At 38.8% G+C, this 72,089-nt stretch overlaps 2 protein-coding genes and 1 long non-coding RNA gene across 7 annotated transcripts in view; 1 reads left to right on the plus strand and 2 right to left on the minus strand.

Annotated features, from left to right (window-relative positions):
* Nucleotides 1-18,496: 18,496 nt before the first annotated feature.
* Nucleotides 18,497-44,895, plus strand: aldh18a1 (aldehyde dehydrogenase 18 family, member A1). Of its 5 annotated transcripts, none has more exons than XM_061966648.2 (18): nucleotides 18,497-18,737; nucleotides 18,848-18,966; nucleotides 21,929-22,080; nucleotides 25,628-25,777; nucleotides 25,850-25,957; nucleotides 29,578-29,736; nucleotides 32,669-32,759; nucleotides 33,089-33,213; nucleotides 34,179-34,323; nucleotides 34,401-34,474; nucleotides 34,607-34,706; nucleotides 34,794-35,014; nucleotides 37,553-37,690; nucleotides 37,841-38,036; nucleotides 38,108-38,229; nucleotides 41,889-42,075; nucleotides 44,326-44,421; nucleotides 44,542-44,895. In XM_061966648.2, the coding sequence occupies exons 2-18, from the start codon at nucleotides 18,885-18,887 to the stop codon at nucleotides 44,721-44,723; spliced, it is 2,328 nt and encodes a 775-aa protein (XP_061822632.2). In that variant the 5' UTR covers nucleotides 18,497-18,737; nucleotides 18,848-18,884; the 3' UTR covers nucleotides 44,724-44,895. The 5 variants fall into 5 exon arrangements, with proteins under 5 accessions (XP_061822632.2, XP_061822636.2, XP_061822635.2 ...); XM_061966652.2 differs by having other exon boundaries at nucleotides 29,578-29,730; XM_061966651.2 differs by having other exon boundaries at nucleotides 25,853-25,957.
* LOC133610412 (uncharacterized) lies at nucleotides 41,966-60,038 on the minus strand. Its single transcript, XR_009815874.2, has 4 exons — nucleotides 59,939-60,038; nucleotides 52,884-52,980; nucleotides 52,717-52,800; nucleotides 41,966-42,095 (listed from the first exon to the last, which is right to left on the minus strand). It is a non-coding gene; the product is annotated as an uncharacterized lncRNA (long non-coding RNA).
* An 8,678-nt stretch (nucleotides 60,039-68,716) lies between these two features.
* The window catches only part of LOC133610174 (uncharacterized), a 14,504-nt gene continuing 11,131 nt past the window's right edge, over nucleotides 68,717-72,089 (minus strand). Inside the window, exons 4-5 of the mRNA XM_061966258.2 lie at nucleotides 69,094-69,336; nucleotides 68,717-68,992 (exon numbers count right to left, since the gene is read on the minus strand). Coding sequence (XP_061822242.1) covers nucleotides 68,717-68,992; nucleotides 69,094-69,336 — 519 coding nt within the window. The remainder of the gene's footprint in view (nucleotides 68,993-69,093; nucleotides 69,337-72,089) is intronic.

Consider the following 72,089-nt stretch of genomic DNA (forward strand, 5'->3'; position numbering starts at 1 on the left):
GTGTGTATACGTGTAAATAAATGAACACTGAAATTCAAGTATTTATTTTATATATATATATATATATATATATATATATATATATATATATATATATATATATATATGAAATACTTCCATCCATCCATCCATTTTCTACCGCTTATTCCCTTTGGGGTCGCAGGGGGCGCTGGAGCCTATCTCAGCTACAATCGGGCGGAAGGCGGGGTACACCCTGGACAAGTCGCCACCTCATCGCAGGGCCAATATGAAATACTTGACTTGGTGAATTCTAGCTGTAAATATACTCCTCCCCTTTTAGCCACGCCCCCAACCACGCCCCCGTCCCACCCCGACCACGCCCATCCCCACCCCCTCCCGAAATCGGAGGTCTCAAGGTTGGCAAGTATGGTCACAATGTAGGGTACATGAGTGTTGTCGACACTGCAGAGCTGCGGTTCTTGAGGAGACACACTTGACCATTCTACTACCTTAACCCAGACCTGGGCAAAATAAGGGCCGGGCTGTTAAGCTTTTCAGTCTGACCCGCCTGCATTCCCAAATAATTATTTTAGATCTTTAAAGGGGAACATTATCACAATTTCAGAATGGTTAAAAACATTAAAAATCAGTTCCCAGTGGCTTATTATATTTTTCGAAGTTTTTTTCAAAATTTTACCCATCACGCAATATCCCTAAAAAAAGCTTCAAAGTGCCTGATTTTAACCATTGTTATATACACCCGTCCATTTTCCTGTGACGTCACATAGTGAAGCCAACACAAACAAACATGGCGGAAAGAACAGCAAGCTATAGCGACATTAGCTCGGATTCAGACTCGGATTTCAGCGGTTTAAGCGATTCAACAGATTACGAATGTATTGAAACGGATGGTTGTAGTGTGGAGGCAGGTAGCGAAAACAAAATTGAAGAAGAAACTGAAGCTATTGAGCCATATCGGTTTGAACCGTATGCAAGCGAAACCCACGAAAACGACACGACAGCCAGCGACACGGGAGAAAGCGAGGACGAATTCGGCGATCGCCTTCTAATTGGTATGTGTTTGTTTGGCATTAAAGGAAACTAACAACTATGAACTAGGTTTACAGCATATGAAATACATTTGGCAACAACATGCACTTTGAGAGTGCAGACAGCCCAATTTTCATCAATTAATATATTCTGTAGACATACCCTCATCCGCACTCTTTTCCTGAAAGCAGATCTGTCCAGTTTTGGAGTTGATGTCAGCAGGCCAGGGAAGCTAGGGTCGATATTCTTCTCTTGATCATCTTCGGTGGCATAAGGGATGGTGTGAGCCAAGACATCCAGGGGGTTTAGCTCGCTCGTCTGCGGGAACAAACTGCCGCCATTGCTTGCCGTGCTACCGAGGTCCTTTGTCCCTGAATTGCTCACACACTCCGGCAGATTCAATGGGGGTCTGGCGGCAGATTTCTTTGACTTTAACGTTGGAAATGCATCTGCTTTGAGTGTCGCAGGATATCCACACATTCTTGCCATCTCTGTCGTAGCATAGCTTTCGTCGGTAAAGTGTGCGGAACAAACGTCCAATTTCTTGCCACTTTCGCATCTTTGGGCCACTGGTGCAACTTGAATCCGTCCCTGTTCGTGTTGTTACACCCTCCGACAACACACCGACGAGGCATGATGTCTCCAAGGTACGGAAAACAGTCGAAAAAACGGAAAATAACAGCTGATTTGACTCGGTGTTTGAGAAAATGGCGGATTGCTTCCCGATGTGACGCCACGTTGTGACGTCATCGCTCCGAGAGCGAATAATAGAAAGGCGTTTAATTCGCCAAAATTCACCCATTTAGAGTTCGGAAATCGGTTAAAAAAATATATGGTCTTTTTTCTGCAACATCAAGGTATATATTGACGCTTACATAGGTCTGGTGATAATGTTCCCCTTTAAGCTTTTCAGTCTGACCCGCCTGCATTCCCAAATAATTATTTTTGATCTTTAAGATGGAAACTGTAGCTGCCATTATGATGTGCAGTGATGCTTTCAAATTGCCGTAAGTCTTGAACTATACAAAGTATTCTAATGGTTGGAGTCTGCGCTTTTGCATGATATACTCATCATCGGCGGTCACTCGACGAGAGTATGACGATCCTCCTGGTAGGGGGGTATCCCTTTATGGAGGATGCCTGTGCGTGACTTTGTTTAACGTGGGGAGACTGGTGCACAGACAGTCACAACACGATCCTTGACAGATCCGGGGTCAGGGCCCAGTGGCATGGAGTTCAAGACGACTGGGGACCCTTTTCTGCTGCAGCCTTCATCCGCCATCCCAGCCGTTGTGACGCTCCATAGGGTTAGTAATCATCCTCCGCCTGTTCCACCGTTGAGGTCTTGGGTTGTTATTTCCCCATAACTGGGCCCACATGGATGTGGGGGTGCCTTCTTCCGCCATCGCAGCCGTTGTGGTAGTTCTTACATCTATCGTCTTCCGCCTGCTCCGCCGTTGAGGTCTTCACCTTATCCCTGGCTAGGGGGCCTTTGCTGTATAAACAACTTTAACACTGTTAGAAATATACGCCACACTGTGAATCCACACCAAACAAGAATGACAAACACATTTTGGGAGAACATCCGCACCGTAACACAACATAAACACAATAGAACAAATACCCAGAACACCTTGCAGCCCTAACTCTTCTGGGCTGCAATATACACCCCCGCTACCACCAAACCCTGCACATTTTTAGGGGTCAACAGACCGGCACATTCACCCTAATGGCAAAGACTACTCCCTGGCTAAGGCAACACACCGTATCTTACACACTCCAGCCATCTAACGTCTTGAAATTGCAACAGCATGTAGAGTCTACTATATAATACAGTACAGCACTTCCAAATGAGACACAGAAGTACAACAAAACAAGATAACAACTTACACAAAAGTATTGAAAAATAGTATTGTTATGTACCTGTATCAATTCCCAGGTACCGGCAATTAGTGCCCTGCCCCAGTGTTGAGTCATTTTCAGTATATAGTGAATCTATACTGCAATATTACCTGTACACTGACTACTATAAAGTGTATGCAAGTTTACTTTGTATGATATCATCTCCTGTCTTAAAAATTCTTGCTCTACACGTCGGGAGGCGTCAAAAGCGTTAACATATGGCGCAGACAAGTGTGCCTTGCGTCTCATCATACCAGCAGCATGTAACCGAAATAACTGCAGACACACAACTATGTAAACACGGCCACTAATCCTCTTGTCCACCCTCGCTGGCCAATTCTCATACCGCCGCATACCGCCGAACCGGACCCACGGACACAGAAGACAAGTAAGTTGTTCTCGCTTGCATCTCACGCTAGTTTTAATCACTTTTTCCATTGCTTAGGAAGGCGCCAGATAATGGCATCAAAATAATGCACTTTATCAGGGGGGTCCACACCTTTTGAGTGGGGGGGCCGCTCTGGGCTTAAAAAATTTGGCCGGGGGCGCCAACTGCATGTAAAGTAACTAATATACAGTATATATATATATATAAATATATATATATATATTTTTTTTTTAGGTCGGGTACAAAACACGAAGAAACAAGTCTGTCTTGCAGGTTTCCCTGCCTTTCAGGGGATTTTATATATTTATATATTTTTTATAATTTATATTTATAAAATCCCCTGAAGAGCAGGGAAACTTGCGAAACAGGCTTGTAGGGATGAAATAGCCTCCGTGTTTTCCCCCGACCTAACAAATATTCTGCTCTACCCTGCACTTTCTAACAGATAAACCACAGTAACCTTGGCTATATATATAAATAAATAAAAAGATTAATATTTATTATAATTGGTTATCAACAGTATGTGTAAAATTCAACTTCTACCTTGTTTACTTCCGTGACAACCTCCTTAAAGTTGTTTAATCAATCAGAAATATCAAGCAGCTAAAATGCACCAAACATGGAGAAGCGTGGAGAGGGTGTTTTGCATTTTTCCCATCATCCCTTTTAATGGATTTATATGGGTGTAATTTAGATTTATTATTTTTTTATGTTAAATTGACGTTTTTTTTTATAATATCCAAAATTATAACGAAGTTCAATCAGCAGGTTGGTATATGTGTTGACTTTTTGTGCTGGTTGATTTTTTTGTTTGTTGCACCATGACTAGGGAAGGTTGTTCGGATTGGGTGTGCCACTAATCTAGCAAGAACAATTAGTGGTTGAAGTAATTTCGTTGTCCACTAGATAGCAAGAAAATGGTAGCTTTAGGAAAGGGGACCCAAACTGTGGCCAGCGTCCAAAATCCAGCCCGCAAGTTGTCCCGAGTAAAAAAAAAAATAAATAAAATAAATATATATATATATATATATTAAAAAAAAATTATTATTATTTTTTTTATCGGTTCTTTCTTGCCCATCCATCAATCCATTTTCTACCACTTGTTCCTGGGTCTCCTAACCGCTCAGGCAAATCATATTGTCGAAAAATGCATTTTTCCATCGATAACGTGACAATCATCACACTCGCGCTGCAAAGTCGGGCGAGAGCGCGGTAAGTGCGCGCTCTTTCAGTCAATTAATGTACGAGGGAAAAAAATGGCAAAATCGTTGGGGAAACGTAAATTAGACTCCGAATGTAGAGTTTTTAAACATCAGTGGACATATGACTTTTTTTTGATCAATGTAAGGAAAAGGCAGTTTGTCTAATCTGCAATGAGACATATACATATATATATATACCGTACATACATACATACATACATACATACATACATATATACATATATATATATACACACACACACACACACACACACACACACACACACACACACACACACACACACACACACACACACACGCGCACACACACACACACACACACACACACGTGGCCCGGTCCCTGGCCACATTTTTTTTAACCCAATGCGTCCCCCAGGTCAAAACGTTTTGGGACCCCTGCTTTAGGACCACTAGCTATTTGTATAAGATATGAATACTTCCCATCATTGTTTATTGAACTGCTGTCGTCTCACGGGCCGAATTAAAGATGCCGGCATACATACTCAATTTTAGATTTTTTTTTTTTTTAATACAGTCCTCTACAGTGTTTTTGGTGTATTTCTTTAGTCAGAGATTGAAAAAAATGCCCCATTTTCCATCCATCCACCCATCTTCTTCCGCTTATCCGAGGTCGGGTCGCGGGGGCAGCAGCCTAAGCAGGGAAGCCCAGACTTCCCTCTCCCCAGCCACTTCGTCCAGCTCTTCCCGGGGGATCCCGAGGCGTTCCGAGGCCAGACGGGAGACATAGTCTTCCAACGTGTCCTGGGTCTTCCCCGTGGCCTCCTACCGGTCGGATGTGCCCTAAACACCTCCCTAGGGAGGCGTTCGGGTGGCATCCTGACCAGATGCCCGAACCACCTCATCTGGCTCCTGTCAATGTGGAGGAGCAGCGGCTTTACTTTGAGTTCCTCCCGGATGACAGAGCTTCTCACCATAAGAGAGAGCCCCGCCACCCGGCGGAGGAAACTCATTTCGGCCGCTTGTACCCGTGATCCTGTCCTTTCGGTCATAACCCAAAGCTCATGACCATAGGTGAGGATGGGAACGTAGATCGACCGGTAAATTGAGAGCTTTGCCTTCCGGCTCAGCTCCTTCTTCACCACAACGGATCGATACTGCGTCCGCATTACTGAAGACGCCGCACCGATCTGCCTGTCGATCTCACGATCCACTCTTCCCTCACTCGTGAACAAGACTCCGAGGTACTTGAACTCCTCCACTTGGGGCAGGGTCTCCTCCGCAGCCCCATTTTACAAAAACCAAATGCCAACTGCAGAGGACGCTGGTTTTCAGGAGGATACAGAGATGCTTAAGGCAGAAAAACATGGTTCTTGACAGAGGCAGCAAGAATGAGCAGTTTTGGCAGTACAGCGCTGGACTGCAGCGTGACGGAGGAGGACTGGCAGAGTGGACAGAGCTACTCGGCTTATTGGCACAGCCTCGGTGTGTGTGCCCCGCAGAGGTCAGCGACCAGCTCCCGCTTTTAGGGTCAAGCGTTAAAAAGTAATCCCAACACCTGCCTTGTGTCGTCTTCCAGGCCCACACTCACCGAGGCGGAGCGCTCGGAGAAATATTCAGAAGCCAGACGCCTCCTCCGGCGCTTCCTCTCAGGGGCCATCGGTCAGAAGTTGCCAGAGCTCAGCAGGAAGGTCCATCAGAAGAACTCCAAAGCAGCCGACCACGTCCAGGAGGGAGTGTTCAGCGTCAACATGAGTCCAGTGTTGGAAACTAAGACCACCATGAAGATGTCGACGAGGTTCCTGGGTTGAAACGTTTGATTAGTGTTTGCTGATTTCATAGCATTATTCCTTCTATCAGTAACTACCAAGCTCTGTTTCTTCCTATTCCTTTTTATGATGAATTGAAGTGTAAACTTGTGGTGTACTTCAATGTAACCGTTAAATAAACTAATGTATGAATTCACGTTGGCCTTGTGATTGCAACATTCACTTCAAATTATCACGAGGTAATTCAAGAAAGCGGATTAGGTGAAATAAAGGCTGAGGTGAGGAAAATTCACGGCTTTCCTTTCCAAAAAAAGAGAGATAAGTCAAACTCAGAGTCAGTCACCAAGGTAATCTAACCTGCTCGCTGGCAAGTTTTCTTCAACAAACCAAGTTGCTTGGCAACCAGTAGATGCTAAAACAAAATTGAATCCTGAAGATTTATGTCGGTGGAGGATTTTAAGGTACAAACCCCATTTCCATATGAGTTGGGAAATTGTGTTAGATGTAAATACAAACGGAATACAATGACTTGCAAATCATTTTCAACCCATATTCAGTTGAATATGCTACAAAGACAACATAGTTGATGTTCAAACTGATAAAAAATGTTTTTTTTTGCAAATAATCATTAACTTTAGAATTTGATGCCAGCAACACGTGACAAAGACGTTGGGAAAGGTGGCAATAAATACTGATAAAGTTGAGGAATGCTCATCAAACACTTATTTGGAACATCCCACAGGTGTGCGGGCTAATTGGGAACAGGTGGGTGCCATGATTGGGTATAAAAACAGCTTCCCAAAAAAATGCTCAGTCTTTCACAAGAAAGGATTGGGCGAGGTACACCCCTTTGTCCACAACTGTGTGAGCAAATAGTCAAACAGTTTAAGAACAATGTTTCTCAACGTGCAATTGCAAGGAATTTAGGGATTTCAACATCTACGGTCCATAATATCATCAAAAGGTTCAGAGAATCTGGAGAAATCACTCCACGTAAGCGGCATGGCCGGAAACCAACATTGAATGACCGTGACCTTCGATCCGTCAGACATCAATCTCTAAAGGATATCACCACATGGGCTCAGGAAAACTTCAGAAAACCACAGTCACTAAATACAGTTCGTCGCTACATCTGAAAGTGCAAGTTAAAGCTCTACTATGCATTTATCAACAACATCCAGAAACGCCGCCGGCTTCTCTGGGCCCGAGATCATCTAAGATGGACTGATGCAAAGTGGAAAAGTGTTCTGTGGTCTGACGAGTCCACATTTCAAATTGTTTTTGGAAATATTCGACATCGTGTCATCCGGACCAAAGGGGAAGCGAACCATCCAGACTGTTATCGACGCAAAGTTGAAAAGCCAACATCTGTGATGGTATGGGGGTGCATTAGTGCCCAAGGCATGGGTAACTTACACATCTTTGAAGGCACCATTAATGCTGAAAGGTACATACAGGTTTTGGAACAACATATGCTGCCATCTAAGCGCCGTCTTTTTCATGGACGCCCCTGCTTATTTCAGCAAGACAATGCCAAGCCACATTCAGCACGTGTTACAACAGTGTGGCTTCGTAAAAAAAAGAGTGCGGGTACTTTCCTGGCCCGCCTGCAGTCCAGACCTGTCTCCCATCGAAAATGTGTGGTGCATTATGAAGCGTAAAATACGACAGCGGAGATCCCGGAACTGTTGAACGACTGAAGCTCTACATAAAACAATAATGGGAAAGAATTCCACTTTCAAAGCTTCAACAATTAGTTTCCTCGGTTCCCGATCGTTTGAGTGTTGTTAAAAAAAAAGGTGATGTAACACAGTGGTGAACATGCCCATTCCCAACTACTTTGGCACGTGTTGCAGCCATGAAATTCTAAGTTAATTATCATTTGCAAAAAAAAAATAAAGTTTATGAGTTTGAACATCAAATATCTTGTCTTTGTAGTGCATTCAATTGAATATGGGTTGAAAAGTATTTGCAAATCATTGTATTCCGTTTATATTTACATCTAACACAATTTCCCAACTCTTATGGAAACGGGGTTTGTACATGTTAAATATGACTTTTTTTAAATACAGTATATTTTTACAGCTGCCTTCATGTTTATTACTGGTGTGATAGCACCTAAATTAAAATTATATTTTTCATCCACTTTGATACTTGTGGACTAACGAAAGAATGTGATTAAATGTTTTTCAATCAAGCAATGCTCCCGTTTAGTGATTAGGGGACTCACTTGCCTCTGATCCCTAATCAGGAGGGTTTATTTGCCAGTACCGCCAAATGGAAGACTTTGGTTCATTATTGTCTGTTTGCTGGTTTTGCACTTTAGCGTCCACATCCTACTTGCGATGTGTCAAGTGTCGCGTCGTGGAGACGACAAAGGTTGTAGTGATTTTAAATGCAGACGACCAAGGAGGCAGCGTGCATTAATTAAAAAAAAGGGCATTTAATGATTAAACAAACAAACAAAAAGCTAGCGCAACAGGGAAGTGCTCTGACTGGATAGACTATGACAAAACAAAATGCTGGAACACAGCAAAAACACTTACAAGGAATGTGGAGCAGACGGCGTCCACGAAGTATGTGCGTACCTGAGCTCAGCGTCGAAAGAATCGTCGACAGTGACAAGTGTATAACGTCCTGACCACCAAATGTCAACTTATACAGTGCTAATTACAAACATAGATATATATCTTTATACCTGCATTATCCTTTCCACCCTTACCCTTTCAATTATTTGTAACAGAGCTACTGTGTGGAACAATTTCCCTTGTGGATTAATAAAGTTTGTCTAAGTCTAAAAAAACAGGTGAGGGGGAAAAGGCGCAAAGCTGCTGCAGGAAATGGGAAAACAGGAAGTGAAAAGCCACAAAATAAGAGCGCCAGACAGGAACTAAAACTACACCCAGAAAATTACCAAGAAACTCTATACAAAAAATAAAAAACGAAGACTTCTTGCCTGCATGTCGCTGCTGGTCTCTGCATCCTGGGGTCACGCCGTCTGCCGATATACCCGAACATAACACAAACGTTCAATGAAACAAGCAAAGACCGGATTTACCTGTTTGGTTTTGAAAGAGACAACTAAGCATGTGTTTGACTTTTTAAATGAAATATGTGTGGCAAAGCAAACTGTACTGTTTTATCTGCAATTATTTTATTTATCACTTTTTCAAGTGCAAGCCTTTTTTTTACACCAACAAATAGCTTGAATTAGTTACTTGCTTTTAATTTCAAAACGCAGATCCTTCCCAGCCTCGATGTTGCCAAAAGTGTCACGGGTTTGTCTCATTGGAGTTTTTAGAATGTGGCAGTTTTCCCAAATACTCCCTGGGGAGACTCGTTTGGTGGCAATATTGCTATTTTCCACAGCGCTTCAGCTGCTGCTTATGCTGGGAATAGACGGCAAATGAATCCAATTAGTGGCGCAAAGTCTTGTGTTTTGTCAGCTGGCCTGGCAGAAAGTCGAACATAACACCTTTAAACCCCTGTGATAAGAAGGACCTTCTAAATCAGGGATGTCAAACTGCTTTTCATTGAGGGCCACATCGCAGTTATGGCTGCCATCAGAGGGCCGCTTGTAACAGTGAATAATGTACGAATTTGCCTCCGGATTTCATTATTAATTATATAGATTGTTTTAAGTAGACTGTCGATTTTACAGTAAAAATAAAATTTTACTGTAAAATATAGTGGGTTTTTAATTTTTTAATTTTTTAATTTTACAACATTTTACGGTAAATGGAAAAACAGTACCATTGTTTTTTGGGGGTGGTTTTTACGGAAAAAGCTGGCAGCTGAGTTGCCAGTATTTTTGTGTTAAATTTACATCGGTTTTTAACAACATAATATTGTGAATGGAAAAACAGTTCTTTTTTTATTCTGGCAACTCAGCTGCCAGTTTTTCTACCGTAAAAACAAAATGTACCATCTTTCCATTTACAGTAATACACTGTTAAACACAAGATTTTACAGTAAAAATATGGCAGCTCTGTAAACAGAATTTTAAGGCTAATTTTTTTTTTTTAATTTTCAATTTACAGTAATATGCTGTAAAGAACACCGTAAAATTTGTATTAATTTGATGGGTCATAAGTCAAGCAGCTATTTAGGTATTTATCTTTATTCAGACAAAAAAATGTGTGGAAAGTATGATAATATACTGTAATATTTGTTGTAGTATTGGATCCTATTAAAGTTTAAAAAGGCATGCAATTTCAAGCAGTACCGTATTTTTCGGAGTATAAGTCGCTCCGGAGTATAAGTCGCACCGGCTGAAAATGCATAATAAAGAAGGAAAAAAAACAAAGTCGCACTGGAGTATAAGTCGCATTTTTGGGGGAAATTTATTTGATAAAACCCAACACCAAGAATAGACATTTGAAAGGCAATTTAAAATAAATAAAGAATAGTGAACAGGCTGACTAAGTGTACGTTATATGAGGCATAAATAACCAACTGAGAACGTGCCTGGTATGTTAACGTAACATATTATGGTAAGAGTCATTCAAATAACTATAACATATAGAACATGCTATACGTTTACCAAACAATCTGTCACTCCTAATCGCTAAATCCCATGAAATCTTATACGTCTAGTCTCTTATGCGAATGAGCTAAATAATATTACTTGATATTTTACGGTAATGTGTTAATAATTTCACACATAAGTCGCTCCTGAGTATAAGTCGCACCCCCGGCCAAACTATGAAAAAAACTGTGACTTATAGTCCGAAAAATACGGTACATATATTTTTTCTGTCACAATGAAAAAAATCAATTTATTGAGAAAATATTAAGTACTTTATTGACACATACCATTTCCAGGTGTTTGCGGGCCAGATAAAATGATGTCCCGGGCCAGATGTGGCCCTCGGGCCTTGAGTTTGACACCTGTGTTCTAAATAATACACGTGACACACACTTGTTTTGGTTTTTAAGGTACTTAATTCAATGTCTTCTAAAGCACAGGTCTTCAACATTTTTTAGGCCATGGACCCTAAAACTGGTAGAGAGCTGGAGCAGGAACCCTTACCCTAGGGCTGCCTAAAGTGTGCTCCGAGGGGGCATTTGAGGCACAATTTTATTTTTTGTCAAAATAAAATCAAACCAAAGTGTCATGATTTGGGATGTCCGATAATATCGGACTGCCGATATTATCGGCCGATAAATTCTTTAAAATGTAATATCGGAAATTATCGGTTTCAAAATTATCGGTATCGGTTTCAAAAAGTAAAATTTATGACTTTTTAAAACGCCGCTGGACGTAGGGAGAAATACAGAGCGACAATAAACCTTAAAGGCACTGCCTTTGCGTGTCACATAATATCTACGGCTTTTCACACACACACAAGTGAATGCAATGCAAACTTGGTCAACAGCCATACAGGTCACACTGAGGGTGGCCGTATAAACAATTTGAACACTGTTACAAATATGCGTCACACTGTGAATCCACACCAAACCAGAAGGACAAACACATTTCGGGAGAACACCCGCACCATAACACAACATAAACACAACATAACAAATACCCAGAACCCCTTGCAGCACTAACTCTTTTGGGACGCTACAATATATACACCCCGCTGGGCACCCCTGTTATAGACAGTGTCAGTATAATTTGTGTTTCAGACTAAACTAGATAGAACTAGAATTTTAAGATACTGTGGAGGGGGGCGTGGCCTGCGGGCCTGACTCGGAGCAGGGTGTGTAAGAACCGGCCTCGAAGCAGCGGCAGGTGAGTAGATTGCCCAGCTGGGGCATGTTATCTAATCACCTGTCGCCTTTATTAGCAGCAGCCGGGCAGAGACACATTGTTGGAGTTGGAGCCTGAGAGAGACACACGCCTAGAGACAAATATATATTGCTGGAAAGCAAGCCACCCCCAAAGTGTTTATGCCAAATAAAGCCTTGATTCCAACTGTCTACCGCTATCCCGAAGATCTATTGGCCAGGAGAACCCACCACAGGAGGGCAACCTCCACAGATACCTTGTTATTGTGCAATATTATAATGTTCAAATAGTACAGTATAGTGCTGCTAATCGCTAGCCGACAACTAGAGCACTAATCAAAAGCTATTATATGTAAAAATATAATTATTTTCAAACCTGCAAGGTACAGTGTGTAGGGTGGCCATGTCACTGCCTTTTCAAAATGACACTAAAGTGTGTTGTATCAATGTTAATGTGTAGTTAAAGAGGTTTATGTGTCACGCCCCCCTTGCTGTACCTCTGCGGACCCCCTGATAAAGAAATCTGTTCAAAATTGTAATATCTGACCATGCTACAAATATTGATATATCAAACATTTATGGGTTATCAAAACAAGTACCTGTCACATGGACTTATGATTGAAAGCAGGTTATCCATAATATTCAAATGCATATGCACTTCTGTAATAATATGAGACGATCCATATTGACTGTTACAAGCGGCCCTCTCAAGGGCAGCAATAACTGAAGTCGCCCTCAAAGACAACGAGTTTGACACCTCTGCAGCACTCGTGCAGCTCCAGACCATTGCGCTGCCACCACCATGCTTAACCGTAGACACTTATCCTGCTATTCACTTGTGTAGCCAGCAATTTAAACAATAATGAGAGTGTGCTACAGTAGGAATGGGCCCCATTCGGCGCGGTTTACCTGACACATGAAACATGACGGATTTGGGGCGGTGCACTATCCACATTAGCCGCCAAATGGCAGTAGAGTGTTGAATATCTTAAAATGTGTTAGGTGGCAATTCCAACTTTTACCACAATTGCTAATGTAGAGTGGCGCTTTCCATCATTTCCAGCAGACTGCATTGCAAAATGACCACAGGAGATTCGCACAGGAATCGGGCCATATGGATCCCTTCCTTACTGTAAGTCTTTTGCACTGGATAGTAAATCAACACTGCGATACAAGCGGTACACAGACTACTCGATAGCATTATCCAAGACTAATTTGGACTTTTCCGAGACACTGTACTTTCTACTGCCTGCATAAACACTGGGCCCGTTCATTAGTGGAACCAGGAGCCAGGTACAGGTCAGACGCACACAGATAAGAGATGAAAAACAGAGGCACAGATGAACGAGGAAGAGAGCATGGACGGCAGATAGAACAGCGCAGAAATAATGAAATAAGGTGCATTTAAGCCCGGGCCAATTCAGTTATGTCAGCTCCTGAGGGTCAGTGCGAGTCCGGTGTCAGTCGTCAACTCTACTCGGGGCTTATCTTTTACTTTGGTCACAGCAGGAAAGTGCAGGTGAAGAAAATTTGTACTTATTCGAGCGATCCTGTGCTTATTTTTTTTTCCATCAAAGAGTGCGGATAAAAGCAGGAAAAACAAGTATAAGTGCCATAATACTGTGTGAGAAATAACTAATACAATTTGTATTATTATTAACATAAAACATGAGATTATTACACGTGTATTTGAGCATAACGCATTAACATCCAACACAGTGGCCACTTCCACTTCAGTATTTGGAGACAAAAGCAGTTTCGACTACGGTAATTATTATACTTTCAGTTGGCGTAGCAAATGTCACAGTGAATCCGGTAAAATCCTACCGAAACACCTGGTGTTACTCACTTTTAGCCTACGATGGATGGACATAACATTTTTTTCCCCAAACATGGGAAGGAACAAGAACGTGAAGGACAGTGTTGAGAATTTTTTTTATTTTTATATTCTTTGAGTTAAAGAAAGAAATCATCAAAAATAATGACTGACTGTGTAGCAGACTTGATAAATCCGTTGGAGCGTATTACTGCTAGTCCGCATCATACTGGAGTAGAATGAGTCGATATTGCTAATCAAGTTTGTTAAAATAATATATACCGTACTTTTCGGAGTATAAGTCGCACCGGCCGAAAATGCATAATAAAGAAGGAAAAAAACATAAATAAGACGCACTGGAGTATAAGTCGCATTTTTGGGGGAAATGTATTTGATAAAACCCAACACCAAGAATAGACATTTGAAAGGCAATTTAAAATAAATAAAGAATAGTGAACAGGCTGAATATGTCATGTCTGTGTGATCATGTTTTCGTTTTGGTCATGTTCGGTTTTGTTTTTGGACTTTTTGTGCACTTTTGTTTTGTCACCATAGCAACCATTAGTTTTCACCTGTCACGTCACGCACCTGTTTTCGTTAATCATGTCTATAGTATTTAAGTTCATTGTCTTCAGTTTGTCGTTCTGACGACATCCCACAATTATGCTCTACACACTCTTCATCCTCTTAGATCCTGCTTCATGTCCCATCTTAAAGTAAGTTTTTGTTCCATGTTTATAGTCTTTTTGGTTTCATAGTTTGTTCTCCGCCATTGTGCACGCCTTTTGTTTACTTCCTTTTTTTTGTTATAGTGTTTAAATAAAAATGTACTTACATTCCCGTCTCGCCCGAGCCAACTTTCCGTTGCATCCCGGAAAAGCAAACACCCAGGACCAAGTCATGACAGAATAAGTGTACGTTATATGAGGCATAAATAACCAACTGAGAAGGTGCCTGGTATGTTAACGTAACATATTATGGTAAGAGTCATTCAAATAACTATAACATATAGAACATGCTATACGTTTACCAAACAATCTGTCACTCCTAATCGCTAAATCCCATGAAATCTTATACGTCTAGTCTCTTACGTGAATGAGCTAAATAATATTATTTGATATTTTAGGGTAATGTGTTAATCATTTCACACATAAGTCGCTCCTGAGTATAAGTCGCACCCCCGGCCAAACTATGAAAAAAGCTGCGACTTATAGTCCGAAAAATACGGTACATGGCGGACATTTATCCACGAAAATATGGTGAAGCTGCGGATTGATTGATTGAAACTTTTATTAGTAGATTGCACATGGTGTGTTTGACAGTAAAAAAGCTTGAGGGTGAAGGTAAATGTTGTACATTATTACTACTTAACTTAAACTGTGGTTGTTAGTAGTACATTTTATTGTATTGTTTCTGTACAATATTTCTTACCTACATTTTTTGTAAAAGCATGTTAAAATTCTGCAATTACCGTATTTTTCGGACTATAAATCGCAGTTTTTTTCATAGTTTGGCCGGGCTCCAGTGCGATCTATATATGTTTTTTTCCTTCTTTATTATGCATTTTCGGCAGGTGCGACTTATACTCCGAAAAATACGGTAAATTGATTTTGATACATTTCAATGGGAGGCGTTGACGTGAGATACTAGTGTTTTGTCTTCAAAGCTCTTATGCTTCTAAGACACTCTGAGCATCTTTGTTAAGAACCTTGATAGAAAGTTAGTGTCACTAGTGTAATAGTTACATTTTATGTCACATTAAGAGCAGTTGCTAATATTTTGGTCGCTTTAGAGTAGCAAAATATATTAGTAGTAAAAATATTATCAATAATATTATGATAAACTAGAAAATTTTGATGGGCCCTGGACCTCTGGCCGGGGGTCGCCGGAATCCGCAGTACTTATTAGATGGTGCCGAGTGTCAGAATCCGTGACTTTTGGGTGTAACGGGAAAAAATGAGTCACAGAGCTAGCAGCACTAGTGATGTCCGATAATGGCTTTTTTACCTATATCCGATATTGTCCAACTCTTAATTACCGATACCGACATCAACCGATACCAATATATGCAGTCGTGGAATCAACACATTATTAATGCCTAATTTGGACAACCAGGTATGGTGAAGATGAGGTCCTTTAAAAAAAATAAAAAATAAAATAAAATAAGATAAATAAATTAAAAACATTTTCTTGAATAAAAAAGAAAGTAAAACAATATAAAAACAGTTACATAGAAACTAGTAATGAATGAAAATTAGTAAAATTAACTGTTAAAGGTTAGTACTATGAGTGGACCAGCAGCACGCACAATCATGTGTGCTTACGGACTGTATCCCTTGCAGACTGTATTGATATATATTGATATATAATGTAAGAACCAGAATATTAATAACAGAAAGAAACAACCCTTTTGTGTGAATGAGTGTAAATGGGGGAGGAAGGTTTTTTGGGTTGGTGCACTAATTGTAAGTGTATCTTGTGTTTTTTATGTTGATTTAATAAAAACAAAAAACAAAAAACCGATACCGATAATAAAAAACCGATACCGATAATTTCCGATATTACATTTTAAAGCATTTATCGGCCGATAATATCGGACATCTCTACATAGCACGTGTGCTAACAATAGCATAACAGTCAGCATGTTTCATATACCAAGTTATATGACTCAAAGGAGTATGGCTGCGGAAACAGAAAAAAAAAATTAGATTGAAAAAGTTAGCAGGCCTAAGTTAGTTTGCTAGCATGCTATCGTTTGCATGCTAACAGTACCAAGTAATATGACACTGGGCTAAATGGTAACAAAAGTAGCTCAAAAAGTTAGCATGCAAATGTAAGCATGCTAGCAAGCTAACGTGAGCATGAGAATAGTTAGCTTTTATTACATACCAAGTTATATGACTCTAAGGTGTATGGCTGGGGAATTAGAGAAAAAAAACCTAAATTTAGCAACAACAAAAAAAGTTAGCACTTTAATGTTAGCATGCTATTGTTTGCATGCTAACAGTTAACAAGTGTCACACACCAAGTAATATGACAGTGGGCTAAACGGTAACAAAAGTAGCTGAAAAAGTTGGCATGCGAATGTTAGCATGCAAATGTAAGCATGCAGCAAGCTATTGTGAGCATGATAATAGTTAGCTTGTGTTACATAAAGGGCTGCAACTAACAACTAATTTGATAATCGATTAATCTGTCGATTATTACTTCGATTAATCGATTAATAATCGGATAAAAGAGACAAACTACATTTCTATCCTGTCCAGTATTTTATTGAAAAAAAACCCCAGCATACTGGCACCACACTTATTTTGATTATTGTTTCTCAGCTGTTTGTAAATGTTGCAGTTTATAAATAAAGGTTTATAAAAAAAAAGAAAAAAAAAAAGTAGCCTCTGTGCATGCGCATAGCATAGATCCAACGAATCGATGACTAAAATAATCGCCAGCATGCTAACGTTTGCATGCTAACAGTTTATAATTTTAATTGATTCAGAAGTAACTCATTAATTGTTAATAGTATATTATTAATGTTATTGTACATTAGTAGTAAGTTGCTTTACTGTCAAAACATCATGGAAGTGGTGCACAGGAAGATGTGGAAATGCCTCATTAAATTATGTTATGTAAATGTATCTTTATAATACCCTCAATAAGAACCATGAATTGATTAACGTGGACCCCGACTTAAACAAGTTGAAAAACTTAGTGGTCAATTGTACGGAATATGTACTGTACTGTGCAATCTACTAATAAAAGTTTCAATTAGGGATGTCCGATAATGGCTTTTTGCCGATATCCGATATTGTCCAACTCTTTAATTACCGACACCGATATCAACTGATACCGATATATACAGTTGTGGAATTAACACATTATTATGCCTAATTTGGACAACCAGGTATGGTGAAGATAAAGTCCTTTTTATAAAAAAAAAAAAAAAAAAAAAAAAAAGATAAATAAATTAAAAATATTTTCTTGAATAAAAAAGAAAGTAAAACAATATAAAAACAGTTACATAGAAACTAGTAATTAATGAAAATGAATTAAAATTAACTGTTAAAGGTTAGTACTATTAGTGGACCAGCAGCAGGCACAATCATGTGTGCTTACGGACTGTATCCCTTGCAGACTGTATTGATACATATTGATATATAATGTAGGAACCAGAATATTAATAACAGAAAGAAACAACTTTTTTGTGTGAATGAGTGTAAATGGGGGAGGGAGGTTTTTTTGGGGGGTTGGTGCACTACTTGTGAGTGTATCTTGTGTTTTTTATGTTGATTTAATTTAACTTAAAAAAAAAATTAAATAAAAAACTATACCGATAATTTCCGATATTACATTTTAAAGCATCAACTGCCGATATTATCGGACATATCTAGTTTCAATGAATCAATCAAACCTTATTTTTTATATAATTAAAGCAATAGAATAGAATAATGACTTGGAAAAACATTAGTTGTATAAAACTACTTCACATCTCTCTGGACATTGTCCAACAACATTATTTTTACACTTTGGTAAAGTTGTTTTATTTTGAAATAAACTGCACGTTTCTACTTTCGGTTTTTACAGGTAACTTTACCCGTCGTTCAAGCAACATTAAGCTAACTTGATGTATATCACGTTAAGCTTACTTGCCGATGGACATGAAGAACACGGCACTTTTATGGAATGGTCGGCAAAATTGGACGATTATGAAAAGCTACTTCCGACACTCGGGAATGAGAAATGTGACCTGAGCAGGGCGGAAGTGCTGAAAACAGCGAGTCGACACTCGTGTTACTTTTCAATCAGTGTCATGGAGGAGGAGGTGGAGGAGGGAGAACCCAACCATAGCCTCCAGCTAGAAACTTTCATGTAGTTTACTGATTAAAGGTTATAAGAGCTCATTGGGAAGACGGAGATTACCAAGAGATCATCTGCTCATTGTAAGTATGAGCACACACTTAAATATTGCCCTACTGGAATTCTGTCATGGCTGCCCAGCATCACTAACACAGAGGATGATCTCTCTCACTGACAGTATTCTTTACTACAGAAACAAGTCAGAAGTCACATTCCTAACATTGGTGAGCATGCTGCTCCGGAGGCTGTGTTCAAGGACCCAAGTGGACCCCCCAAAACTGTCCTGGAGGACCACCAGGACTCTGTCACAAGGCAAGTCGGGCTACACCACACCGCCATGTCTTTAGTATGTGAATGCATATGTACAAATATTCATATTTGTATGTAAAATGGAGATTTGACTGGCGTTACCTTATATCGGGTGTTGGTTTAATCAACTCCAGAAAGTACCAAGCATGAAGGTACAAACATTTTACACAGGAATTATCTTGCGTGGTAAGCATAACTGTTTTTTCTGCTTAGAATTTGTGTCTTGAAACCACAGTTCCCGTATTTTTCGGATTATAAATCGCTCCGGCCGAAAATGCATAATAAAGGGGAAATGTATTTGATAAAATCCAACACCAAGAATTAGGGCTGTGAATCTTTGGGTGTCCCACGATTCGATTCAATATCGATTCTTGGGGTCACGATTCGATTCAAAATCGATTTTTTTTTTTTTCAATTCAACACGATTCTCGATTCAAAAACGTTTTTTTTCCCGATTCAAAAAGATTCTCTATTCATTCAATACATAGGATTTCAGCAGGATCTACCCCAGTCTGCTGACATGCAAGCAGAGTAGTAGATTTTTGTAAAAAGCTTTTATAATTGTAAAGGACAATGTTTTATCAACTGATTGCAATAATGTAAATTTGTTTTAACTATTAAATGAACCAAAAATATGACTTATTTGTAAGCCACTGTGACACTATTGTTCATTTTTTTTATATAAATGTCTAATGATAATGTCAATGAGGGATTTTTTAAATACTGCTATGTTGAAATTGTAACTAATATTGATACTGTTGTTGATAATATTCATTTTTGTTTCACTATTTTTGGTTTGTTCTGTGTCGTGTTTGTGTCTCCTCTCAATTGCTCTGTTTATTGCAAGTTCTGAGTGTTGCTGGGTCGGGTTTGGTTTTGGAATTGGATTGCATTGTTATGGTATTGCTGTGTATTGTTTTGTTGGATTGAAAAATAAAAAAAATAAAAAATATTTTTTTCTTAAATAAATAAAAAATTGATTAAAAAAAAAAAAAGAGAATCGATTCTGAATCGCACAACGTGAGAATCGCGATTCGAATTCAAATCGATTTTTCCCCCACACCCCTACCAAGAATAGACATTTGAGAGGCAATTTAAAATAAATAAAGAATAAGTGTACGTATAATTTCCTTTTCCATGCCATTTTTGTTCAGCCCTTCTCAGTTTGTATAAGTTACCGCCAATGTTGAAATGATACATTTTCATAGGTACGGAAGTAGCAGGGTAGCATCTTTTTTTTCACAATGCACTTCTGCCATGACCCGCCCCCGCCAAATTTGTATTGGTTGACGTGTGTGTGTGACGATTGCTGATATACGCCTAGTCTCTTTCGTGAATGAGATAAATAATATTATTTGATATTTTACGGTAATGTGTTAATAATTTCACACATAAGTCGCTCCAGAGTATAAATCGCACCCCCGGCCAGACTATGAAAAAAAACTGCAATTTATAATCCGAAAAATACGGTAATTGGCTTGTAGGTTAATATGTTCTTCTGAGAACCAATATCCTCTGCGGTGGAACTTTTTTTCTAAAATGTGTTACTCAAAAAAACAACAACCCTAAAACAAATGTCCACCATTGGGGACGCTGGTTCTCAGGAGGATATACGTCATTAGTATAATAATAATACATAAAAAAATCTGGTGTGGAGTTCCTCAAAGTGTCGCATTTTGAGAACAAATAAGTTAGCATCGTTCTTGTCGGAAGATATTTGTATTGTTAGTATGTCGCGTCAGAAAACATTCATCTTAGTCTTGAATCGTTCAAATTGGGGCAGGACATTATAAGCTTTTGCTTCTTCCTGCTCCTCTTCGGACATTTTTGATTGTTTGAGACTTTTATTAGTAGATTGCACAGTATAGTACATATTCCGTAAAATTGACCACTAAATCGTAACACCCGAATAAGTTTTTCAACTTGTTTAAGTCGGGGTCCACGTTTGGACACATGAATTGAATTTATTTAGTTAAAATTGTATCGATGGAGTATATTTTTGGTTGTTGTGATCGAAATAACGGACAAAGTCTAAGTCTAAAGTCTAAATGAACTTGCATGAAAAGCTAGTTTACAAACATTTTACACAGGAATGATCTTGCATGGCAAGTATAACTGTTTTTTTTGCTTAGAATTTGCGTCTTGAAATCGCAGTGAATTGGCTTTTTGGTTAATATGTTTGTATGTTCTTCCGAGAACCAACATCCCCTGCAGTGGAACTTTTCTTCCTAAAATGTGTTACTCTGTCAACCCCCCCAAAAACAGAACACGCTGGTTGTCAGGGGGATATATGTCCCTAATATAATAAAAAAAAAAAAATCTGATGTGGAGTCCTTCAAAGTGATGTTAGCATCAGTCTTGTTCGAAAGTTATTTGTAATAGTATGTCGCGATAGAAAACATTCATCTTAGTCTTGAATCGTTCAAATTGGGGCGGGACTTTATAAGCTTCTGTTTCTACCTGCTCCTCTTCGGACACACACCATGTTATTTATTTATTTTTTTCAATTTACCTTGTTAAAATTGTATAGATGGAGTATATTTTTGGTTGTTGTGATCGAAATAACGGACTAAGTCTAAAGTCTAAATGAACTTACATGAAAAGCTGGCTATCTGAGTACATTTGATCAAAAATGAATAGAATGTTTATTTATGAAAGTATGGGAATATATCAAGTCTGGGAAACTCTGACGTGCTCTAAGATGTACTCTAATTTTTGCCTGTCTGCCTCATTGTGCCAGAGGGATGTGTGGTGTCAGCAGAAGCTTTTTGCGCGTTCCCTGCTGATGTTGCAGTTTTGACCTGCTGATACTGGAATGAGGAGGTAGGGTTGGGGGGCCGGGGGGTGGTCACAGCGTTCACAAGTCAATGCGATCAATCGTGAAACACAAAACTAAATAAATAAATACTACGTGCACACTTACATAATGCTAAATGATACTAAAAGGTGTTCCTTATCCACACAGCTCCACAAGAGAGACCCCATGGCAGCCCCTTTGCCCACCGCCGCGAGCTGCGCCACGCCAAGAGGATCGTGGTCAAGCTGGGCAGCGCAGTGGTCACCCGCGGAGACGAGTGCGGCCTGGCGCTGGGGAGGCTGGCCTCTATCGTGGAGCAGGTGGGTACATGACTGGGGACGAACAATAACAAATGGGATGTATAGAATGGTCATACACTACTTCATATAACAATCAACTATGCCTGTGAATATTGGCATTCTTCTATGTACTTGTGGCCCCCCTGCTAATTGTTTAGAGCAGTGTTTTTCAACCACTGTGCCGCGGCACACTAGTGTGCCGTGAGATACAGACTGGTGTGCCGTGGGAGAATATGTAATTTCGCCTATTTGGGTTAAAAATACTTTTTGCAAACCAGTAATAATAATCTGCAAATGTGCCGTTGCTGAGTGTCGGTGCTGTCTAGAACGCGGCAGAGTAACCATGTTGTACTCTTCCATATCAGTAGGTGGCAGCCGGTAGCTAATTGCTTTGTAGATGTCGGAAACATGGTTTGTTGTGATAACAATATGCAGACGACAGCGTGCAGGTAAAAAGGTATCTAATGCGTAAACCAAAAATAAACAAAAGGCGAGTGCCACTAAGAAAAGGCATTGAAGTTTAGGGAAGGCTATGCAAAACAAAACAAAAACTGTACTGGTTGCAAAGTAAACAAAAACAGAATGCTGGACGACAGCAAAGACTTACTGTGGAGCAAAGACGGCGTCCACAAAGTACATTCGAACATGACATGACAATCAACAATGTCCCCGCAAAGAAGGATAGCGACAACTTAAATAGCCTTGATTGCTAAAACAAAACATACAGAAGACATGAAACTTCTACAGGAAAATACCAACAAAACAGGAAAAGCCACCAAAATAAGAGCGCAAGACAAGAACTAAACACTACACACAGGAAGACACCAAAAACCCCCAAATAAGTCACGGCATGATGTGACATTACTTTGAGACAAGAGCTATAGTCATGCATGGTTGGCTATGGTTTGAATTCGTATCCAACACTTGCGAGAACAACTTTTTATTGTCAATATCAGCTGCTGAGTTTAATGTTTTTATGTTTTCTGCTGGTGGCGTGCCTCCGCTTTTTTTCAATGACAAAAATGTGCCTTGGCTCAAAAAAGGTTGAAAAACACTGGTTTAGAGGCGTGCGGCGCATTCTAAAAATAATAGTACTAAAAATATGAATTTAAAACACACAAAAAATAGAATACAAGAGCAAACAGGTGTAATGTAATGATAAAAAGATTAAATGTTGACGTTTCATTGTGCGTTTCCTTATTTTCTGTATTTGTTTTCTTTCCAGCGCTCTTATTTCAGTTCCACTTCCTCTCTGGCTCTCGGAGTGCTGCTTTCCTCACCTGTCCCTAATTAGCATCCTGAGCACTTCTTCTTCTTTATATGCCAGCCTGCCCTGCAGTGCAAATATAATTATGTACCACACACATTGTGATTTATCAACACTCATCACAGTTTTACAAGCACTATTTTGTGTTTTATTCTGTAGCCGCTGCACAGACAGACGACGGACGGACGAGAATTCTCCATCCTACGTGTACATTTCAACATATTTGGATGGTCAGAAATAGAAAATATTAGACATATCGACTATTCAGCAACATCATTTTATAGCTGCTAGATTACTTTAGGGCTGATTAAATCAAATTAAATTGATGCGTTTTGGTGTATTTTTTTTTAATAACGTTTGTTTTTTTCACATAAAATATACATCAATTAAATATTTCTTATATGGAAAAAAACTTCTTGAAGTATGTATTTTTGCGTGTTGAGCGGAGTAAGTGCAGTCTCTTTCCAATGCATCGTCAGATGTAAAAGAAAATAAGAAAAAAAAATGGTGTCAAGATGCACTGCATGGCGCAGTTGGGAGAGTGGCCGTGCCAGCAACCTGAGGGTTCCTGGTTCAATCTCCACCTTCTACCAACCTCGACACGTCCGTTGTGTCCTTGAGCAAGACACTTAACCCTGGCCCCTGATGGGTCGTGGTTAGGGCCTTGCATGGCAGCTCCCGCCATCAGTGTGTGAATGTGTGTGTGAATGGGTGAATGTGGAAATAGTGTCAAAGCGCTTTGAGTACTTTGAACTTGGTAGAAAAGCGCTATACAAGTATAACCCATTTATGACTGTTTCTAAAATCATACTTGCCAACCCTCCCGGATTTTCCGGGAGACTCCCGAAATCCAGCGCCTCTCCCGAAAACCTCCCGGGACACATTTTCTCCCGAAAATCTCCCGAAATTCAGGCGGGATATATAAACAGCATACCTGCCCAATCACGTTATAACTGTAGAATGATGGAGGGCGAGTTCTTGGTTTCTTATGTGGGTTTATTGTTAGGCAGTTTCATTAACGTCCTCCCAGCGCGGTAACAACACACAACAACAGCAGCAGTCACGTTTTTGTATACCGTAAAGCAGTTCGTCTGCCGTAAACAGCAGTGTTGTGACACTCTTAAACAGGACAATACTGCCATCTAGTGCATTTGATGAAAGCACTTTTGTACATGCCACACATCAATGCATCATCAGAGAGGGTGTTCAGCATGGTTCGAAAAATAGTGACAAGGATGGACAATTCAACCCTTAACTCAACAATGAGTAGATGAGTGTTATGTGTGTGTATATGTGTAAATAAATGAACACTGAAATTCAAGTATTTATTTTATATATATATATATACATATATATATATATATATATATATATAATAAAATACATATATATATATATATATATATATATAGCTAGAATTCATTGAACGTCAAGTATTTCTTATATATATATTTATATATCTATATATATAAAATACTTGACTTGGTGAATTCTAGCTGTAAATATACTCCTCCCCTTTTAGCCACGCTCCCATCCCACCCCGACCACGCCCACCCCCTCCCCCCACCTCCCGAAATCGGAGGTCTCAAGGTTGGCAAGTATGCTAAAATATCCACAAAAAGTCGATGTCTCCTGTATGCTTGAAAACACGGCAAAACGCCACAGGTAGGAGCATGATAACATGAATGTGCAGTGAATGAGTGTCTCTGTGGTGAAGCCCCGTACATGCAAAATCCTCAGGCGGTTTGCAAAACTTTACAATTGTATACACAGTCTTAGTAAATACACATGCAACATGCCCACTAATAGTACACACTATTTTATGGATTGCTCACACTGTTTAGCACGCGGTATTTGGATCTTTGTTAATCAGACCCATACTGTAGCTAACAGCCAAATTTTAGTAAGAAGGCAATGTTACTACGGTATTAGCACAAGAAAAAAAGTGCTGGCGCATGATGGAGCAGCGTGGACACAAGATGCCCCCTTCACATTTATGACTGCCCCCTCATATATGCCTGCCGAGGACATGCCTAGAACCTGTAGGTGGCTGACAAGAACAAGTGTCTACAATTTGAGCAAGATTGGTTAAAAAAACAAAAACATAACCGCCATCAAGCAAAATGTAGGCACAACTAATTGGCGATCAGTCATTGAGCATTTGTCCAATTTTAGAGTATCTGTACTGCATGGATGCAAGCATGTCTTTCAAAGTTTGATACTGAACTTTGATGGAGAAGGCAAAGAAAAACCAAAGCGCTCAAAGACTGTTTTGACCGACCTGTGTGTTCTGTCGTCCAGGTGGCCGTGCTGCAGAACAAGGGCCGTGAAATGTTGATAGTCACCAGTGGAGCGGTGGCCTTTGGCAAGCAGCGACTACGACACGAGGTCCTGCTGTCGCAGAGCGTCCGCCAGGCCCTGCACTCAGTTCACAGTCAGCTGACAGACATGGTCATTAGCAGCAACTCATTTTAGCGCAACAACCACAGTCCTAATTGTCTGACTTTTCTTTCATTGTTGCAGCAGTCAGTGCCGTTGCTGGAGGCCCGAGCCTGTGCAGCAGCAGGCCAGAGTGGACTGATGGCCCTGTATGAGGCCATGTTCACCCAGTATAGCACCTGCATCGCACAGGTACATCCACTTTTATTTCTCTTAACTAAAAAAGGCACTTTAATGTCCAAATGATTACTAAGGATGTGAATCTTATAACAACTATCGATTTGATTCGATTCCAATTCTTGGGGTGATGATTCGATTCAAACCAATCCTCACAATATATTAGGTTTCTAAATTATAATGAAACTTTTTTCAAAGCAAGTTACGGGTTACAAAAGCTCCTCATGGCCTCTGACGTTCTGTATGAAGTATACGCGCAGTTACCGGGAGTAAGCGCCGAGATGGCCTAAAATTGTCTTTAAAAATGTATTTTATAAAAAAAAAAAAAAAAAAAAAAAAATGGATATGGAATTTTGAAAATTATACATTAATTTACAAAAATAAAAATAAGAATCGTGATTCGAATGTGTATCGATGTTTTTGTTTTTAGTGTTATTTTTCAATATATTGAAATTATATTGTATTTTATATTAAATATTGTAATTTTTCAGGCCTTTTAAACTGGGCTATGATTAGTTGTTTTATTATTATCTTTATCACCCGCTCTATTAAAATAATATAATTTATACATTTACTAGGGGTGCTCAAAAAATGGATTTTAATTTGTATTGCGATTGTTATTTATTCTGATTGTAAATCGATCCATAATTTAAAAAATATATAAAATAAAATATATATTTATGGTATATATACACAGGTAAAAGCCAGTAAATTAGAATATTTTGAAAAACTTGATTTATTTCAGTAATTGCATTCAAAAGGTGTAACTTGTACATTATATTTATTCATTGCACACAGACTGATGCATTCAAATGTTTATTTCATTTAATTTTGATGATTTGAAGTGGCAACAAATGAAAATCCAAAATTCCGTGTGTCACAAAATTAGAATATTACTTAAGGCTAATACAAAAAAGGGATTTTTAGAAATGTTGGCCAACTGAAAAGTATGAAAATGAAAAATATGAGCATGTACAATACTCAATACTTGGTTGGAGCTCCTTTTGCCTCAATTACTGCGTTAATGCGGCGTGGTATGGAGTCGATGAGTTTCTGGCACTGCTCAGGTGTTATGAGAGCCCAGGTTGCTCTGATAGTGGCCTTCAACTCTTCTGCGTTTTTGGGTCTGGCATTCTGCATCTTCCTTTTCACAATACCCCACAGATTTTCTATGGGGCTAAGGTCAGGGGAGTTGGCGGGCCAATTTAGAACAGAAATACCATGGTCCGTAAACCAGGCACGGGTAGATTTTGCGCTGTGTGCAGGCGCCAAGTCCTGTTGGAACTTGAAATCTCCATCTCCATAGAGCAGGTCAGCAGCAGGAAGCATGAAGTGCTCTAAAACTTGCTGGTAGACGGCTGCGTTGACCCTGGATCTCAGGAAACAGAGTGGACCGACACCAGCAGATGACATGGCACCCCAAACCATCACTGATGGTGGAAACTTTACACTAGACTTCAGGCAACGTGGATCCTGTGCCTCTCCTGTCTTCCTCCAGACTCTGGGACCTCGATTTCCAAAGGAAATGCAAAATTTGCATGGTTGGGTGATGGTTTGGGGTGCCATGTCATCTGCTGGTGTCGGTCCACTCTGTTTCCTGAGATCCAGGGTCAACGCAGCCGTCTACCAGCAAGTTTTAGAGCACTTCATGCTTCCTGCTGCTGACCTGCTCTATGGAGATGGAGATTTCAAGTTCCAACAGGACTTAGAGCCTGCACACAGCGCAAAATCTACCCGTGCCTGGTTTACGGACCATGGTATTTCTGTTCTAAATTGGCCCGCCTACTCCCCTGACCTTAGCCCCATAAAAAATCTGTGGGGTATTGTGAAAAGGAAGATGCAGAATGCCAGACCCAAAAACGCAGAAGAGTTGAAGGCCACTATCAGAGCAACCTGGGCTCTCATAACACCTGAGCAGTGCCAGAAACTCATCGACTCCATGCCACGCCGCATTAACGCAGTAATTGAGGCAAAAGGAGCTCCAACCAAGTATTGAGTATTGTACATGCTCATATTTTTCATTTTCATACTTTTCAGTTGGCCAACATTTCTAAAAATCCCTTTTTTGTATTAGCCTCAAGTAATATTCTAATTTTGTGACACACGGAATTTTGGATTTTCATTTGTTGCCACTTCAAATCATCAAAATTAAATGAAATAAACATTTGAATGCATCAGTCTGTGTGCAATGAATAAATATAATGTACAAGTTACACCTTTTGAATGCAATTACTGAAATAAATCAAGTTTTTCAAAATATTCTAATTTACTGGCTTTTACCTGTATATATATATAGATGGATGTATATTTAAATCAATTTTTAAAAACACGTTTTTAGGCCATTTCCATGCTTACTACAGTAGCTGCACAAATAAATAATACACCAGCAGCCAAGATAGGCTTTTGCAACCAGTTTTGAAAATGTTTAATCATAATTTTTATACTAAATAATATATCGCAAGAAGTTAGTTTGAATCGAGAATCATGAGTTGTTGTAAGAGCCACATTGCCACACTTCATCATTGGGACCAATTTTGGTCCAATTGACGAATTATAACCACACATTTTTTAAATAGTCAGTTTTGGTTAGTAATCTGTTCAAAAAAGTTTAACAATAACAAAATTGTTTGAAAACCAAAGCATTTTTTCCCATAAGAAATAATGTCATTCCAAATAATCAGTTGCAAACCCCCCAAAATTTTAACACAAAACACATTTTACAGATAATAATGGTTTTACATCCAGAAAACAATGTGAAATACATATAAATGTTGAATGAAATGGATAACTGATGATTTATAATTCATTGATATAATTGATTGCTGGCAAAGACGGCGATGAGCAGAGAGCAGGGAGCTGAAAGCCACGCAAACGCCACCTTCTTATTCTGTTGCAAATGTTTTTTTATTCAATAGTGTTTTTTACCTTCTTTATCAAAGTGCTGGCACTCACAACTTTCTTTGGCCCCAATGTGGCTTATTTTGAAGCCGTACTTGGAATTCCATGCTGCTCTGTTTGGTACAATGTTTAGCAATGTTTGAGGCAGCATAAGGTACGAAAACGTGGATTAGGGGTGATGATACATGACATCATTTATGGAAAATGTTGCATATTTTGTGTTTTTGTCTATTTAAAACATCAACAGGTCTTCAAAAAGACAAAAAAATTATATGAAAATAATCATAAATCTAAATATGAGGTTGGGTTTAATGTTTTTCCAAATATTTAAGCAGTGGAAGTGAAAAAAAAAATCTAAATATTGAATTTGTATTTGACAAAGTTAATGCATTAAAACATGAATAATTACAATACAAATATTGCAGCAATCATGTATAAACATATTAATTACACAATTTATTTTGATGGCACATGCTCCCTTACCTTAACTGTAGTTGGTTCTCTGAAAGGCAGCGTTAAGTAATTAAGAATTATTCTAGCAATTAATTTACTGCAATTCATCGCGATTAAACAAAATTCAAAAGTGTAATTATTCAGATTAAAAATGAACCTTTTGACAGCACAATGTTTTACGAGAGACGTACTGTTTTGGGACCAAAGGTAAAAAGTGTGTCTGCGTTTGTAAGAGGCCTTAAGGGTTAAAGCCTTTGTTTTATCATCTGTCGTTTATCATTTAGATTCTGGTGACCAATCTGGACTTCTATGATCACCAGAAGAGGAAGAACCTGAACAGCACCTTGCAGGAGCTATTGCGCATGAACATTGTACCCATCATCAACACCAACGACGCCGTTGTGCCCCCGCCGGAGCCCGACAGCGACCTGCAGGGGGTAAATGTGGGTAAAGATACGTCAAGGGTGGCGGGCAAGGCTGAAGGTGTCACGGTGCACAATAGACAGTATACTGGATTATACAAAAAAAATACCTGATTTTCACATATTTTTAAATATAAATATGGTGTGTGTGTGTGTCATTTTATATATATTTTTTACAATTTTTTTGCATTATCCTTCACCCAGCAGGCACAAGGTAATTTGTTCAATGTTGGATCCATGTTGTTGGTTGGGAAATGACCAAATTTCAATAACAATAACAATAATAATACACTTTACTTTCTGTGCACTCAAGGACACCGTACAAAATCAAAACAATAAAATCAATTGGATAAAAACAACAACAAAGGTCGATAAGATTTACAGTGAATAAGCAGTCAGGAATTGGTGTGTTTTGAATCTTGATTTAAAGAGGGATATGGAGTCGATGTTACCAAGGTCTGGTGGTAATGAGTTCCTATATTATTATTATTATTATTATTATTATTACAGAGGTTTATTTGAAATAGGGACAGATACAAAAACATAGACATCTGAAACAGTTATCCAATGTATGCATCATAGTGTTTGTAGCCAAAGCTAATTTACAACACTTGTCCCCAACAACAACAACAACACAGACCCAACATCATTAAAATAGGAAAATAAAAAATAGAATAAGGCAAAGATGAGTCGATAATAATGATAATAGAAATAATACAGACAAAGTGCAAACTAGATAAAAGCCAATAATAATAATAACACAGACAAAGTGCAGACTAGATAAAAACCAATTAGTAAAAACTAAACATGGGAACACGATTGTTGCTCAACTAGCCATAATTTTTTTTTTTTTTTTTAAAGTGACAAGTGCAGGTATACTTTTCAAAGTGTCAGGTAGAGAGTTCCATAGTTGTGGTCCTTTTATTGAAAAGGCAGTCTGGGCAAAAGATGTTCTACGGAATGGAACGCAACAGTTGCCTTTTGACATTACTTGGGTGGTAGACCTGGTACCACTTTGCAGTCTTGTAATTGCCTTGCAGAGCAATTGGGGAGCGGAGTTATCCAAGCATTTAAAAACCAGTTTGACTGTGTCTAACAAAATAAAATTGGTAAAACTTAAAAATATTGTATTTGATTAAAATTTGGCAATGATGATATCGTATACTCTTCTTGTCGCGGTTATAAAGACACTCAATGGTTTTGATTGATGACTGGTGTGCCTGGGGCCATGTAGTGAAGCCATTAGATATGTGTGAAAGAATCATTGAATTCATAAAAGTAAAAGCACAGCTGAAAGTTAAGCAGTTTCTTATAATCTTAAAACAGCCTAGGATTGCCTTTAGGGTTTTACACATTTTCTTAATGTGACTTTTAAAATTCAGCTGATAGTCTATGAATATGCCCAAATATTTGACTTCAGGTACTTGTTCAATGAGCTCCTCATTAATTTTTATATTCAGGTTTGTTTGAGGTAGCTTTTTTATGGAGAAGCAAACAAGAGTTAGTCTTTTTAGTGTTTGGGGTTAAACAGGATGATGCCAGCCAAGATGCTATTTTGTCTAATTTAGCATTTAACTTCTCAGCAACTAGAGTACAGGTCTTAGGTGATGTATATACGACTGTGTCATCCGCATACATCTGTAAATCTATATCTGTGCATACATCTGGTAGGTCATTGATGTATAGACTGAATAGTATCGGTCCCAAGACACTACCCTGAGGCATCCCCGTTTCAATTTTGCGGAAGGAAGATCTCACATTATTAATGGTGACACATTGTTCACGGCCCTTTAGATATGACTCAAACCAGGACAATGACTGTTTGGATACCGGTAAGTTGAATTTAGTTAGTTTTGAAATTAAAATCTCATGATTGACTGTATCACATGCTTTTTTTAAGTCTAGAAATACTGCACCGACCACCTGTCCTTTGTCAAGGGAATGTTTGATCTTTTCATAGATGATGGGCTGAGCGGCTGAAAGCTCGGGCACCCATGTTGGACAGTTTATATAAGGGGACAGTGAGATGGATGGATGAAGAGGATCTTAGGGAACGTGAGGGCATGGCGACATGGAGCAGGTCAGAGAAATATGATGGAGAAAGGTTATGGATAGCTTTGAAAGTGAGGATAATTATTTTAAATTGGATACGGTGTTTGATGAGTAACCAATGGAGTTGTTGCAGAACAGGGGTGATGTGCTGGATTGAAGGGGTTCTGGTGATTATCCAGGCTGCATAGTTCAGGAGAAGCTGAAGTTTGTGAAGTGACTTGTGAGGGAGACCAAATAGGAGTGAGTTGCAGTAGTCCAGGCGAGAGGTGACAAGGCTATGGACTAGTATGGCAGCAGTATGTGGGGTTAGGGAGGGGTGAAGTCGATTAATGTTGCGTAGATGAAAGTAAGCAGACCGGGTAATGTTGTTTAAGTTAGCTTAAAAAGAGAGTGTACTGTCGAGGATGACACCAGTCAAATCAACGTCACAACCCGACATTGAATAAAAGTTGTCAAAAAGCATGTTGTTTCAATGTTGCATTTGTGTTGTAGAATATTGGTTGGGAATTGACAAAAAATTCAATGGTCAAATTAACGTCAGAACCAGACATTGAAACATGCCTTTTGAGGACGTTTAATCAATGTTGTATTTGTGTTGTAGAATATTGGTCGGGATATGACCAAAATTCAATGGTTAACATCAGAACCCGACATTGATTAAACGTCGTCAAAAAGCATGTTGTTTCAGTTGCTCAACATCAGGACCTAATTCAACAAGTTCTCAACATTATTTCAATGTCTTGTGCCTGCTAGGCATTTCTTATCTTTTTGTCAGTATTTTTTCATTAGATCATGTAAGTGTACCTAAATTAAATGAAAAAGGAGTAGTTCATACAGTAAAATGTGTTGACGTACATTAAGCTTGTTTTCCAGCAGTTTTTCTTATTAGCGTATTCTGCAGGTGATCAGCATTAAGGACAACGACAGCCTGGCGGCGCGTCTCGCCGTGGAGATGAGGGCCGACCTGCTAATTGTGCTCTCTGATGTGGAAGGTATGTGTCGCCACGGCAACGGCACCGGGCTGGGGGGTTTGGGGTCAGCTGTCGGGCTAACGACACCATCTGCCTCGCTCGTGACCAAGTGGGCTTGACGCCTCTCAGGGTCAACTGGTCCATTGTAGAGGGACAAACACGGACCTTCTGTCTTCAGGTCTCAAATGGATGCTGATGGAGTTGACTCAAGCAGTGTTTGCGTACATCAGTCATCCGTTTTGAAAACGTCACTTCTCAGAATCAAATGGCTTTTTTTTTACCCCTAAATTGTCAGTCATTTGCTTTTTAACCAGACAAGTCTGTTATATAAGACCTTGTTGATGTCACAGGACTGTACAACAGCCCCCCCGGAACCGATGACTCCAAGCTCATCGACACCTTCTATCCCGGAGATCAGCAGTCCATCACCTACGGGACAAAGTCCAGAGTGGGGATCGGCGGTATGGAGGCCAAAGTACGTTGAAATATGCTTAAATCAATGTTATTCTAGTTTGACTTTAGGGGCCTCCATTACAAAAGAATGTGTGGATTCCACACGCACAAACCTAAATAAAATCAGCTTTATAAAACAATTCTGCACACACTTCTGATTATAACTCCCTGACGTCCTCCCACGATCATTCATAAATGGTCATGCTAACTAGATCAGGAAAATGCCGCTGATCTAATCCACAGAATCAAGTGTTGAACTATCAATAAAGGAGACTGCGACTCCAAAGATTAATATTTTCAGATTGATGCATATTACACCAAGCACCGTAACATGATAATTTTTTTAAAGGCTAAGTAATGGTATATCTAATAAAAATAGCAACTGGAATGTCAATATTTGACAAATCACAGTGTCCTTTTTTGCATGTAATTTTTCTATAAATACCAACGTTTGGGATGGAAGTTTTTACGTACATTTCACCCCTGTTGATGCAACTTTTTTGTACACAGCAGGCTTTATACAGGAAATGAGGCCCTTGGTCTTCTATCTTCAATATTGTGCTACAATTAGGCTTGGAAAAGTAAAATAAAATAATGGACACAGTCCCAGAAATATTTTGCTATGTTTGTTTGTTACATGTGAAAAGCACACAGATCAGAGTTAATTAATTAGTGAGCAGGATTATGCAAAAACAACAAAACCACAAGAGGCGTGGTGCGTGGGCCGAGCCACAAACCTTCAAATTGTGGTCTAGGTCTAGCTAAAGGAAGTCCAAAGCCCAGTCTCAATGAATCGGCGGCATGGAGGCCAAAGTACACTGAAATGTGCTCAAATAAATGTTGCTCATTTGTTTTTGTTTTTCTACCTTTTTTTTGTGCTCCTAAAAAGGATTGAATGAATAAAATAAATAACCTTTTAAATCTAGGAAGTCTGAAAGTTTGGAAATATTTTGTGACATTCTAACTAATTTCTGCGCTCGTCTGCAGGTCACGTCGTCCATCTGGGCGTTACAAGGTGGCACCTCCGTGGTTATCGCCAACGGCACCCATCCAAAAGTCACCGGCCACGTCATCACTGACATTGTGGACGGGAAGAAAGTAGGCACATTTTTTTCTGAGACTAAACCAGCTGGTGAGTGCGCCCGAGCTTCTTGAGGGATCCACAGTGATTAAGTAAAACAAACTATAGCCTCTTTGAGTTTTATTTAGGCCCGACTGTCGAGCAGCAGACAGAAACGGCCCGAAATATGGGAAGAAAGCTGGCATCCTTGAGCCCGGAACAGGTAAGAATCCAGTTTCTTTCTTTTTCAGTTGCTGAATGGCTAAGGCAAGTCAACCTTAACGTGCATGCATCAACACTGACCTCTAGTGGACGAATGCACGTATGCACCTGTTACTCTTTTAAATGCTTGCAGAGGCGCGAGATCATCTACCACCTTGCAGACCTTTTGGTTGAAAGGAAAGAGGAGATTCTCTCGGCCAACAAGATGGACTTGGAGCTGGCAGTCAGTGCAGGTAGCACAACTGCACGTACACACAGACATGAGGCTTCAACATAACTTACTCAGACAACTGAGAACGTTCGTCTTTTCCTCTCTGCAGGCCAACTTCGGTCCGCCATGCTAAGGCGTCTCAGCCTGTCGGCAGCCAAGCTCGACAGCCTGGCTGCGGGTCTGCGCCAGATAGCGACCGCCACCCTGGACAGCGTGGGCCGGGTATTGCGCAGGACCAGGGTGGCTCACAACTTGGAGCTGGAGCAGATCACTGTGCCGATCGGGGTTCTTCTGGTCATCTTCGAGGCAAGGCCCGACTGTGTGCCGCAGGTAACGGCAACATGGCGTCCTTACTTCACAAATCGGGTGGTGCTGTTTTGGTTAGCGACAACAATTACGTTTAGGTTCATTAAAAATTTTTAGAGAGGAAGCATTATGTGAGGGAGGGGGCTAATTGGTACAAGTCAGTCACAATTTGAGAAATGTATGCTAACTTACATTTTTTTTTGTACTTTGAAACACGTGAAAACTGACTTTTTGCCAGGATAGAAGTCAATGCAGAGAAATGTGTGTTTTGTTATGCAACCACACAAAAACATTGCAACCAATAAAAAGATTTGCAAAAAATATATATATATTCTGAAATTTAAAAAAAAATTTCAAACAAAAAAAATCTTTCTTTTGGTTACTAATTATTTTTGTGTCTTTTTTTGGATGAAAATATTTTTTTGGGTTACAAAATTGTGTTTTGGGTTACAAATATTTTTTTGGTTACAACATTTTTTTAATTTGAAAATATTTTTTTGGGCTGCAAATCGATTGTGTAACTGCAAATACATTTTTTGGGTTGCAAATCTATTTAATTGGTTACACAGTATTTTGGGGGTTGCATATCACTTATTTGGGTGCAAATACATTTTAGGTTGCAAAACTTTTTATGGCTGATAATATTTTTTGTTTGTAAATCTTTATTTTGTCTGCCAATGATTTTTTTGGGTTACAAATATTTTTTTGGTTACAACCCAACTTCAATCTTTTGGGCGATCTATTCGAAGCCATTTTTTTGGTCAGTCTCGGATAATGGGGTGACCATATGACCGTGACTGTTGACTCCTTCCACTGCTGGGTGAGACTGACCAATGAAAAGGTTTCTAACATATGTTCAGAGGAGGCCCCGCCCACAAGATTGACGTTGAGTCGTAACCCACAAAGCATTTTTAAACCCAAAAAATGATTGGCGAAGAAAAAAAAATATTTACAAGCAAAAAAAAATCATTTGTAACCAAATTAAGTATTTGCACCCTAAAACAACAAGGATTTGGAAACATTTTTTTAAATTTCAAATCTGTTATTTTTGTTTGCAAATACATTTTTTGTTTGCTTTCATAAAACAACACACATTTATCTCCATTTGGCGATAGTTTAGTTTCTCTCAATCTATGAAAAAAACATTAATCTCCATAAAAGTCTCTTTTGAATGTTTTTAGTTTTTGTGGAAAATACAACAATGGAATTGATTCATTTTGAGGGTTTAACAGTCTTTAAAAGGCACCACATTTTAAAGCACCTATTAAGGCGAGAATGTATGTATTTTAGAGTTTTGGAATCCCAAACCTGCTCAGTAGTGCACACTGGAAAAGTGTAAAATATTAGCACCTGCATCTGGTGCGTCCAATTGACATGCATGTTCAAAATGTTCATCATGACAGAATGCACACAGGTGAAGATTTGGGAAATCTTACTTGAACAAACTCCTCCCAGGGAATTACCACCAAAATGTAACCCTCTTTAAAAGACTGCTTTGCAACACGAGATCGACTTTTTCAAGCCAATAACATACTCAAAAGAAAATTACGCAGCCATGTGTATCCTGTTGAATATTGTGCCTAGTGGTGAATTATAAAATATTAGGATATTTGACCATTAGCAGGGCTGTCCAAACCTTTTGACTGGGGGGCCGCATTGGGCTAAAAAAAATTGGCCGGGGGCCGAAACCATGCAAGGTAACGAGATATACACATATATACGTATTCATACATATATATGTGTACATTTTATAATAATATCATGGAAATATAATTAATAACTGTTGGAATTGAATATTAAGAGCATGTGAAAGTTGAACTCCTACTTTGTTTACCTTTGTGACGTTCTTAAAGTTTTGTAATTAATCAAAAATATCAAGCAGCTAAAATGCGCCAAACATGGATAAGTGTGTAGAGTTTTTAGCATTTTTCCCATCATGTCTTGCAATGGATTTAAATGGGTGTAATTTTGAAGTTTTTAATGGCAATTGGCTGTTTGTTATAACATTCACAGATTTCAGTGAGCAGATTGTGTTATGTGTGACCATGTTTGTTGACTTTTTTTTCCTGCCCCCTGACTAAAGCAGGTTGTTTGGATTGGGTCATACAAGTAAATGCTGTGCATTAGGTTTCTCTAAAGTACACTCCATGGTCACTGGCCTGGGTCACTCACGTTGACCAAAAAAATGGCGACAGATGAGCACCTATCAAACCGCCAGGTATTAAAGTTTAACACAGAGTGCTTGTTGAACCGTCTCGTGTGCCAAATTGACAGGGGCCGTTTATTGGACATGCCTGATCATTAGCATCATGACAGGCACAGGAAAATCATCAATGTGTAAATGGAATCCGCCATTTTGGTTTGTTTGTTTTTGTTAGCATTATGTATGTTCTTCATCTCCTCCCGTTTGCTATTGTGCCTTTTGAATAATTTTTGCGATGCACTTTGCTGGTTGTAAAGCAATAGCATCACGAGGATAGAATTTTTTTTTAAATACACGTGGCTTGTGGCTCTTTGCCAGACTAAGAAATTGAAGGAAGAATGTTGTGTTCCTCCTTCCAGCTGTCAGCGTTGGCCATAGCTAGCAGTAATGCACTGCTGCTGAAGGGTGGCAAAGAGGCGGCCAACACCATCGGTGTCCTCCATCAGATCACACAGGAAGCCCTCACCGTGCATGGAGTCAGAGAGGCTGTGCAGCTGGTAATTAAAGTATATTCTAATAATCAGCGCAGTAAAGTTTCTTTTATGTAAAAAATAATGTGTACATGTATTTTGGATTAAATCAAAACAGTATATAAGTATTAAGTGATTTCTCTTGAGATTATCTACTTTTAAACTGTTTCATACCAGGTGAGCTCCCGCGAGGAGGTGGAGGATCTGTGCCGTCTGGACAAAATGATCGACTTGATCATCCCCCGGGGGTCTTCGCGGCTGGTCCGAGACATCCAGCATGCCGCCAAGGGCATCCCGGTGCTGGGTCACAGTGACGGAATCTGCCACGTTTACGTGGACGCGGAAGCAAACGTGGACAAAGCCATCAAGATCAGTAAGATAATAATAACTCGCACCACATTGTGCGCATCTCACCTTCAATTGGTACCACTTCATTTGTTCCAGTCCGAGACTCCAAGTGTGACTACCCGGCGGCTTGCAACGCTATGGAAACGCTCCTGATCCACTGTGACATCCTCGGGACGCCGCTTTTCGACCAGATCATTGACATGCTGCACGCTGAGAGAGTAATGCACACACGCACACATAAACACACACATTTCAGCATTTTACTCTTGGATTTTCTTTCTCCAAAATGAGTCTTTTTTTCCTACTGTTGTTAAAAACGTATCAAATGTACAGCATTCATGTTCCCTGCACATCACTTTTACATGTTTGTCTTTGTGCTTCACTGCTGTTGTCATTTCACTGAGCGTTAAGGTGTCCTACTTTGTTCGGCGGTCTTTGAGCGCACCTTATCTGCGTGAGGCAAACTTCTATGAAATTCTGACACTGCCAAAGCTTAAAAGCTACCTTTTATGCAAAACCATTGTTTACCTATTGGTACCTGTTTTTGTGTATGTAGGATCTTCATAAGTCCCCAAAATGTGAAATCAAACCATGGAGGTATGGCAAGATTTTTTTTTAAGGATCCCCATTAGCTGGTCGCCACAAAAACCCACTAGTCTTCCTGGGGTCCACAAACTCAATACAATTACAAGTAAAAGCATATCATTATAACTACACAATAAAGATATATATTGTGCAGAGATATTTATAAAACACACTTACCTTCCTCGATACTTCTCCAAACAAGGTCTTTGGAATTTGCCACAAATGTGATGTTTCTCCCAAGTGCTTTGCACGAGTCCGCCATTGTAGTCTGCTGCTGTAGTGAATAAGCTCCTTCTTTCTTTTTCTCTATCCTCTTGTTGTGAGGCAGACTGGCTCGTACATGCACATGCATCCTCCGCTGTTGCCGTTTTTGATAAAAAGTAGCGTACATTTCTAACTTAGAGCTGTCAATAGACCCCATATGGAAGCGCTAAAAACTACAACAATGATGGTGGGGAATAGACGCTGTCGAAGTGGAGGCACGTAGATAGGACTGTCCACAAAATGTCGCATTCTAAAGAAAAGAGACGGTCAGAAAGCAGCTTGAAGATGACCTATAAAACATTTTGACCAAGGAACCTCCATTACATGTTATGTACACCATAAGAAGTTGTTTTAAATGTAGAACAAATCATAATATGACCCCTTCAAAGGAACCCATAGCGTCCAGATAACCAAAATTTCAGTTCTCCTCATGAGTTTTTTGCCCCTGAAAATGAATCTGGCTTTCATTTCCCATAATATCGATACTTTTTTGAATAATGGGTACAGACCGAACTGTACTTGGAATTCCCCCTTTCCATCGGCAGACTCGATATGTCGCCCCCTTTTGGTGTGACATCATCTACAGAACTGGAGCCAGTGACGTGCGGTGAGGTTGATGGCTGGTGAGGCACTGACTTCATCGCAGTCAGATTTACAAACATATGAACCCTAAAGAGTATCTTATTCACCATTTGATTGGCAGCAGTTAACGGGTTATGTTTAAAAGCTCATACCAGCATTCTTCCCTGCTTGGCACTCAGCATCAAGGGTTGGAATTGGGGGTTAAATCACCAAAAATTATTCCCAGACGCGGCGCCGCTGCTGCCCACTGCGGTGAGGGGGTGAACCAGGGGATGGGTCAAATGCAGAGGACACATTTCATTACACCTAGTGTGTGTGACAATCATTGGTACTTTAACTTAACTTTAACTTTACACATACAAACTGTAGCACACAAAAAAGCACATTTAATAAAAAAAACGTTATTATGGTCTTACCTTTACTTAGAAATGAAGTCCATGCGCCGCAACTAAAGCCCTCACTTCAACTTTCCACGTGCAAGATTGAATCTATTTAAAAAAGTGTAACCGAGGGTTTATAAATGTCGCCTATACTGTATGAAACTACAAAATAACAAACACGGAGGCTCCAGTTTACACGAGGACCACTTTATTTACCTTCTTTCAAAAACCTCCGCAACGTGACATCACTTCCGCTCTTAGCGCCTTCAAAATAAGAGCTCAAGGCATATACTGTATAACAGCACATAACAGGAACTTAACATCACAAAGAGGAAAGCCCATGAAAATAGGTTACAAAAGTTATTTAATAAGAAGCCAAAAAGTGCAAAAACAATAATGTTCGTGTTGGAGGAGTTGTGAATTAGGTATACCTGCAGTCTACAGGTGTATCTAATGTTGTGTCCCTGCAGTCATTCACAACTCCTCCAACACCAACATTATTGTTTTTGCACTTTTTGGCTTCTTATGAAATAATTTTTTAAAATAGATTCAATCTTGCACGTGGAAAGTTTAAGTGTGGGCTTTAGTTGATATAACAATTCTACGGCGGGGGTGCAGGAGGCGAGCCTCAGCCAGTGCGTCTTTTGCAGCCGTTTTATGATCGCTCAGCACAAGAAATACTTTACACACATACAGTTGTTGACAAAATACACTGTACATTATATACCTCAGCTAACTAAACTATGGAAATGTATAATATAGTTCATATAGCAATACAGTCTCACTGCACAGCAGGCCAGCAGTTAGCCGAGTCATTGCGCAATCAATGTTGCGGCACTGAGTGACGTGCCTCAACTGGCTGCTGTTCACCGCACAGTCTCTTCTCAGTATTTGAACGGCAAATGTGAAAATTCAGCGATTTTGAATAAAAATAATCTAAAACTGGTGAAGTTAAACGGAAAATAACTTTATAGTATAATCACTTGATACATATAACAATTTAATTTTTTTTCTTTTCTTTTTACATTTTTTTTCTTTCCATGATGACAGGTGAGGCCCCGCCTCACCTGCCTCTAGTGACTGCACGTCACTGACTGGAGCCCATTTCTCCGCATACACAGTGTAGATAAAGGAATGTAAAATTATAATTTTAATCACTCAATTGCAAGTTTTTGTCGCCTTGATTCATTACTTCATACCTAATATGGTTAATATTATGAGCAAAAAAGTAAATCGCTATTTTCGGACTTTCCTGCTCTTCCATCTCCTTTTCCATTGACACTGTAGCCTGTGTTTTTTCATGCTCTTTCAGTATTTCCCTATGCAGTCTTGAGGAAAACATCAGTAGAAGAGGACACAAAACAGAATATTGGCGGCTTACACTCTCTTTCCTCTCATTTTTGAACTTGCTAGTTTTCCCGCAGGTTCTGACTTAGGAAGCATGGCTCAGGTGGTAGAGTGGCTGTCTGCCAACCTGAAGGTTGCGGGTCCACATATGATAGAATTTACCCAAAGTGCTTTGCAGGAGTCGTGTCGAAGTATCCTTGAGCAAAATACGGAATCCCGAGTTGCTCCTGATGCTGCGTCATCAGTAGATAAATGTGGTAATAGTGTCAAAGCGCTTTAAACACCTTGAAGCTAGAAAAGCACCATCCAAGAAAAATCAATTCACCATATTTCTCCTCTTGAGGGTGCTCCAAATTTTCGGGATTGCATTTGGCTTCATCAATCCATTTTTCTACCGCTTGTCCCTCCCAGCTGCACTGGACAAGGCATTTGGCTTCAGTCTTTTGTTTTACATCCAAACTCTGACCATGTCCCTTCTTCTTCGAAGTCAGAATCATTCAAATGATGGCTGCAAATTACGTTCCCTTTGCTTGGTCCGTCCCATTTTGCACGAGTCAATTTGAGTGGAGAGGTCCAAACTTTCCTCACATTGCCATCATTCAGAAATGCATGCAGGATGACCCTTTCTTAAGTTGTATTGCGACAACCTGCAACAATGCACCTGGCAGCCATTATGATAGTTGATAATATCACTATAAAGTCCTTTATCGTGTCACAAGGTGAAGATCCACGCCGGCCCGGAGTTGGCCTCCTACATGATGTTCAGCCCGTCCCGGGCCCAGTCCATGCACACTGAGTACGGCGAGCTGGAGTGCTGCGTGGAGGTGGTGGACAGCATGCATGAAGCTGTGCAGCACATCCACAAGTACGGCAGCTCCCACACGGACGTCATCATCACGGAAAACGGTAGGTGGCGCGAAAACTGCCTGAAAGGAACACACATAAATGTCCATTACTAACACCGCTAAGTCTCTTATTGCGTGGTAATAACCAGTGTTGAGAAAATTACTTTTTAAAAAGGTACCCATTACTTTTCCAAAAAAGTATTTACACAGTTACTCTTTAATAAATGTAATTAACTACTAGGGAAATTAATTATTGTATTACTTAAACAAAACTTTAAATATCTGGCATATGCAGTTGAAAGACATTTCATGAAAGCAGAGTGAGTGAGTGTGTGCCCTTTTAAAAGGCGGTGCCTGTTGCTAAGTGACGTGTGACGTCAGCAAGCGAGACAGACAGAGCAACATTTTTACCCTAAATTAAGCATTTTAAGCAAAAACAATAGCTAAATGAACAAAAATATTAATACTACAGTAGAATGACACCAAACCAGTCAGATCAAACTGATGGCTTAACTTCAGGCAGTGGTATTATGTTGTTAAAAAAGTGCAAAGGTGACCAAAGGGTGTTATTTCATGCCTAGAGGCCTCTCATAATGTTGACAAATGTATTTATAAAATTGGTTAACAGCTTTTTATGCTCTGAATTCATTAATTAACATATTTGATTTATAATAAATTATTCCTACTTGGCGGAAATTCATTTAACCCAGTCAGGTCTGGAACCAATTAATAGGGATAAACAAGGGATTAATGTACTTTATACATTGTTCTCAAAATATATTGTTGTAGATCAGATGTGTCCAAACTATAAGAGCGGTGTCATCAGTTCAGGAAAGCATCTAATTGCGGAGTGCTTTCAAAGTATTCTTAAATACCAGGCGGTCCCTGTATGCTACACATTTGCTGCTATCTTGTGGACTATGTGAGTAAATCAAATCAATGACCCTTAAAGTACTTTGAAATAATAACACAGCATTCACTTATATGACACAATCCAAACAACCTTCCCTGGTCATGATGCAAAAAAAATAAAAATACAAAATCCAACTAACATAAAGGTCAACACACATGGTCACACGTAACACAATCTGTTCAATGAACATTGTGGATATTATGAAAAATGTCCAAACGCCATAAAAAAATTCTAAATTACACCCATTCACGCTTATCCACGTTTGGCGCATTTTAGGTGCTTGATATATCTGATTGATTACAAAACTTAAGAAGGTTGTCACGGAAGTAAATAAGGTAGGAGTCAAACTTTCGCATACTCTTAATATCCAATTATATTAATTATATATCCATCATATATATATATATATATATACATATATATATATATATATATATATATATATTTTTTTTAAATTGTATTTAAAAAAAAAAGAAAAGAAAAAATATATATATATATACACACACACACACACTACAGGCCAAAAGTTTGGACACACCTTCTCAATCAATGGGTTTTCTTTATTTTCATGACTATTTACATTGTAGATTGTCACTGAAGGCATCAAAACTATGAATGAACACATGCGGGGTTTTATGTACCGGTACTTAAAAAAAAAAAAAGGTGAAATAACTGAAAACATGTTTTATATTCTAGTTTCTTCAAAATAGCCACTCTTTGCTCTGATTACTGTTTTGCACACTCTTGGCATTCTCTCGATGAGCTTCAAGAGGTAGTCACCTTAAAGGGTTTTTCACTTCACGTGTCATAGTTTTGATGCCTTCAGTGACAATCTACAATGTTAATAGTCATGAAAATAAAGAAAACGCATTGAAATGAGAAGGTGTGTCCAAACTTTTGGCCTGTACTATATATATATATATATATATATATATATATATGTATGTGTGGGAAAAAAATCACAAGACTATTTCATCAGATGAAATAGTCTTGTGATTTTTTTCCCACACATACATATATTGCGCTCTACTACGGTATCGAGCACTATTTTTTGGATAACCTTATTAAGACATATATATATACATATATATATATATATATATATATATATATATATATATATATATATATATATATATATATATATATATATATATATATATTATTTACTTTACATTCAGTCAGCTTTCGGCCCCCGGCCAAATTTTTTTAGCCCGATGCGGCCCCCAAGTCAAAAAGTTTGGACACCTTTGTTCTAGATCTTAAAAGAGAGAGATGGTCTTATATCTAAGGTTGTCTTCTATTTGGGTCTATACAGTAATTGATGTCAGAAACAGTTTCAGTGCTTGTGGCCACAAAAAAAAAGTCAGTTTTAAAAAGTGCTCACCTTCGTCTCAGAGGAGACAGCCCAGCACTTCCTGCACCAGCTGGATAGTGCCTGCGTCTTCTGGAACGCCAGCTCTCGTTTTGCCGACGGCTACCGCTTTGGACTGGGTGAGTGTCGGACTCGTCGTCACAGTTTCACACTTCCTTTCGGTGTGTTGACTTTGTCTTTTACTCTGTGTGTGTGTGTGTGTGTGTGTGTGTGTGTGTGTGTGTGTGTTTTGTGCCCAGGTGCAGAGGTAGGCATCAGCACAGCGCGCATTCACGCCCGCGGCCCCGTAGGCCTGGAAGGGCTGCTCACCTCCAAGTGGATCCTTAGAGGCGACGGCCAGACGACGACCGACTTCTCAGAGCGAGGCACCATGAAGTACCTCCACGAAAACATAGACCCTGGCCAACAGTGCCAGCTCTAGGCTGTGTGTGGCTCTTAACAACATTTTGTTTGTGGCTCCATTTCAATCATTAGTATCACAAAGGAAGTTCAATTATATGAGTTGCAAATGGAATTGAAGGCTCCAAATGTCTCTATTTATTAAAAATAGAAACAATCTAAATTGACTTAACATGGTTTGGGCCTTTCTGATCATATGTATACTAAAGTAATGTCCGATCATTACCTTATAAAATTCGAAGTTCTGACTCATTGTCAACAAACTAATAATAATAATAACTGCTATAGCAGCCGCAACATTAATACCGCCACAACGATGACTCTTGCTGACCTACTGCCTTCGATAATGGCACCATTCCCAAATTATGTCGGCTCTATTGATAACCTCACTAACAACTTTGACAATGCCCTGCGCAAAACCATTGATAGTATAGCACCGCTAAAACAAAAAAGGGCCCCTAAAAGGCGCACCCCATGGTTTACAGAGGAAACCAGAGCTCATAAATTATCATGTAGAAAGTTGGAACGCAAATGGCGCGCGACCAAGCTTGAGGTTTTCCATCAAGCATGGAGTGATAGTTTAATATCGTATAAACGCATGCTTACCTTAGCTAAAGCTAAATATTACTCAAATCTCATCCGCCTCAACAAAAACGACCCTAAATTTTTGTTTAGTACAGTAGCATCGCTAACCCAACAAGGGACTCCTCCCAATAGCTCCACCCACTCGGCAGATGACTTTATGAATTTCTTTAATAAGAAAATTGAACTCATTAGAAAGGAGATTAAAGACAACGCATCCCGGCTACAACTGGGTTCTATGAACACAGATACAACTGTATCTACGACGGATACTGCAATACAAAATAGTCTCTCTCTTTTTGATGAAATAACATTAGAGGAACTATTACAGCGTGTAAGTGGGATAAAACAAACAACATGTTTACTTGACCCACTTCCTGGGAAACTTATCAAGGAGCTTTTTGTATTATTAGGTCCATCAGTGCTAAATATTATAAACTTATCACTTTCCTCTGGCACTGTTCCCCTAGCATTCAAGAAAGCGGTTATTCATCCTCTGCTCAAAAGACCTAACCTTGATCCTGACCTCATGGTAAACTACCGACCGGTGTCCCACCTTCCCTTTATTTCGAAAATCCTCGAAAAAATTGTCGCACAGCAGCTAAATGAACACTTAGTGTCTAACAATCTCTGTGAACCTTTTCAATCCGGTTTCAGGGCAAATCACTCTACGGAGACAGCCCTCGCAAAAATGACTAATGATCTACTGCTAACGATGGATTCTGATGCGTCATCTATGTTGCTGCTTCTTGATCTTAGCGCTGCTTTCGATACCGTCGATCATAATATTTTATTAGAGCGTATCAAAACACGTATTGGTATGTCAGACTTAGCTTTGTCGTGGTTTAACTCTTATCTTACTGACAGGATGCAATGCGTCTCCCATAATAATGTGACCTCGGACTATGTTAAGGTAACGTGCGGAGTTCCTCAGGGTTCGGTTCTTGGCCCTGCACTCTTCAGTATTTACATGCTGCCGCTAGGCGACATCATACGCAAATACGGTGTTAGCTTTCATTGCTATGCTGATGACACCCAACTCTACATGCCCCTAAAGCTGACCAACACGCCGGATTGTAGTCAGCTGGAGGCGTGTCTTAATGAAATTAAACAATGGATGTCCGCTAACTTCTTGCAACTCAACGCCAAGAAAACGGAAATGCTGATTATCGGTCCTGCTAAACACCGACATTTATTTAATAATACCACCTTAACATTTGACAACCAAACAATTACACAAGGCGAATCAGTAAAGAATCTGGGTATTATCTTCGACCCAACTCTCTCGTTTGAATCACACATTAAGAGTGTTACTAAAACGGCCTTCTTTCATCTCCGTAATATCGCTAAAATTCGTTCTATTTTATCCACTAGCGACGCTGAGATCATTATTCATGCGTTCGTTACGTCTCGTCTCGACTACTGTAACGTATTATTTTCGGGTCTCCCTATGTCTAGCATTAAAAAATTACAGTTGGTACAAAATGCGGCTGCTAGACTTTTGACAAGAACAAGAAAGTTTGATCATATTACGCCTATACTGGCTTCCTGTGCACTTAAGAAGTGACTTTAAGGTTTTACTACTTACGTATAAAATACTACACGGTCTAGCTCCGTCCTATCTTGTCGATTGCATTGTACCATATGTCCCGGCAAGAAATCTGCGTTCAAAGAACTCCGGCTTATTAGTGATTCCCAGAGCCCAAAAAAAGTCTGCGGGCTATAGGGCGTTTTCTATTCGGGCTCCAGTACTATGGAATGCCCTCCCGGTAACAATTAGAGATGCTACCTCAGTAGAAGCATTTAAGTCCCATCTTAAAACTCATTTGTATACTCTAGCCTTTAAATAGCCCCCCTGTTAGACCAGTTGATCTGCCGTTTCTTTTCTTTTCTCCTCTGCTCCCCTTTTCCTTGGGGGGGGGGGGGGCACAGGTCCGGTGGCCATGGATGAAGTGCTGGCTGTCCAGAGTCGGAACCCGGGGTGGACCGCTCGCCTGTGCATCGGCTGGGAACATCTCTACGCTGCTGACCCGTCTCCGCTCGGGATGGTGTCCTGCTGGCCCCACTATGGACTGGACTCTTACTATTATGTTGGATCCACTATGGACTGGACTCTCACAATATTATGTCAGACCCACTCGACATCCATTGCTTTCGGTCTCCCCTAGAGGGGGGGGGTTACCCACATATGCGGTCCTCTCCAAGGTTTCTCATAGTCATTCACATCGACGTCCCACTGGGGTGAGTTTTTCCTTGCCCGTATGTGGGCTTTGTACCGAGGATGTCGTTGTGGCTTGTGCAGCCCTTTGAGACACTTGTGATTTAGGGCTATATAAATAAAGATTGATTGATTGATTGATGTTGGAACCCAAAACAACCACAGAGGGTTTACGTCGGGAACTGGCCCTGCTGGCCAGGTAGAAGAACAGCAGCTTAATTAAAGATGGCCTTAAAAAAAGCAAAAATGTGGAGTAATAATGTTCATAAAATGTGTGCCTTAAAACTTACGATTTTTAAATATAACACTTTCTCTCAGTGGGTAATAGAAGCAGCATTCTCATGGTGTCATTTTTTATTTATCTTTTCATTTGACTATGGGTATTACTTACCTAATTACCGTATTTTTCGGAGTATAAGTCGCACCGGAGTATAAGTCGCACCAGCCGAAAATGCATAATAAAGAAGGAAAAAAACATATATAAGTCGCACTGGAATATAAGTCGCATTTTTGGGGGGAAATTTATTTGATAAAACCCAACACCAAGAATAGACATTTGAAAGGCAATTTAAAATAAATAAAGAATAGTGAATAACAGGCTGAATAAGTGTACGTTATATGAGGCATAAATAACCAACTGAGAACGTGCCTGGTATGTTAACGTCACATATTATGGTAAGAGTCATTCAAATAACTATAACATATAGAACATGCTATACGTTTACCAAACAATCTGTCACTCCTAATCGCTAAATCCCATGAAATCTTATACGTCTAGTCTCTGAGCTAAATAATATTATTTGATATTTTACGGTAATGTGTTAATAATTTCACACATAAGTCGCTCCTGAGTATAAGTCGCACCCCCGGCCAAACTATGAAAAAAACTGCAACATATAGTCCGAAAAATACGGTATTATAATAAAATATAGAATATAGCATCTCAGTCCATTATTAAGCATGTGTCTTTAAATTCTTAATTTTGGATACAAAGTTACATTCTTATGTGACTTTTGTTTGTTCACCAAATACAAAAACTCAGATAATTTGTGATCTTTTCTGCAAAATAGACATTATGATTTTTTAAATAACTAAATTTTTTTTAAACCAATTTATTTCAAACCTTGTTATTCTTTTATACAAGAAAAAAGTTGAAACGATAAATATTGTATTTCTTACAAAAATAACCTAGATTTAGAGGTACACGTTTTTCACCAAATATATTTTGTGGCATTTTTAAAACAGTTTTTTTAGATGAATCAAACATCTTCACAAAATTTGGAGATATATGTCATTCTACAGAACATTTTTGAGACTTCTCCACAAAAATAATCATGCATTTAAAAAAAAAAAAATCAAAACTAAAACAAGAATATTGTATTACTTATGTTAAAAATGTTAATTGGGAGATGCATGATTTTCATCAAACAATCTGTGATTTTTTTAATTTTTATTATTAACCAAAATAAGAAAATATTTTTGGATGTATTTCATTACCTTAAAAAACACTTAATTGGGAGATACAGTACATGTTTTTTCATCAAATAAAATTATTAGTTTTTTGTCCCCAAAAAAAATTAAAAAATAATTTTATATGTTTTACTACTTATTTAGAATACACTGAATTGGGAAATACATGTTTTAATGAAAACCTTTTTGTGTTTTTATTTATTTATTTATTATCCAGACCAACTAAGAGAATAATTTGGATATATTTCATGACCTACTGTAAAAAACTAAATAGGTTCATGTTTTTCATGAAATCATTTTTGTGATTTTTTTTAATCTTCCAGAAAAACTAAGAAAAATAATTTGGATACATTGTATTATTTTTGGAAAAACTCACTTGGGGGCTGAATTTTTTTTTATGAAAACATTTTGGTTATTTTTTTAATCATCAATAAAAACTAAAAAAATTGTTTTTTTTATATATTTTACTCCTTTTTTTTAAAAAATTTTTTTATAAATGGTAGTACATGTTTTTCATGAAAGCAATTTTATTTTATTTTTTCCCCCAGAAAAAAATATTTGGATATATTTTCTTATTTGTTTTAAAAAAAACAAAATTGATATCTATTTTTTCATGAAAACATTCTGTTTAGTATTTTATGATCCAGAAAAACAAAAACATTATTTGGGTAATTTTACTACTTATTTAAAAAAAACATGCATACATGTTTTTCATCAAAACATTTTTGTAAATTAGTTTTTATCCAGAAAAAATATTTTGATATATTTTATTACTCGTTTAAAAAATACTAAATTGGTAGTATATGTTATTCCATGAAAACATCTTTACGATTTTTTATTATCCAGAAAAAAAGATAATTTGGACGTTTTTTTTTTTTTTTTAAAGTAAATTGGGAGAGACATGTTTTTCATAAAAACCATCCATCCATCTTCTTCGGCTTATCCGAGGTCGGGTCGCGGGGCAGCAGCCTAAGCAGGGAAGCCCAGACTTCCCTCTCCCCAGCCACTTCGTCCAGCTCCTCCCGGGGGATCCCGAGGCGTTCCCAGGCCAGCCGGGAGATAGTCTTCCCAACGTGTCCTGGGTCTTCCCAGTGGCCTCCTACCGGTCGGACGTGCCCTAAACACCTCCCTAGGGAGGCGTTCGGGTGGCATCCTGACCAGATGCCCGAACCACCTCATCTGTCTTCTCTCGATGTGGAGGAGCAGCGGCTTTACTTTGAGCTCCTCCCGGATGGCAGAGCTTCTCACCCTTCATAAAAACATTTTGGTACATGTTTTATTATTCACAAAAACTATAAAAAAATATTTGGATATATTTTATTACTTATTTTAAAAAACTACATTGGGAGCTAATGGAATTGAAAGCTCCAAATGTCTCTTAAATAAAGGCAACGTTTTGGAGATACATGTCATTCTACGCAGAACATTTGTGAGATTTTTTCACAAAAATAATAACTTCTTTTTATAATAAAGCAATATATTTAAAATAAACACACAATCTGGATGTCTCTTATTACATGCATATAGTTTTTTGATACAAAAAAGCTAAAACAAAAATATTTTAGTTTTTAAGTTAGGGATCTAAATTGGGAGATGCATTTTTTCATCAAACAATTTTTGTGATTGTTTGTATTAACCAGAATAAGTTAAGGATCATTTTTTGGATATATTTTATCTTCTTAAAATTGTTTTTTAACTTGGGAGATACTGTACATGTTTTTCATGAACACATTTTTGTAATTTATTATCCCAAAAAAACTAAGAAAAATATTTTGATATATTCTATTATTATTTTTAAACTGAATTGGGAAATACATGTTTTTAATCAACATTTTGTTGTGAATTATTTATTATCCAGACAAACTAAGAAAATAATTTGGATATATTGTATGACCTATTTAAAAAAACTAAATAGGTAGACTTGTTTTTCATGAAATAATGTTTGTAATTTATGTATTATACCAAAAAATTTAGAAAAATATTTTGATATATTTTATTACTTCTTTTTTTTTTAACTGAACTTTGTTGTGAATTATTTATTATCCAGACGAACCTTGAAAATAATTTGGATATATTTTATGACCTATTTAAAAAAAATAATAAATAAGGTAGGCATGTTTTCCATGAAATAGTTTTTATAATTATTTTTTTTATTATCCAGAAAAACAAAACAAAAACAAAAAAAACAATTTGGATATATTTGATTACTTTTTTTTTTTTAAACAAAATTGGAGATACATGTTTTCATTACAACACTTTTGTGATGTTTTTATTATACAGACAAACTAAGAAAAATCATTAAGATATATTTTATTACTTCTTTTTTTCTTAAATTTGTTTAACTTTTTTTAAGTGATACATGTTTTTCATCCAAAAAATTAGATTTTTTTCTTAACCAGAAAAAATAAGAAAACAGTTTAGAAATATTTTGTTACTTATTTTAAAAAAAAAGGTCGATAAATGTTTTTCATTTAAAAATGTATGTGATTTTTTATCATGCAGAAAAATGAAAAAATATTTGGAGATATTTTCAACTAATACAACTTGGTGTTTTTTTGTTGTTTTTATTTGAACAAAAAAAAGCTTTACTACGTCTGGAGGTACAAGTTCTTCATCAAACAAATGTTGTGCATTTTCATCGTCTGGAAAGACAAAGAAAAGTAATTTGGTTGTTTTTCTGGTTGTCAAATTACATATATTGGAGACAGATGTTTTTGTCAAGCAATATTTAAAATTTCCAAAATACATACATACAGTAGATTGGAGATTAATGTCTTTTATCAAGCAAAATGTTGATTTTCCAGAAAACTTTGGAGATACAAGCTTTTTCAATTTTGTGTTGGACAAAAGTCAACCTTTAAAGACATATAGCGTAGCATGTTATATCATAACCTTCGGCATTCTTAGTTAACGTTCTACATTAGTATTAGTTACTAATAACTAATTTATTTTCCGTTCGTTCTTAAAATGTACACACGTTTCTTAATTTACGCTATTTTGTTCTGTTCGTATTGTCATGAAAAAGTATGAAAGATAAAGAAACATTCAAATTGTCTTTTAATGACTGCAAGAAAGCAGTCAGAGATGTTATTATTTTTCAGGAAGTTTTCTTCCTGCTCTCTAACGCCCAAAGCTTTTTGTGTCAGAGTAATTGACGAGTTGCCTCCTTAAAGCTGGAGGGCAGAAGAGAGGAGACGTTTGTTTTTTTTTTTTGTTTTTTTTTAATGCAGCCTCTCAGCTCCCATCAGTAAACTTAACAACTGCTTTAACTCCTACAATAATAATACTGTAGGATTTCAACAAGAATGTTAAAAAAGAATATTTGGATACTTTTCTCACGCTCTCTTTCATTATTTCTTTGTGAAAGATTCCGACTCGTATGTTCTTGTCTGTCCTGGCTCTGCTTGCACAAAGAACACAAATTAACGGAAGATGGTTGGAAAAAAAGAAAAGAAAAAAAGTGTTAGTGATGTAAAAACGTGTCTGTGGATGTGTCTGAAAAAGGGTCTTTTTAAGTAGTTGCCCATAGGGGAATATTCCAATGCTGGAAGTGGGGCAAGAAAGATGGAAGACAATACTACAGAGGTTTAATTATCCAGCCATCACAAATGAAAAGAGGGAGAAGAAGAAGAAGAACTGAGACTAATGATGGGAATCACAGCTTTATGTTCTTGGTTTCTTTTCTCCTTTTCCTCCCCCCTGCCCTATCATCTAAAGAATCCGTCCTCCAAAACGCACTACTTACCCTTCAATCACCAAAGTCCAAAGGGTTCCCAGATGAAGCGCGAGACAAAACTGGGATATTCTCTTCTTGAAACCATCTGAAAGACTGCAGGCAGAACAGACAGGATCAAGTAACGCGTACTTCCTGCTGCGTTAAACATAATGATAAACACATGTTCACCTAGTTACCTTTTAAATGATGTCCCATTTATGGCAGGAGCAGAAAAGCCTTACAGTAGTGGAATGCCGTCCCACAGCGGTGTGTGACCAGAAGATTACGGAACAGCTACACCACCAAAAAAATCATACGAATGAGTCTTCCTTTAAATAATATACACACAGGCTTACTAATTTTAAAACAGAAACAATCGACCTAAAACATTTTCTCACATTTTTTATTATTAAAGTTAAAGTACCAATGATTGTCACACACACACTAGGTGAGCTTATTCATTTCCTAAGATTTTTTTTTTTAATGCCTATTATGCTCATTTTAGTGAACAAGCTCAGACCATTTCTGAGTCTAAAAACAGCTTCCTTTTTTAATGAAAAAAAACTTTGCAGAAACATGTTTTGAACCTGGAATAATTGGGTGTTTTCTACTTATTTGGCTGGTCTTTTGAAGGCACGGGCCATTTTTCACATTAGATTGTTTTTTCTAAGGAAAAAAAAAATAAAACATTTTGGACAAAAGTGTTTTCCATCAAGTGTACACATTTTGTGTTTTTTTTTATCTTATGTATTTAATTTTTTTAGTTTTGTTTTATTTACAGAGTTTCATTTACAGTAATATCCGTGGACTTTTGAAGGCTCAAACCAGTTCTGACCTGAAATCAAACTCTAAAAACAATCTGTTGCTTTTTTTAATGACAAAACATTTTTTTTTGGAGAAACATGTTTTTAATGTGGAATAATTTGGAGTTTTCTATTTATTTTAGACTTAGACAAACTTTAATGATCCACTAGGGAAATTGTTCAACACAGTAGCTCAGTTACAATGATGGAAAGTGTAAGGATGGAAAGGACAATGCAGGTATAAATAGACTAATATAGCGATAAAAAATCGAACATATATACGAATATATACATAATATGTGTACAGAATAATATATATACAGATATATTATATTATGTCTATAACATATATACCAATGACCATGTACAATATTACAGTATATAGAGTATATGTGACAGCAGCAGCATAAAATAGAGAGTAGATCCAGCAGGAAATAGAAAATTATAAACAAAGAGAAGTAGCTAACATGTCAGGTGTCATTGCTAGTCATTTTAATTTTTCACATGAGTGTGGTTTTTTTAAGGACTTTTTTAAAAAACATTTAGGACAAAAGTGTTTTCCATCAAGTGAACATATTTTGTGTTTTTTTTTATCTTAATTATTTATTTTATTTTTTTTAGTTTCGTTTTATATACAGTTTAATTTTCAGTTATATCGGTGGACTTTTAAAGGCTCGGACCAGTTCTGACCTGAGATCAAACTCTAAAAACAATCTGTTGCTTTTTTTAATGAAAGCGTAAGGCAGGAATAAATAGCTCTCTGACCAGGAGCAGGTGAGCGTCCCAACCACTAATCAGAGGCAGGTGACAAAAATCAGCACCTATGGCAACTAAGAACACAAACAAGGGTGCTGCAACAGAACTAACCAACAACTAAGAAAATATCAAACTAAACAAAATATGACCAGGACAACGGCTCATGACACCGTTTCTTTTTTTTTTTAAATGAAAAAAAACCCCAAGACTTTTGGAGGAACATGTTTTAATCTGGAATAATTTGGAGTTTTCTACTTATTTTACTAGTCATTTTCATTTTTCACATGAGATTTTGTTTATTTTTAAAGGAATGGGACAGATGTGTTTTCCATCATGTGTACATATTCTGTGATATTTGTATCCCTTTTCACTATTATATTTATTTTATTTAACATGCCACACAAACAACTATCAGAAATGCAGCCAATATTACATACAGATAATGTGTCATGAGAAATGTAGATATAAATTAAATACACAGAGGACATAGGACATTAAATTAGCTCAAATATACCTACAAGTGAGGCATAATGATGCAATATGTACATACAGCAAGCCTAAACAGCATGCTAGCATCGATTAGCTTGCAGTCATGCACTTTTTTGATTGATTAATTGAGACTTGTATTAGTAGATTACACAGTACAGTACATATTCCGTACAATTGACCACTAAATGGTAACACCCAAATAAGTTTTTCAACTTGTTTAAGTCAGGGGTCCACGTTAATCAATTCATTCTGACCAAATATGCTTGATAAGCACTCCACACAAGTCAATAACATGAACAAAGTTCACCTTTGTGCACTCACACAGCATAAAAAAGATTGGTGGACAAAATGAGACAAAGAAGGAGTGGCGTAAAACATGTCTTTCTCTGGCATCTTTGAAGAAAGTTATACATGTAAACAAACTATGGTGAGTTCAAAGACCGCCAAAATTAGTAGGACAAAACGGCACTCGCTAAATACTTTCATCAGAGGATCATGATTAATATAAACAGTGGGATTTCTAACAATTAGGGAGGTTTGTGTCATGTTGTCCTCCTACAGAAACCCTATTAAAACAAAAATATATATTTTTCCCCCATCTTTTTCTATTTTCATACATTTTTGAAAAAGCTACAGGCAGCCACTAGGGCGGCGCTAAAGAGCCGCATGTTGCAGGTCTAACCCCTGGAAAACACAGGCAATGTTATAGGAGAGTGAAGACACAAACTATCTTTGAAGCTTCCCAAGTTTCCTCTCTTTATTGCACATTGTATATTTCCTATAATCCACAATAAAAAATATAATTATTCTCTAAATGCAATATTACATTCTCAAAACATATCTTCTTCATAGCACAATAGCTATTATGATGGTCTGTGACACTAGACTGACCATACGTCCTCTTTTCCCCGGACATGTCCTCTTTTGCGGACCTGTCCGGGCGGAGTTTCTTAAATGCCTCAAATGTCTGGCATTTTGAGTTAGGGTTGCGTGTATTTTCAATGTTCGTCCAGGGTTAAGAAGGGGTTAAAAACAAAACAAATTGTGCACGCAGCAGCATTCGTGAGGGAGGGGCGGAGACAGAGAGAGCGAGAGAGTTATGATAAACGCGCATGCGTCATTAGGCTCTGCTTTTTATCGATAGATTTATTAGATTTAATTTTTTATTATCTATAGCAGGGGTGTCAAAAGTGTGCCCTGGAGGCCATTTGCGGCCCATAGCTAATGTTTTAAAGGCCCACGGCACATTCTAAAAATACTATTAAAATAAACAAAAACATCGGGATCTTTCTGTGTGGAGTTTGCATGTTCTCCCCGTGTATGCGTGGGTTCCGTCCGGGTACTCCGGCTTCCTCCCACCTCCAAAGACATGCACCTGGGGATAGGTTGATTGGCAACACTAACATTGGCCCTAGTGTGTGAATGTGAGTGTGAATGTTGTCTGTCTATTTGTGTTGGCCCTGCGATGAGGTGGCGACCTGTCCAGGGTGTACCCCGCCTTCCGCCCGATTGTAGCTGAGATAGGCTCCAGCACCCCCCACGACCCCGAAGGGAAATAAGCGGTAGAAAATGGATGGATGGATAACAAAAGTGAAATAAAAAAGCTTAAAGGTGAAACGTAATTTAGAAAAAGTTGCAATGTTGACTAATAAAACAAAGCTGTTTTATTTTCTTTCTAACTGTCATTGCTCAAAACATAATATTGAATCAAAATCAATGTTATTCTGAATTATTCACCTATCCAAGGCTCCGATTACTTCACATCAAATATTCCACTTTGAAAAATATTTTTGGTGGAAGATTTTGCACATTTTGTGTGTTTGCCATTAAAAATATAGTTTGTTTGACAAAAAGGGCGGAAAACAAACAAACAAAAAAAAAACATAAAAAAAAGAAATGAGGGATAGATCTGAAGTTGATGTAGACTGCAGATATTTAAGCGTTAAATATAAAATGTATATATGCCCTGGCACACTATTATCATCATTTCATGACCCAAGCAAAACACGTTTTACACTTTTATAGTGAAATAAATACACCTACAACTTATTAAATAAAAACATAGAAAAAAACTACCAGCAGCGGTAAAGTTTGGATCCATGAAGGAAAGAAGAAAGTGAATGAATGTTTATAACTGAATACATTTACATATGTATACAAATTTGTTTTCTTTTTTAATTTTTTTTAATGAATTAAGTAGAGATGTCCGATAATATCGGTCTGCCGATATTATCGGCCGATAAATGCGTTAAAATGTAATATCGGAAATTATCGGTATCGTTTTTTTTAATTATTGGTATCGTTTTTTAAAATTTATTAAATCAACATAAAAAACACAAGATACACTTACAATTAGTGCACCAACCCAAAAAACCTCCCGCCCCCATTTACACTCATTCACACAAAAGGGTTGTTTCTTTCTGTTATTAATATTCTGGTTCCTACATTATAAATCAATACAATCTGCAATCTCATTTTCACTAATTACTAGTTTCTATGTAACTGTTTTTGTATTGTTTTACTTTCTTTTTTATTCAAGAAAATGTTTTTAGTATATTTATCTTATTTTATTAATTTTTTTTAAAAGTACCTTATCTTCATCATACCTAGTTGTCCAAATTAGGCATAATAATGTGTTAATTCCACGACTGTATATATCGGTTGATATCGGTATCGGTAATTAAAGAGTTGGACAATATCGGAATATCGGATATCGGCAAAAAGCCATTATCGGACATCCCTAGAATTAAGTAACGTTTATGGCAACCTTTTTCCAAAACACAATATAGAATGTGAGATATAACAGGATAATGCATACGTTTATCATTTTATTTCCAAAACGCTTACACAAAAGTGGGGGCCCCAAAAATTTACTGTGGGACCCCATTTTTATGACCTGATGGGGTCCCTGGGACCCCATTTTGAAAATTCCTGGCACCAACACTGCTGTCAACAGAGGACAAAAAAAAGCTTTATTTAAATAAATATATTATTTATAAAGCAAGTTCAAGTATCATTGGCAAATGTTCACCGAGTCCCGGTCTTGGCACGCATATATGTGTCCTCTTTTTGGGATTTCAGAATATGGTCAGCCTATATACGGTAATACTGTATATACTAGGGATGTCCCGATCCGATATTTGGATCGGATCGGCTGCCGATATTTGCCAAAAATTGCGTATCGGCAAGGCATGGGAAAATGCCGATCCAGATCCAGTTTAAAAAAAAAACTCCGGTCCGTGTTTTCCAACGCACCGATTTAAATAATACATTCCACTTTTCTGCTGCTCCCTAATTTCCGTTCCGCATTTTCCAGCACACCTTCAACACATCCACACTTCTGTGAATTCTCACGCAGTTGCTTTTAGCTGCTGGCATTACACGACAGGCTCTTCTCACTCTTTCCTGTGTCTCCCTCTCACAGACAGCGAGCGCACCTTCTTACACACGTCACGTCATACGTCACATACGTATACGTCCTCCCCGAGCAGAGAGGTAGCAGCATGGCTAACGTTAGCTGTGATGCTAGCGCAGCCGTGCGAGCAACGCTCCCTCTAAGGTGCTCGCCTGTGCAATTGCGCACTGTTTAAACGTCCTCTGCGCATAGCAAATCTATGCCACGCACAAAATCTAATAAAAAAATAAACGCATAACAATTTTCGACACACGGACACGACAGAGAAAACAGTTTTCGTCATTATTGTTCAAATATTGTGACGTCTGTCGAGACGCTTATCTCCATTCGGTGCCACACGTCCACACCATCAAAATGCTGAGGCAAAAATTTCCACATCAACACCGTATGAAAAAATTTGTGATTTTTTTAGTTGTGATTTCCTTCTCTGCATGAAAGTTTAAAAGTAGCATATATTAATGCAGTATGAAGAAGAATGTTTTAATGTAGACATGTAAGCCTTGAAAGAAAATTTTGAAAATCAAGACTACATTTCCTGCAAATGGGTGCATTTCTACCCTATATTTTAACTTTAGATTTATTCTCATGTCAAACTCTGACACTTACATCCGGCGCCCCCCTCCACACCCTGGATTATAAATAATATCAATAATTCAATGTGATTATCTTGTGTGATGACTGTATTATGATGATAGTATATATCTGATAGTATATATCTGTATCATGAATCAATTTAAGTGGACCCCGACTTAAACAAGTTGAAAAACTTATTCGGGTGTTACCATTTAGTGGTCAATTGTATGGAATATGTACTTCACTGTGCAACCTACTAATAAAAGTCTCAATCAATCAATCAAAACACATAGAATCATCATACTGCTGTGATTATATGCATCAAGTGTTCATTCAAGGCTAAGGCAAAATATCGAGATATATATTGTGTATCGCAATATGGCCTTAAAATATCGCAATATTAAAAAAAGGCCATATCGCCCAGCCCTAGTTTCAATGATGCCATTTCTGTTTGTCATGTATAATTTTGTCTATTTTGTGTTTATCCTTGAATAAACAGGTCAGTTTCTTGTCACAACCATTGTGTATTATTCAAACTCCCCTAATTCAGCTGGCTAGTTGTTATCAAGAGTACTAAAACCCTTTTCAACATGATTCTGACAACTAAGTAGGCTAAATAACTTTAAACTTTAATACATGCTCGGATAAGCAAGTATCGGTATCGGTCAGTATCGGTATCGGATCGGAAATGCAAAAACGATATCGGTATCGGATCGGAAGTGCAAAAACCTGGATCGGGACATCCCTAGTATATACACTATATGGGCAATTTAGACATGAAATGTCCTTGGGAGTTATACCTATAGTCACACAAAATGTATCCACATCACTCAGTCCATATTCTATTCATTTATTAAAAAATATAAGAACTAACAATAATGTATTTAAACAGAGAAAAATATAACCTTGTGTGAGATAGAAGACTATAGCTCTACAACACAGAACTATATATATGTACATATATATATATATATATATATATATATATATATATATATTGTGTATGTATATATATATATATATATATATACATATAATATATATATATCTTCGGTTGGCATATAAAGGGTTAACTGCTCTCACCTGACCCACACGCATCAAAGAGTTAGCTCGATGCTAGAACATCAATCTCTGTCGCTGAACTATATTTCATTTGAATTATAGGATGTTTAATTATCAAACGTTTACATTTGAGATACTTCAAGACTTTACTAACCTGGAAAACACAGAAAGGAGAGCGAAGACACCAACTATTTTTTGAAGCTTTCCAAGTGTGCTCCGAGGGGAGGGGGAAGGAAATGTCCACACCTTAAAAGGGACCTACGGGCAACTACTTCACCGCACATTAGTTCCGCTCTTCATTTTCTGTCTTTACATTAACATGAGTGGAAAACGGCTTTATCAGGGGTGTCAAACTAATTTTTAGCTCAGGGGCCGCATAAAAACTAAAAAAAAAAATCAAGACAACTTCAGATTGTTTTCTTTGTCTTACTTTGGCCAAAAATAGAACAAACACATTCTGAAAAATATTACAATAAAAGATTAGAAAAAAATACCGGCAGCGGTAACGTTTAGATCACTGGTTCTTAACCTGGGTTCTATCGGACCCTAGGGGTTCGGTGAGTCGGCCTCAGGGGTTCGGCGGCGGAGGTCAAGACACACCCGACTCATCCTGTAAATAAAAACTTCTCCCTATCGGCGTATTATAGATACCCCCAAACAATGTTCCCTCTAATTTTCCATATGCGTGAGCAAACACAAAAACTCCTTGAGCATTCAGTGGAGCACATGTGAGCGACGTCAGACGTGCACATGCACTGTGGCCACACCAGCAGCACCTGTCCCAAACCTGACTAATTAACAACTTAAATCTTTTATTATTATAATCAAATGACAGCAGTCATTTCCATGAGATTATTTTCTAATATAAGTGTTTTAGCCCACTTACAATGACAATAACAAAAAATTATGTTTTTCATGAGCTGTGTACTAGTATTGTATGTCTGGGTGGGGGTCCTGCTTTGGAAATAATTTGTACCCCTTTCAGATATCGCATTTAGTTCCCACTAAAACATTCACATGTTGCACAATGAGATGTAAACATGGGATCATGTGTACATTCCTGTAACTTTCTTTTTGCAAAATATGTCTTTATTTGTATTACTTTAATATAATAATCATTTCATGATTAATATTTATAAATTAAGATTAAATTAAGAAAAAACATTTTATTTTTCACTAAAGAAGGGTTCGGTGAATGCGCATATGGAACTGGTGGGGTTCGGTACCTCCAACAAGGTTGGATCCATGAAGGAAAGAAGAAAGTGAATGCATGTTTATAACTGAATAAATTTACATATGTATAAATTATTATTATTATTATTTTATTTTATTTTTTTTATGAATTAAGTAACGTTTATGACAACCTTTTTCCAAAACACAATATAGAATGTGAGATATAGCAGGATAATGCATACATTTATCATTTGTTTTCAAAACAGTTACAAAAAAGTGGGACCCCAAAAATTTACTGTGGGGCCCCATTTTTTGGCTTGATGGGGTCCCTGGGACCCCATTTTGAAAATTCCTAGTGCCAACACTGATAGAGTATTGGTACGTACAAAACAGCAGCAGGCGGCTGTGGCCTGCGGGCCGGTTCTAATACTAATCAAATATCATCCCGGGGGCCATAGATCATTCCTTGACTTTGACACCGCTGGGCTGTATCAAACCTTTATCAATAAAAAGTGATTGACATAAAAAAAAAAAACATATATAAAATTGTGAAGGCATCACATTTATCATCAAGCAAATGTTATAGTTATGTTTTATTTGACAGAATGCAGATGCATGCTAAAGTTTATTTCTGCTAATTTATTGAGCATATACTGTAAATGCATGGACCATTTCTAACCCAAGATTAAAGTCGAAAAAAAAATTCTGGTTGAAAATGTGCAGCTATGTTTTTTTCTCGCACATTTTGTGATATTTATCTTTCATGTAAAAAAAATATAAATAAAATAAAATACACTTCTAAATTTTGTGTGCGTGTTTATTTCTCGTAATTTTGGTGAACATTTAAATGCTATTTCAGACATTAGATTAAAGTAGGGGTGTCCCGATCTAATATTGATATCGTATATCGGTCTGATGTCAGCAAAAAAAACAACTACAACTAGTGTTTAAAATAATCTAAAATCTTTAATACAAATAGTCCTGCTGTGTGTTTACTTGTGCAAAGCTGGTCAGCCAATTAACATCTAAATGTTCTCCAATAAACACACAAGGATGGTCTTTTTTTCCTCTATTTTAGTCCTTTACAAAAAGGTAAACATGGTAGGCTATAGGCTCCAAGGATCTAGCAGCTACACAACAGCTAAGCACACAACAGAACACAAGCTGAACATACTCGATTAAAAAATATTGCAGTCTTAAACACATTTGTCAATACAAACAAGTATCAAATAATAAATGTTGCATATTTCTTACACATGTAAAGTCTCCAAGGCAGTATTAGAAAGTATCCAGTAACAAATGTGTCCGCATCAAGACAGGCATAAGTCCATTCCAAACAGTAAATAAAAAATATGTTAAAGGGGAACATTATCACCAGACCTATGTAAGCGTCAATATATACCTTGATGTTGCAGAAAAAAGACCATATATTTTTTTAACCGATTTTCCGAACTCTAAATGGGTGAATTTTGGCGAATTAAACGCCTTTCTATTATTCGCTCTCGGAGCGATGACGTCACGTTGTGACGTCACATCGGGAAGCAATCCGCCATTTTCTCAAACACATTACAAACACCGAATCAAATCAGCTCTGTTATTTTCCGTTTTTTCGACTGTTTTCCGTACCTTGGAGACATCATGCCTCTTCGGTGTGTTGTCGGAGGGTGTAACAACACGAACAGGGACGGATTCAAGTTGCACCAGTGGCCCAAAGATGCGAAAGTGGCAAGAAATTGGATGAAATTTGTTCAAAATACGAGGGTGTGGGGAAAGCCGACGAAAATGGTCAGTCGTTTGTTCCGCACACTTTACCGACGAAAGCTATGCTACGACAGAGATGGCAAGAATGTGTGGATATCCTGCGACACTCAAAGCAGATGCATTTCCAACGATAAAGTCAAAGAAATCTTCCGCCAGACCCCCATTGAATATGCCGGAGTGTGTGAGCTATTCAGGGACAAAGGACCTCGGTAGCACGGCAAGCAATGGCGGCAGTTTGTTCCCGCAGACGAGCGAGCTAAACCCCCTAGATGTCTTGGCTCACACCGCTTCTACCGTCCCTTATGCCACCAAAGATGACCAAGAGAAGAATATCGACCCTAGCTTCCCTGGCCTGCTGACATCAACTCCAAAACTGGACAGATCAGCTTTCAGGAAAAGAGAGCGGATGAGGGTATGTCTACAGAATATATTAATTGATGAAAACTTTATTCATTACTCGCGGTTTTACGTAAATTATTATACATAAACTGTGTTTACCAATAATTTAGCTTAAAAACATTACAACACTTAAAAACAAACACATACCAATCGTTGGTTAGAAGGCGATCGCCGATTTCGTCCTCGCTTTCTCCCGTGTCGTTTTCGTCGGTTTCGCTTGCATACAGTTCAAACCGATATGGCTCAATAGCTTCAGTTTCTTCTTCAATTTCGCTTAAGCCGCTGAAATCCGAGTCTGAATCCGAGCTAATGTCGCTATACCTTGCTGTTCTATCCGCCATGTTTGTTTGTATTGGCATCACTGTGTGACGTCACAGGAAAATGGACGGGTGTATATAATGATGGTTAAAATCAGGCACTTTGAAGCTTTTTTTAGGGATATTGCGTGATGGGTAACATTTTGAAAAAAACTTCGAAAAATAAAATAAGCCACTGGGAACGGATTTTTTATGGTTTTAACCCTTCTGAAATTGTGATAATGTTCCCCTTTAATGTTATTCAGGGCTACCTTTGTTCTCTGTTTGAGTAATTTCACAGGACCTTTTCTAACATTCCACAATGCTAGTACAAAATAATACAAGTGTGTATGATTCCTGCTAATATCGTAACGGATTAATACCGGTATTGGCCAATACTCACAGCTCCAATATCGGTATCGTATGGAAAAAAAGTTAAGTTACGTCTAAACGCTGAAGATATTTGGTGATACATTTCAATCAATCAATCAATCAATGTTTATTTATATAGCCCTAAATCACAAGTGTCTCAAAGGGCTGTACAAGCCACAACAATATCCTCGTAACAAAGCCCACATAAGGGCAAGGAAAAACTCACCCCAGTGGGACGTCGATGTGAATGACTATGAGAAACCTTGGAGAGGACCGCATATGTGGGTAACCCCCCACCCTTTAGGGGAGACCGAATGCAATGGATGTCGAGTGGGTCTGACATAATATTGTGAGAGTCCAGTCCATAGTGGATCCAACATAATAGTAAGAGTCCAGTCCATAGTGGGGCCAGCAGGAAACCATCCCGAGCGGAGACGGGTCAGCAGCGCAGAGATGTTCCCAACCGATGCACAGGCGAGCGGTCCACCCCGGGTCCCGACTCTGGACAGCCAGCACTTCATCCATGGCCACCAGACCTGTTGTGTTTCTTGTGTCTTTTATCACAAAAATGTTTTTCGGTTGCTTTCCTGATTAAAATGGGGAAAACAAAGTCCCAAATTAATTTACCGTATTTTCCGCACTATAAGGCGCACCGGATTATTAGCCGCACCTTCTATGAATTACATATTTCATAATTTTGTCCACCAATAAGCCGCCCCGGACTATAAGCCGCGCCTACGCTGCGCTAAAGGGAATGTCAAAAAAACAGTCAGATAGGTCAGTCAAACTTTAATAATATATTAAAAACCAGCGTTCTAACAACTCTGTTCACTCCCAAAATGTACGCAAATGTGCAATCACAAACATAGTAAAATTCAAAATAGTGCAGCGCAATAGCAACATAATGTTGCTCGAACGTTAATGTCACAACACACAAAATAAACATAGCGCTTACTTTCTGAAGTTATTCTTCATTCGTAAATCCTTCGTCTTCGGTGTCCGAAGTGAAAAGTTGGGCAAATTTACGATCCACTGGCAGATGTTGGCGTCGTCTGGCGCTGCCTCCTCGTCTTAGTGAAGGTGTGTTCGCCTTCTGTCTTCCATTGTTCCCACGCAGTTAGCAGTCTAGCTTCGAATGCCCTGTTGACACCAATATCTAGCGGCTGGAGGTCTTTTGTCAATCCACCCGGAATGACGGCGAGTATTGAATTAAGCGTGTCAGCGTGTCTCTCAATGTGCTGTTATGAGCTAGCAAATATAACAACTACACTACCCAGCATGCAACGATAGTTACGAGCATGCGCGGTAGCCCTGAGAAGCGATGTTGTATGCTGGGAGTTCGAATGTGGTTATGAGCACGCTGTGAGAAAACGTTGAGAACTCAGTTAACACGCCTCGTCTGCATTATTTATAATTAGACAGACAACACACTTAATAGGAGCCATTTGGGGTCTTTACATAAACACACAAATGGAAATGAAACGTCACATATCCCAGCATGCACCGCGCGCTTCTTCTACGGGAAAAAAAAGATGGCGGCTGTTTACCGTAGTTGCGAGACCTAAACTTTATGAAAATGAATCGTAATAAAGCGCACCGGGTTATAAGGCGCACTGTTAGCTTTTGAGAAAATTTGTGGTTTTTAGGTGCGCCTTATAGTGCGGAAAATACGGTAATTGTTATTTATGGGAAGGTATAATTAGAAGGGTTTTTAAAAAAAAGACTTCTGGATTAGGGCTGCACTCACACAAAGCAATGTCTATCAAGCCCAGTTCTCTGTAGTTCCGCTATTGAAGAGCAATGGAGACAATCTAAGGAAGTACAAGTCGGGATCTTTAGGAGATCACATGGTGCGCAGTAAGCGCATGAAAGATGCCCATGTTAGATCCACATCACAGGACCCGTGCCAGCTCAAAGAGGGCCAGTCAAAGTGGCCCTGGTATCAGCCCCGAGCGGGAAGCTCTCTCAGAACACAAACCCCCCCGAAACAAAACACAGACCACATCCCCGCTCATACATTTTACATCAGCACAAGATAGCGAAACCCTTTCAGAAATAAATATCAATTATTGAAATTGTTAATTAGACGCTGCGTAATTGGCGAAGAGTCACATGAATAAATAAGTCGGACTATTAATAATTGAGTCAAGAGAGGGAGCGAGAGAAAGCCAGCCCAGAGGGGAGTTCGTTTGAGGGTCTCTTAAGATCAACCGCAGCAAGGAATATGACTTTTGGCCCTCAGTAATGTCCAATTAAAGGATTTCCAGCTCTTGTTGTACAAGTCAAGTGCTTTGCCTTCTCATACGTGAGGACAACAATTCCCAGCAGACACCGAGGCAGAGAAGAGAAGAGAGTCCACAAGTGAGCCACAAGTGGAGCTTAGGAATATGCAGTCCACCGAAACCAGCAGAAAGAAACACAAAATAATGATTGGAATTTAAATAAGAAAACAGCAACAAAAAAATAATTTTGTTGTTCAGATAAAGTGGTAAAAATACAACAAAATATGTTAAGTGAAAAAAAATGTTTGACACATTTTTTACAGGCTTTTTTTAATCTGAATATATTGGCTTCCTCAAAATAAGTAGAAAGAAACACAAAATAATAGGTTTTTTTTTAAAATCAGAAAAACAACAACACAAAAAATTTTACTTTTTCAGATAAAATGAAAAAATACTACAAAATAGCTGTTTATGTTTATCTTAAAGAGGAACATTATCACCAGACTTATGTAAGCATCAATATATACCTTGATGTTGCAGAAAAAAGACCATATATTTTTTTAACCGATTTCCGAACTCTAAATGGGTGAATTTTGGCGAATTAAACGCCTTTCTAATATTCGCTCTCGGAGCGATGATGTCACAACGTGACGTCACATCGGGAAGCAATCCGCCATTTTCTCAAACACCGAGTCAAATCAGCTCTGTTATTTTCCGTTTTTTCGACTGTTTTCCGCACCTTGGAGACATCATGCCTCGTCGGTGTGTTGTCGGAGGGTGTAACAACACGAACAGGGACGGATTCAAGTTGCACCAGTGGCCCAAAGATGCGAAAGTGGCAAGAAATTGGACGTTTGTTCCGCACACTTTACCGACGTTATGCTACGACAGAGATGGCAAGAATGTGTGGATATCCTGCGACACTCAAAGCAGATGCATTTCCAACGATAAAGTCAAAGAAATCTGCCGCCAGACCCCCATTGAATCTGCCTGAGTGTGTGAGCAATTCAGGGACAAAGGACCTCGGTAGCATGGCAAGCAATGGCGGCAGTTTGTTCCCGCAGACGAGCGAGCTAAACCCCCTGGATGTCTTGGCTCACACCGTCCCTTATGCGACCGAAGATGATCAAGAGAAGAATATCGACCCTAGCTTCCCTGGCCTGCTGACATCAACTCCAAAACTGGACAGATCAGCTTTCAGGAAAAGAGCGCGGATGAGGGTATGTCTACAGAATATATTAATTGATGAAAATTGGGCTGTCTGCACTCTCAAAGTGCATGTTGTTGCCAAATGTATTTTATATGCTGTAAACCTAGTTCATAGTTGTTAGTTTCCTTTAATGCCAAACAAACACATACCAATCGTTGGTTAGAAGGCGATCGCCGAATTCGTCCTCGCTTTCTCCCGTGTCGCTGGCTGTCGTGTCGTTTTCGTCGGTTTCGCTTGCATACGGTTCAAACCGATATGGCTCAATAGCTTCAGTTTCTTCTTCAATTTCATTTTCGCTACCTGCCTCCACACTACAACCATCCGTTTCAATACATTCGTAATCTGTTGAATCGCCTAAGCCGCTGAAATCCGAGTCTGAATCCGAGCTAATGTCGCTATAGCTTGCTGTTCTTTCCGCCATGTTTGTTTGTGTTGGCTTCACTATGTGACGTCACAGGAAAATGGACGGGTGTATATAACGATGGTTAAAATCAGGCACTTTGAAGCTTTTTTTAGGGATATTGCGTGATGGGTAAAATTTTTAAAAAAACTTCGAAAAATATAATAAGCCACTGGGAACTGATTTTTAATGGTTTTAACCATTCTGAAATTGTGATAATGTTCCCCTTTAAACGTCAAACCTACAAGTCATGGTATACATCTGTTGTTTTCCAGTCACTACACACGAACATCTCCTTACATGGTCAGGTTGTCCTGACTTAGAACACACCCAGAAAGAGAAATAAGGAATATATGGGTTGTACTTGTATAGCGCTTTTCTACCTTCAAGGTACTCAAAGCGCTTTGACACTACTTCCACATTTACCCATTCAAACACACATTCACACACTGATGGAGGGAGCTGCCATGCAAGGCGCTACCAGCACCCATCAGGAGCAAGGGTGAAGTGTCTTGCTCAGGACACAACGGACATGACGAGGTTGGTACTAGGTGGGGATTGAACCAGGGACCCTCGGGTCGCGCACGGCCACTCTCCCACTGCGCCACTGATGGTTTGGCTTCTCTAGTTCAGGAGTCCTTCATTTCTTTGACCTAGGTTCCTCCGGGTACTGCAGACCTGTTTAATGACACTCGCTTGTAATAAAGCAACGTTTGGTTCAGTAAAGCATCTCCGATGTCTTTTTTGATCAAGCCAGACTGCCATGACATCCTTCTGTCCAGACAAGGAAGACAAGACCAGAAATACACTACATTGGCAAAATATTGTGATGATATTCCATCACAGGGGTTTTTCAGCTGGTCCTAATAATTCGCAAAGATTTCAATCAAAAGCAAGTTGACTTTTATGAAGTTTTTTATTATTTGTTGTGATTCCAGTAGGGCTGTTTTGCTTGGAAACGTCCTGGCAACTGGTTTGGGTGGCGACAATACTGAACTACAAAACACAGATTACAATAAAGACTGCAGTGAAACATGGCAGGCTTTAGGAACAGAAGGGTGCAAACGCTTAGTCAGGGTAAAAATAAATACATTTGGAATCAATTGACCTCGGTGACGCGCCTCAGAGAGCCGATGGTAGGACTGGCGCTGCCCCACTCGCTGTGCCTGCGGTACTCGCCGGGGCGCAGGAAGTACTGGCGCCCCCTGTAGTTGGGGTGCTCGTGCAGCATCCAATACCCCTCCATCACGTTGACTGAGGAGATGTCGTGGGTGTGGAAGCGCTCGTTCAGATCGGGGCAGTCTTCTATTAGCTCCATGTTCTGGCCTCCGAAATCGGAGCGCTCGAAGATCTTCATCCTGTAGCTGCCGTTGTACTGAAAGACAGTTTTGATTTTGAGGTCAAAAACTGTTACATGGGCTTTGCGGGCGAAAACGTTCCAAGAAAGCGGTGCCACAGATAAGCACTGAAACTCACGGGTGGAACCATACGGCAGGAGCGGATGCAGTCGTTGAAGCCGGCCCAGCGCTGGTAGTCGGGGTAGTCGCCCTTGTGCAGCATGTACTGGTAACCGCCGTAGTTGGGCTTCTCGTAGGCCACCCAGCAGCCGTTCTCCACGCGTATCGAGTTGCAGCGGCTGAAGTAGTTCTGCATTTCCGGGCTGTCACTTTTGCACTCATAGTGACGGCCCTTGAAGTTGCGGTCCTCGTAGAATATAATCTATGTGGGGAAACCGTCAAACGGACATGTTAAGAAAGAAACTGGAACGAAGGGAATGATGTGGAATTAGGTTGACAAAGTTGGAAAGAAGTATACACTGTAAGAGTTTAGGGTCTGGTGAGACTTAGGGTTATAGCACTCGGGCTAGACTTAGGTTTAGGGATAGGATTAGGGTCGAGTTGGAGATAAGGGTAGAGTAAAATCAAAGACCATAGTTGGAGTTAGCGCTAGGGTTACAGCTTGATACAAGGAATGTGAAGACTTTGGACTAGAGTGAGGACTAAGATTAGAACCGAAGTTAGAGCAAGGGATATAGCTTGATATATGCACGGTGGAAGAGGGGTTAGTGCATCTGCCTCACAATACGAAGGTCCTGAGTAGTCTTGGGTTCAATCCCCAGGCTCGGGATCTTCCTGTGTGGAGTTTGCATGTTCTCCCCGTGACTGCGTGGGTTCCCTCCGGGTACTCCGGCTTCCTCCCACCTCCAAAGACATGCACCTGGGGATAGGTTGATTGGCAACACTAAATTGGCCCTAGTGTGTGAATGTGAGTGTGAATGTTGTCTGTCTATCTGTGTTGGCCCTGCGATGAGGTGGCGACTTGTCCAGGGTGTACGCCGCCTTCCACCCGATTGTAGCTGAGATAAGCTCCAGCACCCCCCGCGACCCCAAAAGGGAATAAGCGGTAGAAAATGGATGGATGGATATGGAATTCATAGATTTAGGTCTTGAGTTAGGGGTAAATTTAGGACTAAGTCTAGCATTTTTGAGTTAGAGTTAGGTTAGCTTGCGATAAGAAATTGATAGATTTTGGGCCAGAGCTAAAGTTGGTTGAAAGTATTACTAGATTTGGGGTCAGGGTTAGAGCTAGGGTTAGGGTTCAGGCTTAGCAGAGTGTTAAGGCTATGTTTGGGGTAAAGGTTAGATTTATAGTTGGGGTTTAGGCTACTTTTAGGCATAGCACTAACTTGGTTTGGTAAAGAGCTAGTACTAGAGTTAGGGCTAGTGTTTAAGACTTGGACTTTTGTCAAGGACTACTGTTATGGACAGAAATAAGGCAATGGTTAGGTTTAGAGTTAGCATTAATATTAAGTATAGCATTTGAAGAATGTTTATGGTTATGATGTTAGTTTATTTCGAACATGCGTACGGTTACAGTATGATTAGTCAGTTCTACTGTTACTGTTTAAGGCTACGGTCAGGGCTACAGTTATGTTTAGGGTTAGATTTAAGGTTAGAGCTAAAGTTAGTTTTGGGCAAGTGCAAAAGTTGGGGCCAAGGTCAGGGCTTGGGGTAGCACTAGGGTTAGGCTTCGGGCTTGCCGAAGAGTTGGGAATAGGTCTGGGGTTAGGGACAGATTTAGAGTTGGGGCTTTGGCTGGTTTTAGGTATAAGATTAGGTTTGGGGCTAGAACTAGGCAAACGATTAGACCTGGTTTAGGATAGTTAGGGCTCGCGTTCAAGGCTTGGTCATAGGTTAAGACTAGGGTTAAAGAGGAACTGCACTTTTTTTTTGGAATTTTGCCTATCGTTCACAATCATTATGAAAGACATGACAGATGGATTTTTTTTAATGCATTCTAAATATTAAATAAACGTAAATAAAAATCCGCTTACAGCGGAGCCAATGGGAGCTTCACTATTCCGCCCATAAAAACCGATAAAGAAACATTCAAAAGCGCAAACAATACTCCATTTACATTTCATGACTCGGATATTAACCAAGTATTAGTGATATTGTTATTATAAGCACTAACGCAAACAAACTATTTATAGCGGCGCCGTGATCACTTCCGTGTCTCCCTAAGTTTACATCATCCAGTGGTCTGCTGCTTCCTCGCTTCCTTGTAAGTTTTTTCTAGATCATAAATCATGCATTTAACCCGGACAGAAGACGTCTGAGTAGGTATTCCAACAAGTTGGTACACTTTGACAGCCATTTAGGACCTGAAACTTGCGAGGACGACACTAAAGACGCATGTTTTTTAAGGGCTTTAAAGGCGGAATTGAGAAAGCGGACTTTTGATCACATTTATTTAATATTTAGAATATTACATTCGTAATGAATGAGGCAAAATTCTCCCAAAAGTGCAGTTTCCCTTTAAGGCCTCCTGTTATATACATATATAAGGCTATGGTTTGGTCTAAAGGCAGGGTTAAAATAAGGATTTGCATTCAGAGGAATAAATATATACAAAACACTGCTATGTTGAGGGTTAGAGCTAGAGTCCGGGCTCAAGTTATGTTTAGGGTTAGTGTGAAGGCCAAAGTTGGGGCTCGAGTTAGGTTAGGGTTCGAGATCGGGCTACCCTAATTAACTAAACCACACTACTGGCCTGTCCTGAGCATCATGTACTCAAAACATTACAGAATATCAAAACATACTTGAGTTTGGATATTAAGTTGTCCACTTATCAGATATTTTAGGCGCTACATTGACACAAACACAACAAATGAACAACAACAAGTTAACAATTTGTTGTAGAATTGGTCGTTCAATATAAGCAATATGTACCGTATTTTCCGGACTGTAAGGCGCACTTAAAATATTTTTTTTCCTCAAAACTCGACAGTGCGCCTAATGTAAGGAATAATTCTGGTTTTGCTTACCGACCTCGAAGCTATTTTATTTGGTACATGGTGTAATGACAAGTGTCACCAGTAGATGTCGCCGTCTGCTTTGCTGGAACATTCGAAAAATGGCGCAGGAAAACAGTTCGGATAGTTTAGCGGAGAAACATCTTGAGGTTATTGC

Source organism: Nerophis lumbriciformis, linkage group LG11, assembly GCF_033978685.3.
Source record: "Nerophis lumbriciformis linkage group LG11, RoL_Nlum_v2.1, whole genome shotgun sequence".
NCBI lineage: Eukaryota > Metazoa > Chordata > Actinopteri > Syngnathiformes > Syngnathidae > Nerophis > Nerophis lumbriciformis.

Bases quoted from the DNA above. Each gene is read 5' to 3' on its own strand.
- aldh18a1 (XM_061966648.2), top strand. From the start codon at position 18,885: ATGCTGCTCCGGAGGCTGTGTTCAAGGACCCAAGTGGACCCCCCAAAA. The intron at 33,214-34,178 runs GTACGTTGAAAT...GCTCGTCTGCAG, and splicing joins TCGGCGGTATGGAGGCCAAA to GTCACGTCGTCCATCTGGGC. The intron at 34,475-34,606 runs GTAAGAATCCAG...AAATGCTTGCAG, and splicing joins CATCCTTGAGCCCGGAACAG to AGGCGCGAGATCATCTACCA.